General features: G+C 51.5%; 3 protein-coding genes across 6 annotated transcripts in view; 1 reads left to right on the plus strand and 2 right to left on the minus strand.

Annotated features, from left to right (window-relative positions):
• Window positions 1–6,900, minus strand: part of ZDHHC22 (zinc finger DHHC-type palmitoyltransferase 22) — an 8,402-nt gene extending 1,502 nt beyond the window's left edge. Inside the window, exons 1-3 of one of the 2 annotated variants that reach the window (XM_056492884.1) lie at window positions 6,810–6,900; window positions 4,931–5,503; window positions 1–685 (exon numbers count right to left, since the gene is read on the minus strand). The exon at window positions 1–685 is cut by the window's left edge and continues 1,496 nt beyond it. In XM_056492884.1, coding sequence (XP_056348859.1) covers window positions 420–685; window positions 4,931–5,489 — 825 coding nt within the window. In that variant the 5' untranslated portion in view covers window positions 5,490–5,503; window positions 6,810–6,900 and the 3' untranslated portion in view covers window positions 1–419. Of the gene's footprint in view, window positions 686–4,930; window positions 5,858–6,809 lie in introns of those variants that run through there. The other variant, XM_056492883.1, reaches the window with a different exon arrangement.
• Window positions 6,901–22,086: 15,186 nt separating this feature from the next.
• On the plus strand, window positions 22,087–52,428 carry TMEM63C (transmembrane protein 63C). Of its 3 annotated transcripts, XM_056493467.1 has the most exons (25): window positions 22,087–22,250; window positions 39,159–39,205; window positions 39,357–39,471; window positions 39,744–39,950; window positions 40,321–40,400; window positions 41,508–41,595; window positions 43,021–43,058; window positions 43,437–43,579; window positions 43,877–43,928; window positions 44,352–44,460; window positions 44,880–44,953; window positions 45,058–45,138; window positions 45,268–45,388; window positions 45,502–45,635; window positions 45,853–45,975; window positions 46,549–46,702; window positions 47,231–47,337; window positions 48,131–48,217; window positions 48,716–48,781; window positions 48,888–49,050; window positions 49,276–49,381; window positions 49,567–49,734; window positions 50,006–50,121; window positions 50,216–50,287; window positions 50,368–52,428. In XM_056493467.1, exons 4-25 carry the CDS (start codon window positions 39,753–39,755, stop codon window positions 50,578–50,580), a joined length of 2,493 nt encoding a protein of 830 aa, XP_056349442.1. In that variant the 5' UTR covers window positions 22,087–22,250; window positions 39,159–39,205; window positions 39,357–39,471; window positions 39,744–39,752; the 3' UTR covers window positions 50,581–52,428. The 3 variants fall into 3 exon arrangements, with proteins under 3 accessions (XP_056349442.1, XP_056349440.1, XP_056349441.1); XM_056493465.1 differs by lacking the exon at window positions 39,159–39,205; XM_056493466.1 differs by lacking the exons at window positions 22,087–22,250; window positions 39,159–39,205 and adding an exon at window positions 22,338–22,559.
• A 1,767-nt stretch (window positions 52,429–54,195) lies between these two features.
• Window positions 54,196–60,737, minus strand: NGB (neuroglobin). The gene is made up of 4 exons (XM_056492879.1): window positions 60,538–60,737; window positions 59,132–59,243; window positions 57,523–57,642; window positions 54,196–56,377 (listed from the first exon to the last, which is right to left on the minus strand). The coding sequence occupies exons 1-4, from the start codon at window positions 60,642–60,644 to the stop codon at window positions 56,231–56,233; spliced, it is 486 nt and encodes a 161-aa protein (XP_056348854.1). The 5' UTR covers window positions 60,645–60,737; the 3' UTR covers window positions 54,196–56,230.
• Window positions 60,738–60,948: the final 211 nt, after the last annotated feature.

Raw genomic sequence — 60,948 nt, forward strand, 5'->3', positions numbered from 1 at the left:
AAGGCACTCCGCAAAACCCTCCTAAAGACTAGAGAGCATTTTTGCAGTATTCCACAGCAGCCCAAGCTCCTCCTGCAGTTTGTTAAGACTATATAGGGTGACTAATGGGGATGGGGACTGGGGAATTCAGACAGGAAGCCACAGGAGGGTCTGACTAAATCTGCTACTTCAAAGACTGTTGCCACATACGCAGGTGCAGTGATGTGACTACGAAGCTGCAGTATCTCATCTACATGGTTTGTGATTTCCATGTTAATATGCTAAATGTATTCTGTTTCATAGCCCATCCTTTCCTCCCACAGCAGCTGCAATCCCCAGAGATGGAGTAGCCAGCTCTGTAGTGATCCAGGAGACAGTGGGAGAGAACAGGGAAGGTGGTGCGTGCGTGGGATGCACACACACACACACACACATGGATTTTATTTCTCTTTCTGCCTACGGTAGCTACTCTCCACATTCTGCACAGGGATGAGAAGTCCTAGAAGCCACTTCTTGCCAAAGACTTCTTGCAGGTTCTCCCTCCAGGGCCGGGCTCTCACCACCATTCCTTTCCGCAGCTGGTACCGTGTCTGCCCACGCAGGATCAGCAGCATCTGGTGACAGCAGAAGCCAGCACAGGCCAGTCCAATCCCAAGCCAGAGGTAGAGCATGAGGATGACAAACATCTCAGAGCTAAGGAGAGCTCCTGAAAACCAGCAGGGAGGGAAGACAGTGAAACAAAGGGTTAGACACATCCTACATGTAGTGTAACACAGCCCTAGGAACCAACAAACCACCTGTTTTGTCTGGCCACAAGTGGGGAGGTAGGAACAAGACAGGCTGGTTGCTCTAACTATATTACATTATTTCCTTCATAGTGCCTGATGCAATGGACCTGCTGCAGAAATATTCAAATGATAGCAGTCTCTTGTACACTTCTCCTTTTGCTGGTAATGTGAGGATCTGTATTACAGAGACAAATTCAGCCAGAAGTAAAGCATATCTGTAAGACTTCAGCACTATTCTGAACAATTATTAATTTATTTAAGGATTTACCTGCTCATCACAGGGAAGCTAAGATTTCTAGGATTTTGAAAACACAAGTGGATCTTTCTAGCATGTAGATCCTTCTAGAAGCCTTTCTGTTTGTATTAATACAAGGCAGAAATATTTCAGATTTCTCTTTTTCTTCATCTCTACTGTATGACTATGTGTGCATACATATACATATATACATATATACATATATACATATATACATATATACATATATACATATATACATATATACATATATACATATATACATATATACATATGTTAAAAAAGAAAAATAAATCAATAATGACTTTCCTACCTTTGGGGCAATGCATTTTTCATGTGAACTCAAGAAAGAAACAGAAACCTTGCTAAAATAAAATTCAAATTCCTTTTATTAGCTGCTGCTAGAATACTGAAAATACTTTGAATATCTGAAGCTCCTAAATCATATATTTATATATTTATATATATTTGTGATGAATATGTTTGAATAAAAATATTCTGTAGGCTCTTTCCTCTACAATGATTTTAGAACTCCTTCTGGAAAATATTAGTATAACAGCAGGTGTCACTGAGTGCCCTTTCAGTGTGTAAGCAGATATAAACCCATTAATATAAAATTCTGTGTTGCCCATACGATGTTTATGCACATATTTTGTGCATATTGGTGTATTATTAAACAGCCATATTTACACACAGGCATATTTACACAAAAGAAATTAAATGTGTGTCAATACTGATATAAATAGCTGATCTCTTTTCACTGGTTCCTACAAGGTTTAGAAATAAAAAATTCTCACATGCTTCTGTTCCTCTGGAACACCATGGGCCCTACAAGACCAACAGTGATAGAGCAGGGATTGCATGGATAGTAGAGATGTGCTGCATAAAAGATGTACATGGGTGCTTCAGGTTTTAAGTTCAACAGAAAGGTCACTGGATATGCATCTCTTGGTTCCCTTATGCAGAGGGCTGGATTAGATGGTGTCACCTGGTTTTGCAATCTGTGAATCCCATCTTTTCCACCTGGCAGTGCTGTAAGTGAGAGATTGGGGCAGGTTCCTCTGAGGATAATTTATAAGGACACTGACTACAGCCTCAAGGTTTCAGAGGCTGTCTTCACTTGGAAAAGGTGCAGGAATCATTCAGTTTTCTACTTAAATGCAATGTCATCTCTCCCTTCTTATTAGATCCCATTCAGCTCAGCAGGCTCCGTATGCAACACAGCAAGAGAAGAACAAGTCCCTTAGGATAATGACAAATCCTTATACCAATTCTGTCAGAATGACTTAATCTACCAGGTAGGAAGCCCAGAGCCAAATATTGGATTTTCTGTCCCTCATTTACTGGACCAGAGTGAGACAGACTTTTTTTTTTTTTCCCTACAGCTCATACTGAGATGGGATATGGAGAGAGAGATTTTCTTCAGACCCTTTGCAAGAACACCTATAAGCTTCATTTATCTGACTTGCTGAAATTCAGCATTCAGGAAGTAATTACCCTTGTTTCCCCTTGAAAATATTAAGCATCTCTGAGCCATCCTTTCCAGATATGAGATTTTTTTAACCTTTTCTTCATGCTAGAAAAAAAGCATTTTTTATAATTTGTGTGGTCCAATATGATGTGTTTACAATAGTGTCCTCCATTTGCCCCTCATCCCCACAGATTCTTTTTTGCTCTAAGTGACCCAGTGTAATCTCAAGCTTATATTGCCATATATTATCCATGCCAGAAAAGCTGTATTGGAGGTTGTAGTTATAGACTTTGGGTCAGATTCTGAAATCCATGCTTGATTACAGTCTGGGCAGAATGAGCCAGCTGAAAACTTTCCCAGCATGAAAGCAGGGAACACTTAGTTGACAGGCCAGCAGATTAACCCTTCATCCTCCTTTACTACTTCTGCAGTACAGTGGGCATGATGGAGAAGAAGAAAGATAAAGTTTTTTCCCTGTTATCGCAGTCCTCTGTTTGGATCATACAACAACCCTTAAGTAATTTACATGAGCTGAAAAATGTGTGAACTACCCTTCCAGGTAACAAACAGTTCAAGACTGTATTTTTCTTTCCTGGAATGGAGGTTAAATGTGCAGGTAGAAACCCAGCAGGCCCTTCCTCCCAGGCAATCAAGACACCACATGTCTATATCTTGCTGTGCGAGGCAGCAGTTCTCAGCAGAACTAGAGGTTTGGTGGGAGCTGCTGGAAGCTGCTGCCTCTCAAGAGTGTTCTGGCTCTTAGCTCTGCACCCAGCCCCATTGTGTGGCACTCAAACACTGCCCACATGCTGTCTTGGCACCACAGCTGCTGCCACCAGAGCTGGGGCACTTCAGTGTCTCTGCAAATATATGCCAGGATCCACCTCTGTGCAGATGAGCCCTCAGAGTTAGAGAGAACTAATTCCTTGATAATCTCCTCCCATATCCCTGCTCCCCCTCCCAGACTGCTGTGCTGAGCAGAGCTTAGGCACAGGGAAAAATAATTTTCAGTGTTTTTAATGCTAGCAAAGCTCATGCAATATTATTTACAAAAATTCTTCTAGTCGGAAAAATTATTCCATAAAAATGTCATGGCAGGATTTCATGTTTATTGTCTTTCAGTGATAACCATGACAAATCTGCAAATTTGCCAAGTAGAGAGTATTTGTTTGTTTTCAGATGGCAACCCAGCCTGGAATATGAAAAGCAAGCTGGGGCCTCTCTGGCTCCTGTATTTCCAGCAATGGAGCCTCCACACTCAGATTTTAATCAACACTTCTGGTAAGAGTGCACAACCCAAAACAGACTCCCTTCTTACCGAGCTCAGCTGAACCTGCAAAGCTAAAATATGTGGGATACCTATTTTAGTCTAGTAAAAGCTGATGTAAGTGTATGAGGTAGGAGCTGCATGGGGGGAGATGGCAATTTTCAGCAGTCACTCTCAGGGCAGAGTACCAGTCAGTCTAGGCTGTCTGCATAATCCCTTCTCTGAGGTCAGGATCTGTCTAACTCTTGGGTTTGGACAGAGAAAGGATTGAGGTTGGAGAGTTTGAGGGTGTGTTGAAGGGTGAAGAGGCAAAGCTTCTTGCCCTGCAAGAGCAGAGGATGACTTACGGGAGCAAAATCAGGAGAGAGAAGGAGAAGGGTTGTGGAGATTTACAGAAAGGCAGGGAGAGAGGGGAAAGGGAAGGAGTATAAAGAAGGGTAAGGAATGGTAGCAAGGAGAAAGAGGTATTTGCTTTTGGTGTGGAGCTTTTGCAAAGAGCAGCACAGATAATTTCCCCTGGTTCTCTGCGGACTTGTGTCCCAGACTGAGGTCACAAGACACGGAGGTAATCACGTCACATTAACTTCTCTCTGGATTTCTGTTGCCTGAACCCCAATTCTCCTGTGCTGGAGATGAAAAGATCTCAGTAAATTTGCACTGCCAGGAGGCAGGAGGTGGGTGACAGTGAAGGGAGTGAATGGACCTGGATAAGATATACCTGCTGAGATATGGGTATACCTGCTGCAGATTTGTGGGGTACAAAAGCCTACAGGACCCCCCCACCTCTACCTGTAGGACAGGCAAAAGATCCTCTATACCTGCAGTGAAATCCATCTCCTCTGTCTACAACACATGTCTGCACAACAGATAGCTCTATTCTATCACCATCAAGTTGGTTATGGGGCATTTACCAGAGTCTAAAGCATTGGGAATATAGCTATGGATGTAACCCGGAGTGTAGCACTACTCTGTTCTCCAGTTTCTATTTCAGGTGAAGCAAAGTCTTTTGAAAAGGCTGGCTGTAGCCTCCAAAGACAGCAAATTGCCCCTCTTGCCCATTTCCATACCACACCTCCACACAGATGGCTATCCCAGGAAGAACAGGTCCCCCCATCCCAGGAGCCCGGGAGGAGGAACATGCTCCTCATCTCTGAGCAAGGAGTCCTTACCTGAGAAGAACTGGCTGATGGAGTGAGGCAGAAGAGTGAGGAAGGCCAGTGGGTCCGCAAAGGACATGGAAAGTGTAGCAGAAATGTAAGCCATGCCTGCCACCAGGGAGTCAAGGCAAGCCAGGGAGGTGTAGAGGCAGAACATGATGAAGTTTCGCATGTTCCTGCTCCCGATGCAGTTCCCTGTGAAGAAACAGTGGTGGTCATGCCTCTGGGTGATTCTGGCACACAGTCTACAGAAGTGAGTGCTGGGCAAGGCTGAGCCAGGGGACCTGTTTCCATCCAGCCAGTCTGCCACTTCAGCTCCTTCGCCCAAGTTTAAGTCCTTGCCCAAGTCCTCGGGGGAGCTCTGGATCACAAGGACGTAGTTGCCCAGGGCATTAGCTGAGAGGAAGAGGAAGAGGGCCCCATGCAGCAGAGCAGGCGAGAAAAGTGGGGTGGTGGAAGGGTCTCTGAACATGCTGGGGATGAAGACAAAGATCTGGAGGACGAAGGTCACTAGGGAGATGCACAAGAAGTAGGCTGGAGCGACAACATTGAGCAACCTGAGAACTAGCATTGCGGATTACGTTCCTGCGGGGGAAAGCAAGGAGAGAAGGAACATCACCGCTCCGGCTGCACACTTCATCCTTCCATTTCCTGCCGGGTCCCGGCCCCGCCGCCTTCGGGAAATGCCCTCCGGGGGCCGCTCTCCCTCGCCGCCGCCCCACGGCCCCTGCCGGGCCGAGGCAAAGGGACAGCCCGTGGGCAGCGACCGCTCCCGGCTCCCGGAGGAGACACTCGGTCCCGGCGCCAGCCCCCGGGGAACTCGCGGCAGCGGTGCCCCGGAGGGGCTGCAGCGGCTGGAAGGGGAGAGGCGGCTCCCGCCTTGTGCTGGTGATGTGAGCACTGCTCTGCTCGCCTAGCAGAGTCTCTGCCAGGCAGGGTCAGTTTTGGTATTGCATGAAAGGAAAAAAGGTGGTGCTGGAGGAGGGGGGAGTGAATTGGAAAGGAGGGGTGGGAGGAGGAGAAGGGGTGGGGGGAGAGGTTGCTCTAATCCACTGCAATACGGATCAAATCCAATGCTCTAATTTATCCCTTAAAGCCACGGATCTGCAGATTACCTCTATGATCGCTGCCCTGTTCCGCACGAAATTAGAAAATTAAACAAAACAGCTGGTCAAGTGCTGTCCGGCTGCAACCTGCGGCGCTCGGCTGCCGAGCCAGGGCAGCCCCGCAGCTGCAGCCGCAGCTCCGCCCGGGCACGGCGCGTCCCCGCCGGACGGGCGGCCAGCCCCGACCCCGGGGCTCAGCCGGCACCGCCAGGGCACAGGACAGCCCGGGGCGTGCAGCGAGCCGGGTGGCGGTGCGGGTGCCCCGGCACGCCGAGCACACCCACGCCGATAGCCTCAAGGACTCTCCAGCGCCGGTGCCCGCAGAGCCCCGGCGGCGCCGGACCCGCCTCGGCCCCGCGGCGCTGCGGGCTCACGCTGCCACCTTGCAGTCCCCTTGTCCCCAGGTGCCGCCCGGTACCGGCGTGTCTGGCACCGGCGGAGCCGCTGCTACAGCCATGCCGAGATCCCCACGGCAGCCGAGCCACAACGCAGCCCGGAGTCTGCCCTGCTCTTCCTCTCCTTCCTCCTCTTCCTTCCTTCCTGCTTTTCCTGTCCCTCTCCCCTCTGCCCCTGCCCCGTGTCTGTCTCTCTCCGTCCAATGCCCCGTGTCTCTCCCGGTCCCTGTCCTCATCCCTGTGCTTTTCAGCCCCGGACTTCTCCCTCCCTCTCTATATCTCCCTCCCCGTCCTGTTCTTGTCCGATCATCTCCCCTCCCGACCGCCCCGTGTCCCTGCCCGCGCCCCGGCCCGTCTCCTCCGTAGCTGTCCCTTCAGCACCACCCGCACCTGCCTCAGGTCCTTCCACCTCCCGCCGTGCACAGCCCGGCTCAGGAGAACAGAAAGGTGTTCTTGGGCATCTGAGCTCCCGACAACTCCCACGGGGAGGGCAGAAGGATGGGAAGAGGCGTTCTGCTGCTCCAGTCCGCAGAACACCATTCCCTCCCACAGTGTGGATCAGGGAGGCAAGGTGAAGTTTCTGTGTGTGCCAGTGCCTCCCCAAAGCTCTCCCAGTTGGAACCAGCACTGGAGGCAAGGGGAAATGTGGGGGGCAGTCATTGCGGGTTCAAAGCCTCCCTTAGCACAAGCAGGAAGGCTTTGATCTGGGCAGGCGGTGCCTGGGCAGTAGCCTGGTGCTGGTAGAAGTTTTGCAGACGTGTTTGCTCTCTGACAGCTACACACCCTCACCCCCCTCTGCCCACCCACGCTCTCCTTGTACTGTCTACACAGGCTCTGTGCACAGCCTCTCCTTCCACACACCTACGTGCTGCACCTCGCAGCTCTGATGAATAGCATCCCTGTCTCCCTCCTCAGATGAGCCACCCATGGCAGGAGGAGGGAGAGAAAAAGGTTATTGGGCTGCAGCTGTGTCCCAGGAGACAGTCAAACTCTGCACTGGTGAAAAGTCAAAGACAAATGCATTTTACGTAATCTTAGGTCCTAGGCTTACTGGCCAGCCCCTCAGCACTGACTCTGCAACTCCACAGGATACTCTCCCTTTGCCTGAAGGTTCAGAGCAAAATGAAAACTGTTTCACATCTCAGTTTCCAGGGAGAAAGGACTGGAGGAGAAAGCGGCTGTGCTTGTCTCCTGCACGTGCACTAGCGTGGAAGGTGATGACAGCAACCAAGTGTTCAAGGGCTCTTTAGTTCTTTATCAGAAATAATTTTTCTCCCAGCTAACTTTCATGATTCAACATTTCTGAGAAAAGCAGTGGCAATAACACAAATAAGTGCAAACCAAGCCTGTAGGAACTGGATCTGCAGTGACGAACAGCTAAGAAACACCTCTGGCAGAACTGAAGGGGAAGCTGCTCAGAACGAATCTAGTTTTCACTCCCACCTCCCTCATTCTCCTGTCACGACTACTGAGAATAAAAATCCTCCAATATTCCCTCAACTCATCAATTTAAAGTAGACAGAGCTTTGCAATAGAGATACATGACCCAGTCTAGGTTTTATCTTTAAATAATCAGACATGTTTTCTCCATATTTTAACAGCTTACATCAAAATAATAATAAAAAAAAGAAAATTACAGAGAAATCTTTTCATGTCATGAAAGACTCCCAACTGAGGGGACTGCATCTCATGAAAGACATTAAGCCTGCTTGCATAGGGAACATCAAAAGCTGCAGCCAAAGCAGGGGGAGGAAGGGAAGGGAAGGGAAGGGAAGGGAAGGGAAGGGAAGGGAAGGGAAGGGAAGGGAAGGGAAGGGAAGGGAAGGGAAGGGAAGGGAAGGGAAGGGAAGGGAAGGGAAGGGAAGGGAAGGGAAGGGAAGGGAAGGGAAGGGAAGGGAAGGGAAGGGAAGGGAAGGGAAGGGAAGGGAAGGGAAGGGAAGGGAAGGGAAGGGAAGGGAAGGGAAGGGAAGGGAAGGGAAGGGAAGGGAAGGGAAGGGAAGGGAAGGGAAGGGAAGGGAAGGGAAGGGAAGGGAAGGGAAGGGAAGGGAAGGGAAGGGAAGGGAAGGGAAGGGAAGGGAAGGGAAGGGAAGGGAAGGGAAGGGAAGGGAAGGGAAGGGAAGGGAAGGGAAGGGAAGGGAAGGGAAGGGAAGGGAAGGGAAGGGAAGGGAAGGGAAGGGAAGGGAAGGGAAGGGAAGGACTGGTTTCCACTGGAATGGAACATTGATGAGGCAGATTATTCCCCACATTCTAATTAAAATGCTCCTGCATTTTGATGGTTATGATTTGTCACTGTCAAAATAGTAGATTCATATTTTACAATATAGCCAAAAAAATCTTCTTTCAGTGCTGATATTATGAGCTGTTTGCAGGACTGGGGAGAAGCTGACTGGGGATGAATTTTCGTATGTATATCCATGTGTATATAAGAGAGAGATGGGTGAATAAGGAGATTAGCACAGAAAGTAAGCAAAAAATGAGAATAGTTAATTTGGAGGAAGCACTAGAAAGTAACAACATTTCCTGCATGAATTGGGTATTCTGCTGTAAAATCAACGCCATGAGACAACTTGTGTGCGTGACACTCAGAAATATCTTCTCACTTTTTCTTCTCTGAATTTGGTTGTGACCCAGGGGATAAAGTGTTTCCCCATTCTGCTTTTCAACCATAGGTAAAATCTCTTCACTCATGTGTCAAGATTTTCCTGTGTTTTGGTCACAGCAAGTATTATGCTATCTGCCTATGTCTGGAAGAACTTGGCAGCTGGGCATAAGAAAAACATGTAAGAGCAATTTATTGTTCTCATTACCTACTGAGCAGATGTTCTCCAGAAATTAGCACAGCATACCACAGCCAGTCCCTCTCTCACCCCAGCCTTGATGATTCTGATTGTCACCACTCCATTCTTTCCTGCTGGCCAAGTGTATGCAGGGACTTTCCCTAATATGGACTCTTTTCCAATATGTGCCTTTAGCAAGCAGGGCAAAAACCACTGACATAATCTCTACAGTTGTCAGTCAGCTGGTGATTTCATGCTGTCATTCAGTCATCTGGGCTACATTTGATAATGACTGGCAGATGACAGTTTTCGTTGCTTTGTGCCCAGATCTTCTAACTCTTTGTGCTCAGAGATCTCAAACATAATACAATACTGCTCCAGTTGATGCCATGTTCTGATACACCCTGCCCAACAACTTTGAAGGTTTCACTTTAAATTGCATCCTAAATTATGTATAATTTCTTCCATCTCAAAATGTGCATTGCCTTAGCCTGTGCTATTAGTTTATTGTTCAGGATACAGTCTGATGGTGATTTTTCTCTAGAATGAGTAATTTAACCTCTGCTATTTGCTGTGACATTTTAAAAGAAATGAATGCTCTCTGTGGTAAATCAGGTGCTGCTTGATTTAAATTGTCACTTAACTACAAGTTTCATGAAATGGTTTCTGGTTTGGTTTGGTTTGATTTTTTTTTTTTTTTTTTTTTTTTTTTAGGTAGTTAGCCTTCAAAATTTGAACACCTGCAATGTCTGGAGAGGCTTCCTGTTTGATTAGGTAAAGCTGAATGGCCAGGAAAAGTAACAGGGGCTGCCTAAAGTCTTCAGTTTAGCAATTAAATAAATATAGCATGGCTGAGCTGCATGCTTGTGTGCTGACCAGCTTCAAATCTGCCTGGGTGGAGGCATTAATACTGAGAGTAAAAGGATGCTCAGCCCTTTCCTCACTCAGATCTGGGTTATACTACATAGGTTGTCAGGACCTGATCTTCCATAAACACAAATCTAATGCTAAGGTTCTACTCATAGTGAGAAATGCCCTTCAGAGGCAAACTCAACCATCTTTCCCAATTTTCCATACCCTTGCTGCAGGTTTACCCATCCTTTGCAGAAAAAGTCTGATAAAGTCCTGAAGATCTCAGGTGATGGAGATTCTCCACCACCTCCAGGCAATTAATTCAGAAACTTGTTATTCATTTGGAATATTCCATGCATAATGTGGCACTCCCTTGCAGCAGTTTAAGGTATTAGTCCTTATCCCAGTGGATTCAGAGAAAGATAAATCACTGCAGTCTTTTACATACTTTAAAGTGACTACCATGTCTTCCCTAGAGGAAGCCATGCAAATCCTTTACTAATACCTCCTGTGCTGTGCTCCAAAACCTCAGAAAGAAAGAGTGAGGATCCTGGGTATTGTTCCTGTTGTACAAGCACCTGAGAGGGGCATTGAGCACTGAGGTCAGGCAGGCTGACAGGATGGCTTTAGGCAGCTGTGTTTTAAATTATGTAGATTGCCCATTGTGCTGCTCCAGTTGTGCTGAGGGGTTTGATGAGGAGGATGTTTATTAACAAAGGAAGAGATGGTAACATGTTTCCAAGGAGTTGGGATATCACTTTGTTCATGATGCTCTGGTCCATTCCAGCCAGCCCACGCAGTGGAGCAAAAGGCCTGTGTGAAAAAAGGCTCTAAGTCATAATTTATGGTGTGCCCTGCTGTGCCAGGAAAGCTGTTGCAAAAATCATCATTTCACTTATTTGTTGCTATTTGGTGGTGTCAGGAAAAAAACTTTTGCAGTCAAGTAAATTTCAGTGTGTCAGAGCACAACAGCAGGAAGAGAGAATGTTGATGAAGGTGGGAAGGGAGCGCTGTGGGAGGGAAGGCACTCTCTGGCCCAAGCTCAGGCCAGGGTTGCTGTCCCTGGCTGTGGTCCACTCTCTCCTCCATCCACTGGCCCTGCAAATGCCCCTGAGTTCTGTCCTCATAACGATGTGGGAATTCTTCCCCTGAGAGACCCAAGATTCTTCCCTTCCTATAGCAGCCTGCAGCTGCTGCCTTCATCAAGCCCTGCCTATAATACTGTCTCATCACCAGAGGAATGGCTGAATGCTGCAATAAAACCCCCTATGGAAAAGATCCAGTAGTGAAAAGGAGAAGAAGGACAAGAGGTGTTTTGTTCCTGCAAAGCTCTGAGCATCCTCTGCAGTGCCTGGGTGCTCTTGAATTCCCATTATCACCAGCAGGCCTCAGTACGAGACATTTTATCCTGACAACAAGGTGTCATGCTGCCACTTGATGGGACTCTTCTCCTTGCTTTCAGGATACTTTGACTATCAGGTAAAGTACACAATAAAACGTCTCTAAAAATATTTGTCTCAGCTGACTGATTTGGAGCTCCTGAACCATAAAGCTCAAGCCAACTGATCAGACCCATCACACCCAGGTGACTATCATGGAAAGTTATTGGAGCAAGGTTCCTGACATTCTGCATCATTTCCAGGCAGGTCGTTGAAGGAACAGAGCTCTTAAGAAATAGAAGATTAAACTAGTAAATGTAAATTGTGTTTATTGCAAGGGAGGATTAAACCCCAAACTAACAGACATGGACATGTGAGGGTGGTGATCTGAAGCAATCTCCTGTCAGTAGAAGCAGCTACTGCTCCAAAAATTGTGCACTGCCCTTTTTCATAGGTCTGGATTCTTCCTTCTCACCCCCAGCTGGCTGCCCAGCCCTCATCTGCCATCACTGGATGCTTTGAGCATTGTGTCAAATCTATACTGGGCACATCAAGATGCAGGAGCCCTGGTCTTCCTTTCTGCTGGTGAAGTGTCAAACACACCTAGGGAATCCTATAAATAATAAATAACAATAACACATGCACATATTCATAACCCAGTCATTGTTTAAGTAGTGAATATTCAGCACACACCAGATGGTTCTTCTTTCACTGCCTCCAAAATGGAAATGACCAGTTACTAAAGATAAAATATTCCTTCCCTCTGCTGCTTCCCTAGGGCTCCTACTTGTTGTTCTCTTGTAGAACTGTTGCTCCCTAGAGAAAAAAGCCTTTCAGCCTTGGAAACATTGAAATCAGATCTGAAATATGAAATGTTTCAGCAGAAGCTGCAGATAAATGAACACAGTGTTAAATCAATTCCAGAAAATAGACTTGGATTAATCCTCCTGCCTGCTGCAGCAGTGCTCTGGGAGAAGCAATCTCTCTCCCCACTGTCACATGGCTGCTGCCTCTGTTATCAAGATGTCCCTCCACTGGGTCTGTAAGAGCAACTCCTAAATTATTTTTTTGCTCTTCAAAAATGCCAGCTAGCAGCCAGTGTACTACATGCACTGCACATGACCACCACCCAGCCACACTGCAGGTGGCAATGATTTAAAATGACTGATTTTAACTGTTGCTACATAGAGGGCCAGACTCTGCCTCTTTCATTTCCACCCATCCCAGTGGCTGCAGTTTTAATTTATGATCCCTTACATAAGATACACTAACAGCACTGGGAGCAGAGACCAGGCCCTCAGCCACTCAACACCAAGTCAAACCATCTTGCTTCTTGCCTTTCCTTATCCCCATGTGCTACACATAAGTTTGCCCAGCTCCATTGAAAGAGATGGATCACCCCATCCCATCCCATCCCATCCCATCCCATCCCATCCCAGAAGGATGCTAGAAGGATGGGGGTGGAGGTGGGGCTGGGCAAGCTATCCCTACAAACGTTGGGAGCAAACCCCAGGCCCCTGAGGCCAATACCACCTCTGGCCAGGCAGGGCTGAAGGGCAAACTTTGTTCTAGAAATAATAACTCCCTAGATGAGCCAAATAAAAATAATTGAGATTATACCTTCTTTTCTCAGCTGTAGGAAAAGAAACCATGATTTGATCATGGGTAGCTGTTTGGCAGTTTCCAAGAATCACCTGATGTATTCACTATCAAACAAATGAAGACCTTAGCACTGCTTTGAGTAAGACTAAGGTTAAGCTGATGGCACTGCATCAAGGTCAACTACACATGAGTCTGGCAGAAGAAAGAGCATGCATGTGTCAGATGGTAATTTCCCTTATCCCCAAGCTTCTGGGCACCTCCAAAAGCCAGTGGCAGTCCAGTGACTACAGAGCCTTCAGTCAAATTCCCCCCCTTGCAGAGGTAGTGACTGAGTGAGGAAAACCAGAGGACAGCACTGGAGAAGCAGTGGTTTTCCTCAGGGGAGGACTGAGGACCACAGTGTAAATAGCAAGAGGGTGAATTATATCCCTCTGAAGACCCACTGAAGAGCTAAGGGAGGAAACAGAAAAATGAGGAGAAATATAAGGGAGAAGTTCCATAGTAGTAAGACTTGGACTTTCTCCAAACTTGTCTTCACTTGCTTCTCTTAGATTCCTGTCTGGTGGATTTGGGGTAAGCATAGCCAGTAGCTAAGTTTCCAAAATGCTTGCCAGAAGCAGAAGCCAGAATCTGCTTCACTCACAGCTTGGGAAAGGGAGCTGTCCCATGGAATTGGAGAGGGCAGCAGGCACCTTCTGCTCTGGGAGAGGAGGGAGCAGTGGCAGTACTGTGGACAGCAAGGACAAGGTCACTTTTGGGGATTCAAGGGAGCCAGGGCCAAGAAGAGCCCTGTGGAGAGCTCAGCAGAGGGAATACTGGCATGATGTGGAGGACAGGATGTAAAAGGAGCTGGGAAACAAGAATTGAAGAGATGAAGATGGAGGGATGGAGGGGATTTCGGTGTGATGCAAAAGCTGGAAAGAACAAGGACGGCTGGGGTCAGAAAGATCCAGCAGAGAGGCTGGGGTGGTGGCTGGGATGAGAGGGTCAGGGGGCACTGGCTTCCCTGGCACCCTTACAGCACTCACCCTCCTTGTAAAACATCCCCGGGCACCTCCCCCTGCCCGGAGTTCCAGCTCCGACACAGCCAGGGAACAGCTGCAGGTCCACGCGTGGCAGGTGAGTCTGGGGAACGGCTGGCGGGGTGCTGGGGATGGGCTGGCACATGGGGGGACACAGCTCCTCGGCTCGGCACGGCACGGCACGGCACGGCACGGCACGGCACGGCACGGCACGGCACGGCACGGCATAGAATGGCACGGCACGGCACGGCACGGCTCGGCACGGCTCGGCACGGCACGGCACGGCACGGCACGGCACGGCACGGCACGGCACGGCATAGAATGGCACGGCACGGCACGGCACGGCTCGGCACGGCTCGGCACGGCACGGCACAGAATGGCACGGCACGGCACGGCACAGAATGGCACGGCTCGGCACGGCACGGCACGGCACGGCATAGAATGGCACGGCACGGCACGGCACAGAATGGCACGGCTCGGCACGGCACGGCACGGCACGGCACAGAATGGCACGGCACAGAATGGCACGGCACAGAATGGCACGGCTCGGCACGGCACGGCTCGGCACAGAATGGCACGGCTCGGCACGGCACGGCACGGCACGGCACGGCACGGCACGGCACGGCACAGAATGGCACGGCACGGCACAGAATGGCACGGCTCGGCACGGCACGGCTCGGCACGGCACGGCACAGCACGGCTCGGCACGGCTCGGGTCTGGGCGTGGCTGGGATGCCGGGCAGGGCCGGCAGAGGGCGCCGGGGAGCCGCCGGGAGCTGCGGGCGGAGGGGGCGGAGGAAGGCGAGCAGTGCGCGGCTGCCCGCGGTGTCACACGGCGAGCGCGTCCGTGGGTGTGGGGTGAGACCCAGCCATCATCACCCGGGAAAGATCTCTGCCCTGTCTGCCTCTCCAGCCCCCGCCCTGCAGCCGTCACCAGCCTTGGGAGGGCAGCGCTTTCTTCCCGAGCAGGACCAAATGCATCATCCAGAGCAGCATCCCCCAGCCGCAGCTCCCCAAATTGCCACTGCAAGTCCTCAGTACAGGAAGATAAAACATACATCAGATGTGAACCCTACCCGCTGCAGCGGGATGCTCTTTTGCAACGTGGCTGAATACGCTGCACGAGTCCTGCAAGCTTTGCCTGGGAGGTGCAGCGCTTTCTCCTTGTTCATTATGTCACATATTGGTCACCAACAGGGAGCAAAAGAGCTGCTGCCTCTGCCTTTTCTCGCTATGCTGGAGCTCTCCCTGCAGCACTGGGAGCGCTGCTGAAGCACTGGCAGAGCTGCCAGCTGCTGAGCTACCTGGGAACGTGGATGAGGGACCAGACACCAGTGACCACCAGTGTTTTAGGATTCTGCTTGTCGTGGGGTGGCATTATTGGCCATGAATCTTTTGTCATTCACTCACGTTTCCCTTCTGGTTTCAGTTCAGTTAAGTGTTCCCAGCTTCTCCCAGGCATAACTCCAGCCTGATAAACTCCATATTATCTCCACCTGAGTGCTGCCTTCAGTGCAAGTGGAAAGGAAGGAAGGGATAAAAGGGGTGCCAAGAAGAGAAGCATAGAATCAGAGTGGTTTGTGTTGGAAGAAACTTTCTACGTCACCTAGTTCCAATGTCTTGCAATCAGCAGGGACACATTCCACTAGAACAGGTTGGTCAAAGCCCCATGCAGCCTTGGCCTTGAGCATTTTCAGAGATGGGGCCACCACAGTTTCTCTGATCAGCTTGGTCCTGTGCCTCATTACTCTCACAGTAAAGAATTTCTTCCTAATACTTAATCTAAACCCACTTTCTTTCAGCTCGAAGCCACTGCCCCTTGGTCCTATCACTACCTACTAAGAGTCCCTTTCCAGCTCTCTTTTACACTGCCTTTAGGTTCTGGAAGGCTGCTATAAGCTCTCCTTGGACCCTTGTCTTCTCCAGTCTAAGCAGCCCCAAATCTCTCAGCCCATCTTCATAGCAGATGAATGAAGTTGAATGTGATAAATTATACAAACAGGAAAGACATAGGTAAAGCCAGCAGCATGAACAGGGAAATTAATAAATAATTCTTTGTTGTTGACTAGGCTCAAATGTTGACCACATATTCCAGGCAGAGGAATGGGTGAAAGTAGCTTGTCAGTGGGTCAGAAGAGACACAAGGAGGCTTTGTGTCCTTCATAAAATGTGTGGCTTTGCCAAGGGAACATCTTGCTGCAAAGTGCTGTGGATGTTTACATTTTATATGCTTCTGAATCTCTTTCAAGAACAGTGTGTTTGCTGGTGAATGGGAGAGGACACTAAAGGACCATCATCCACCTGCTCTGTTCTTATGCTCTTCTCAAGGTGTTTTCTGCCAGCCACTTCCAGAAACAGAATGATAGGCTACACAAACCTGTTTTCTGACCTAAAACAGCCCCTCCTTTTTGTTTGTTTTTTTTGTTGGTTTTTGTTGTGTTGTTGTTGTGTTGTTGTTGTTGTGTTGTTTTGTGTTTGTTGGGGTTTTTTTTTGTTTGTTTGGTTTGGTTTGGTTTGGTTTGGTTTGGTTTGGTTTGGTTTGGTTTGGTTTGGTTTGGTTTTTTTTATTCTGGCACTATCCTTTACATAGAAGAAGGGCCAATGAGCTACTTAGTAAAGAAGTTTTTGTGGAATATTTTGTTTATGAGACAGCCTATTTAGAGTTAATGACTTTCACAAAGGACTGTGCCTCTGTGCATTAGCTAGCTGTGCTGCTGGCAACTGTTTTAGCCAGGGAGAACATCAGTGCATTGAGTGTTTGCTCCCAGGAAGGTTGGCATGTGGGCAGACACAGCCTGCGTGCAGAGCCCTGCATTTGGCCACAACAGTATGGTTCATTACATGATGTGCATCTTTCTCACTGCCTCTCCCAGCTCAGCCTGTTAGCTTACATCTTTCCCCTATTATCCGCTGTCATTCTCATTAAAACTACCATCACTTTCCCCTGATCTATCTGCAATCAGTCTTTCATTGCTCTAAACATCATAAAATATGCTATTTACTGCTTCAGAAGGTCAAGTGCTCAGCCTGGATCTTTTCCTCCTATGTCAGGAATTACCAGTTGCACCTCTTGAAGCAGAGGGATAATTTCCCTGAGACTTCCAGAAAACTCTGATCCATGACCTCCATTTCATGCTCCATATAACCATGTATTTATTTTATTTCTCACTCATACACATTTGTCTAACAGATGCAGATGTATTTTACACGGAGTAAATGAACTGTTCCTTTCTGCATCCATCTCCACAAGGAAGTGGCACAGTGCATCCTAGGCTTTGAGAGCAGACAAAGGGGTCCTTACACCATGTCAGAATGTCATGTTGAGGGTAGGTGAGCAGCAGGCCTGACCTCTGAGGAAGTGCAGACTACCTATTTGCAGAACACTGCAAGGATGTTTGATGCACAAAAGCTGGATTGGGGCTATCAGGTGCAAGCCTGAACATCCAGCTCTCCCCTCAGTCCTGCTACAAGGAGGTGAATGAACTGTTCCATGTTGCTAACACAGTATCAGGGTAGGGTAAAGTGGAGGAACATTTGATTAGTGGCAGGATGTTGGAGTGCAGAGAGGAAAGTCCCAGCAAGAAGCTGCACCCTTTGCTTGTGGTGGTGCAGGAGCAGTGGGAGCATCCACAGAAACACTGCTGCAGGCAGTAGTGGCTGACAGGCAGGAGGGCTGGGGATGGTATTTGTGAAGATGAGCATGCTGGGTTTAGGCTGTACTTGGACAACTTGAGCTGCCTGTGCTGAGGGCCAAGCTATGGTGTCTTTTGGAGCAGGGCTGGTGGTGTCTGGACACCACCCAGGTGGTGCTTATCTATCCTGCTTACCCAGGCCAGCCAAAGAACAGAGATACAGAGTCACAGAGAAATCCTGTGCCTGTGAGTACTGAACTACACTGTCCCACCTGACTGCCAACTGAGAGGAACCAATTAGCATATTTTAATGCAACTGATTAGTGTGTGGTCATGCAGCCTGGGTGGTGGGTGATTTTTGAAGCAGATTTGAAATTATAAGCATGCAGACACCAAACCACGAGGGAGCTGGCATGGGGGAGAGATGATTTCCCAGCGTAGTAGCTACGGCCCCAGTTTCTCAGCTATTCCCAATGGCAAGCTGCCTCCAAAGAGCCCTGAGAAGGTCTGGGGCGAGCACTTGAAAATTAAGAAATTAACTTTTTTAATTAACGGAACTGAGGTGGCTGGTGTGATGGCGGCTCAGCCTCTGCTGCAGCCGTTCTAGCTTCTCCTACGGCACGGCCTAAGCCCCATGGTCTCGTGTGGGAAGGGAGAAGCACCTTGCCTGTGCCCGGGGGTCCCCCCAGGCACCCAGCGGAGGGCACAGAGCCTCCCCGGCGCTGCGGGTGTGCGGCACCGCCTCTGCCGAGCCCAGGTGTGTGCGGGAGGTGCTGCCCCAGACCGGGATCTGGGAGCGGCTGGGGCAGCCCGGTGTGCCCGGCCGGACTGGGGCTGGGGTTCTGTGGGGCTGGGGCTGGGCTGGGCTGGGGATGGGGATGGGGATGGGGATGGGGATGGGCTGGGGATGGGGATGGGGATGGGGATGGGGATGGGGATGGGGATGGGGATGGGGATGGGGATGGGGATGGGGATGGGGATGGGGCTGGGTTGGGGATGGGGATGGGGATGGGGATGGGGATGGGGATGGGGATGGGGATGGGGGATGCCTCAGCCCGCGGCGGTGCCCGCAGCTCCCCCGCCCTCCGATGTGCGCACTGCTAGGAGCCGCTCCGGCAGCAGCTCCGTTTCCTTAGTTACGGCAGGCAGCAGATATTCCGGGAAGGAGGCAGGCAGCGCTGGGAAAGGCCGGCAGGTCGGGGGGGACACAGCTCTGGCGGGGCCAGGGCTTCAGCAACCCCTTCCACCGTGTCTGAACTGCGTGGGCTCCGCTTCCCGGGGCTCCGCCCGCTGCCCCAGTCCAGGTGGAAGGAATGCCGGCGCCCACGGCCGGGACTGGAGCCCTGCAGTGCCGCGCCAGGGGGATCCAACCAGCGCCGCGGGGTGAGCGCACCTCCGACCTCCGCAGGTGTGAGCTTCCACCTCTTCCCGGGGGTAATCCCCGACTTGTCCAGGGATGAGAAGAAATTCATTTGCAGCATGAAAATAATGTCATGATTCTATCAGCCCCCCAAGGAAATAAGTAATTCCATCCTAGAAGCGGTTTGCAGATAAGAAAGTCTCAGACCACATGCAGGACTGTGCTATGCCATTTTGGGCTTTTGCCCATTTCAAGCCTCACCTCCCAGGTTCTGAATTCAGGCCTGCCCACTCTGCAGAGCCCCATGGAGCCCTGCACTGTCTCCCTCCCCTGCACCAGGGAGGTCAGGGCTCTCTTCAGCCTTTGCCTACAGACAACCATTTGCCACTGGCTCGGGTGCTGTGCTCACCACACCCCAGCTGGCCCACTCATCCTGCTGTGGAGCAGCCAGCATGGGGATATCCTGGCAGTGCCATGAGCCATGCCAAGCTGGGCTGTCAGCCAGGGACACAAACACAGTCAAGCTGGCTCCAGGTGCAGGGATCAAGGACTAAAGGGTGTTTTCATTCCCTGACCCTTAAAGTTTGCTGCTGCTCTGGGCAAATTGCAGTTTTCCAGTTTCACTAGCATTACTTCCATAGGGGTTTTCAAAGGCACATCTCCAGTTAAAGTCCACACCTTTGCCAGTATTTGGCTCTAAAGCTCAGAGACACTGGTGCTGCCCAAGGGCAAACCAACAGTCTTTTTAAAAAACATAGACACAATAGCCTTTTCCCACGGATGTCATTGTCAGGAACAGTTGCATCATCTTGCTCAAAATGTGTCTAGACAAATTCAGCCTGAGTCCCTCAGTCTGCCTGGAGAAATCCAGCGTAAATATTAAAGCCATAAATGATGGAAAAGAGGCATTGCAATTGGGAGATTCATACAGACAGCAGGATGCAGTGCTTCAGTCCCAGCTGCTGAGCAGCTCCCTGTGCCTCATCCTCCTGCTGCCTCTGGCTGCAGCTCCACATCTCTCCTGCACTGCTGCAGGGTTGTAAGCGATGCAGGAAGGAGCTATTGTGCTCCTTCACACACAGAGCTGGAGCTGAGCCACACACCACTCATGCTTCTCAGGCATGTGGAGGGCTTAAAAACCATGGGATGCCTGAGCCCTTGTGAGATTGCACCTGTAAGGCTCTTCTTGGGCCAAAATCATGGCCACTGAGGCCCAGTACATAACAGAAAATGAGGGAGTTTATATCCCTTTTTGGGCTGTTCTGTATTTCCTTTCTTGTTTATTATTCTATTCTATTCTATTCTATTCTATTCTATTCTATTCTATTCTATTCTATTCTATTCTATTCTATTCTATTCTATTCTATTCTATTCTATTCTATTCTTATTCCAACTAGGCACAATTTGGGCCAGAAGCAGGAAGAAACAAGTATCTCCAGGGGATGACTTAGACAAAGGCTAGGTTTGTCCAGTTTTGTGTGATCCCCCATGTCTTGGCAGGACAATGGAAAGGGAGAGGGTGTTCCTTTGCGACTGGGGCAGCTCACCAGCAGCAAGATTGCCAGATCTGCTCAGAAGTCAACATTTCCCAGCAGTGTTTGTCAATTCAAGTGATCAAACATGTTGACTTCCAGTTGAGTATGTCAGAGAAGCCATGGCTTATGAAAAGTAGTCTTTACTTGCTCAGAATTAGGGAATCAAATACTGGGGGCCCAGTGGTAGATCACAGTCACGAGGTATTTTAGAAAATCCCTATGGATTTGTTTCCCCCCCAAGCTCCCATTACTAAGCTGGCACGGTCGTCTCTGCTCTCTGCTGAGGTGGATAGTGTCCCCTGATGCTGTAGGACTGGCACTGGCTTGTCTGGAGTAAAAGGGCAAGCTCTGTGGCTTCTGCTCATCATACATATGGCTAAAGAAGATAGCAGTTAAAGAGATTTGGAAATATTTTTTTATTAAATTGTTCCCAAAAGTTTTAAGCATGTGTTGTTTAGGCTATGGTAGCTCCTGTTTGGAGATAAATGTCCTGTTTATGTGAGATTCATTTACATGAAACTGAAGTTTTATCAAAAGCCATCATGTTGTAGCCAACCTGTTCTCTGCACCATGCTCCAGCAGACCAGAAGTCAGCTGAGCACTGCCTCAGCCTTGGGGACCCTAGAAAAAGAGACACTACAGGGGACACCAGGCTTTCACCTCTTGGTTCCTCATGGTCTGTGAGCTGTGCCAGCCATTTCCACCAGCAGTATGAATGAAGACTCTTTGCTGGCAGCTGTTATATTATGCTAATTCCCTGATGCTTCTCTTGGTGATTTTTGTAGCTGTGTTTTTGAGATTGGAAGGTCCATTACTTAAATGGCTGGAGTTGAACCACTGGACTGTGCTTCTTCAGCCCAAAATAGATGAACTGAGCCAAAATAAGCCTTCAGAGGATGCTGCAGAACAACACTACTTACTCAACATCTGGAGAAGTCACAGATGTGCTATCCCAGATGTACATGTCCCCCATACAGAGGTGGGAGGTGAGAGCAGTGAAGAACTTGGCATGTCAGTGAGACTTCAGTCACATTCTGTGTTGAACCCATTCTGGGTTCCTTGGTCGCCCACTTGCAGATGTGTCTCTGACCATCACTTGGGAACAGTGCTGGCTGTGCAGACACCCAGTACTGCAGCCCTGAGGGTGGTTTCTCCAGCACAGAGTGCACTGCCTGCATTCTCACGGATTGCAGAAATGGGGAGCAGGCTGGGATGCTCATGGAAAGCAAGGCTCTTTGCACCTGGTGGGTCAGGTTCCTCTCTCTCCTACAGAGACCTTCTGCAGGAACAAGACCCCTAGGAAGTTTTTTAGCTGCCACCCCTGCTAAGCATCTGAGAAATGCTTCCTCAAGGGAAGAGGTTTCGCAAACGGTGCTGGGGTCTCAAATGCGCCACCCACCTGCCCCTACCACTGTGGGGCTGCCCCCGTGTGCCCCACCGCCCTGGCTGGTGGTCCCGGAGCCCCGCTCCGCTCGCCCCGGGGCACTCGCGGGCAGCCATCCCGAGGAGCCCGAGCCGCGGAAGCCGCTCGGAGCGGCGGCTGCTGCGGGCGCAGCCTCTCCCAGAAATAGCCCGAGACGCGCAGACCCGCAACGGGCGTTCTGCCGGCAGCTCCCGCCCGCTCCGCGCTCCGAGCGCCGGCCGCCGCCTCCTCCCGCTCGGACGCCGCACGGTAAGGCAGAGCGGCGGGCCGGGAGGCGGCTGCGGCTCCTCGAGCAGGGCCCGGGGCTCCGCAGGCCGCGGGGCCCGGCACCGTGAGGCGGGGGAGCCGCCCGGGCAGCGCGGCCCGCGGCCCGCGGCCTCTCCGCCGCAGCGGGGCGGGAGGGGGGCGGAGCGGCGGCGCCGCGGCCCCTTCCCCTTCCCTTCCCTTCCCTGCCGGAGCCGAGCCCCGGCCGGGGCCGGGCAGCCCGGGGGATCGCGGGGACGGCAGGAGGGAGGCGGCGGGCGCAGGGCCGGAGCGAGCGGCCGGGACCCGCGGCAGGTCAGTGCGGGCGGAGGCGGCGGCAGGAGGGAGCCGCGGTCCGGGCTGGGGGCCGGGCGGGCAGCGGGGCTGCAGCCGCGGCACTGGGCACCCCTGGGTGCAGGACGGAGCCGGGGCACGGGCTGGCGGTGCGGTGGCTGGGGTGCGGAGGAAGCTGCGTGGACTGACCCCGGCCCGCCCACGGCGAGCTGCGCCTGTGGGTGCGACTGCGGCGGGGGATGCTCTGCGCGGGTGAGCCTGCATCCATCTCCTCGGCAGCCCTGGGACAGCCCGCCAGGGCACTGCTGCGGCTCCGGGAGGCACGGACGGCTTTGGATCGCTGCTGCGGGAGATTTCTGGGTACTTGGCTCTGTTTAGACACCGTTTGCCCGCCTTTATCTTGGACCATGTACCGAAGTGTTTGTAACTAATGCTTGTGTCAGCCCGCCTGATGGGTGGCTGGGGCCCAGCGAGGCACAGGGGCTCCCCTGGGCTGCTGGACCAAGTCGGTGGCAGGAGCAGGGAGCAAGCCCCAGCCCCTCGGTGTCCTCTCCCAGTGCACATGCACTGGCCTGGGATGTGAGATAAAATGTCACCCCAGCTCTGTGTCATGTCATGGCTTGTGCTCGGTCCCCACGTCATCCTGACCACAGAATCCTCCTTCTGGGAGCTACTACACCTGAGGGTGTTAGATATGCTTTGTGCTGGCAGGGGAGAGCAAGGGGAACCTCTCCCAGTTTCGCCCTCCAGTTTTGTTATAATGATGATTTTGAGAGGGCTGCTAGGTCAGGGCAATCTAATGCTCTGGCCAAGCTGCTCTCCCCCAGTTTATGACTTCATCCAGATTTGTCCATGGATGAAGGCCCTGCCTTCTCCCTTGTTTGCTTCCCCATCCTCACTAGCAGCAGCAATGCTGCACAGTGGGATTGCTATTCAGAAACCTCCTGAACAGAAGGAGTGTTTTCCAGGAGAATGAAAGAGAGAGACCTTTGTCTGGCTGGCAGATGTTATTTCTGCATGAACATCTTTTTCCTTTTAACTGTTTAGCCACCATCTCCAGGACTGATGTACATGCCAGCCTTTTCCCCTTTCAGAGAGTTCGCGGGGGAGCTGGGCGTGAAGGGAAAACTGGGTGGGGAAACAAGGCATGAGAAAGCACTTTGCCCCATGTGGAGAGTTACAGTTCTTTAGGGCCAGTCAGGCTGCCTGTCTGAGCAGAAGAGAGACAACAAAATATGCCATTTGGGAGAAAAGGTGCTGTTGTATTGGTTTGCAGTATTTATTCAGAGGGGAGGGGGAGAAAGTGGGAAAAATAAGAAGCAAAATTACTGACTCTGATACCATACCAGAGCCTTGGCCTCGCTGCCTTCCCTGCTGCCCTGCAAAGTGTTGGTCAAGGCTGGGCAACAGATGGAGAGGGAAGCAGAAGCAGCCCCTTCAGGAAGGATTTGTATAAAGTATCCTGGCGAAGAGCCACTGGCAAACAAATAAGTAATAAATAAAAGCAGGGAGGCCACCAGCACCCCTGCAGCCTCTGACTCCATAGCACATATGGGCTTTTCTGGCTTCCCTGTGAGCTTAAACCTCTGCCTTCTTCCCATGGCTCCATCCTGGCTCCTGAAACTCCATTCCAATGCTTTCAGCTTTTTTTTTATTATTATTTCTTTTTTTTTTTTTTTTTTTTCCGTTTTTTTTTTTTTATGATAACATTTGAATTGCTCTGTAACGACTCTCCTCTTCAAAGCTTCCCCTGAGGTTAACTATTTAATCTCTGTTTTGGTGGTTGCTGACAATGGGGATGCTGATCAGGGGTGTGTGTAGGCCCTTGCAGATAAATACTGTCCTTCCTTTCCTACAGAGACTTCTGGCCCACGGGAACTAAGGCAGATTTCAGCAGAGCTTCAGAGCCTGCATTTGCAGAGTTGTAAAAGGATGAGTGTCTCTGCTTTAAAATATTCCTTGCAGGAAATACTCTCAAGAGACTTCGAGAGCTTTCCAAAAACACAAAGAAGAGGGAGAAATGTCTCTAACACCCACAAGTGAATTCAATTGATATTAAACTAATCAATCCCCTAAACTCCTTGGCAAACATCAGTGTGCTGTGTAAATGCTGACTCCTTCACGAGTCCTGCAAACACCAAAGCCTTCTACTGTGGTCACTCCTATGTTTCTTACTTACTTTAGTTGCTGTAAATGTATTTTGTGTACTTAGCCCTAAGTTTGAAGAAAACATTGAATTGCTGATGCACTGTGCTCAGAGCAAAAGCAGGTTTGCTTTGAGATTATTTCAGGAGAAGCAGCTTCAGTCCTAATTTCTTTCAGCTATGGCTTGAACACATCCAGTCCTTAACCAGCTGTCACAAGAGAACTTAGAGCTTTAAAAGATCCCACTTGGCATCTACCTGCACTTTAAGGTGATTAATTCTCCTTTCAAAGCTTGTTTGAAGTTGCTGCTTCAAATGTGTCTGAGACTAGTAATTAGGCTGTGATCACGCCTTGTTATTAGGTGGAGACAATGTCCGCAGTTTGCTCACACTGTTACTGCAACAATGGGACAGACAGAGAGCAGTGCACAGCCCTTCCCATCACCCGGGGCACTATTGTTGGTGGTTAATGGGTGAGAAAGGGCACGGCAAGTTCTCCTGGGTCTCTCTGCAGACTAGCTTGGATGGGGGCACAGAATTACCTCTCCCAGCCTGCTGCCCTGGTCCCTGTGTCACCTTCATTTAATATCATGTTGTCCAGCCTCTGAGGAGAGTGAACACCATTGTATAGAAGCATTTCAACACTGGCATCAGTTGTTTAATTCCAAAGTCCCCATGAGAAGCTAGGGCTACTATTTTGAGCAAGGAGGGGCTCCTTGCAGTCATAGTTTGATCTTAAATAAAGATGTGTTTAAAATGGAGTACTGGAGCAGAGAGATTCAGTGCTCCTGTTCAGTGGGAGCATGTGAAAACTTTGGGTGACCTGATTGCCCCCTCCCCAGCACCAAAGTCTTGTGTCTTGTCATCGACAGATTTGTGAGTGAACAGAGAGGAAGGTAGGATCTGAACAAAGACAAGCTCCACTGCACCCCAAGTACTAAAAGGTAGCTTGTGAGAGGTGGAAAAATATGTCATCATGTGATTTTGAGTTCCTCTGACAGAGACAGGAAAGTGCTCTGGCCCTGCTTCAGTGGAGAACACTTTGTTATTAGCTGGGAGATGGTGGTAGGAGATAGCTGGGGCAGGAATGGAGATTGAGACAATGAGCCCCTTGATGTGCTGAGTTGGATGGGCAAGGGGAGACCAAAACTGAGAGTAGCTGGGGTGTGGGAGTTAGGGCAAACAACAGTTTTGGAAAGGTAGCTGGGGAGTGGCTGCCAGCTGTTGCCCAGAGTGAGTCTGTGGTATCCTGGGGCAATGTCTGGGGCCTCTGCATTGGCCAAGCCAAGGTGACCCTGTCAGAGGAATCCTCTTGCTGTGCTGCCCATGCCCCAAGCTGGCCCACACCAAGATGACACGCCAGGCAAGTGGCACAGGCTGAGGTGCTGAGATCGTGTGAGGGCTGGCAAGCTGAGGGGTGACTCTTGACTGGCCATGGACCACAGGCACCTTTGCAGGATCCCAGCCAGCACTGGGATAGCCTCTAGTAACGTGGGGCTTGGGACACACCTGGCTAGAGGATCTGGTTCCAGCAGCAGGTTGGAATGCTCTTCTTGGCATGGCTGTGGTTTAGAGCAGAATTTTCATACTCTGAGATATTCAAAACCTGCCTGGACACAACCCTGAGGATCCTCTTCTAGCTGGCACTACTTTGAGAAGGGAGGCAGGACTACATGACCTCCCTTCAGCCTCCGTGCTTGTGAGCTTATTTGTCCTGTCTTCTGACAAATTCAGTCACCGTGGGGTAGTCCTCAAGGCAGCATTAGAGAAAAAAACAGAAGTTTGCCTAGCTTTCTTTTGTCTGTGAGCAGCATTTTGGAGGTCTCTACAAGACAAGGAGGCTGCCAGGGCTTGCAGGCTCCACGCTGAGGACATGCACTGTTCCTGTGTTTCTGGGCTTTTCTCAGGGAGGGCAGAACTATGTGGAAATATAATGGCAAAGAGAACAAACAAACCAAACTTTATAGACTTCAGACTAAACTTGGTCTGTGCCTTGTTTGGCTCTTGACCTGCTGCTGGATAGGATGGTTGAATTAAAGTCAGGACTTAAGTTAATGATCAGAGAGCCATGACCTAAGTACCTGTTTTTAATCTCACTGTGTTTGTACACTTCTGCTCTTTTCCTAAGGACAAGTTGATTCTCAGTGATGAGCATGATGTGATGCTTAGGGCTGAGCAGAAGGCTGCACTGTGCTTAAGTGAGTGGGTTTCTAGCTAACATATGTTTTTTTAGATACTTAATATTTATATTTCCTGCACTACAAAATGGTGAGTGATGCATTTCTTACTAGCTATCACTTGATTATTTATTATAAATTTGGTTCAGCTGTATTACAATGGAAAATGCTGTCCAATTGAAAATGCAGAATGTGAGCATTTAAAAGGTGGTTTCTAGTTGGTTAAATAAAACTGCTTAAAATGTACAAGTCCACAAAAGAAAAGAGAATAAGTTTATGAAGACATTATTTATATTTGTAATGAATTTAACAATACTGTACTGCTATACTATATTGTATTATTATAATACTATATCATAGGAACAAAAATGTTATTATAGGAGATACAAAATATAGCCAGTGATATAACCTGATTATTTTTCACATTTAAGAATTCAGAACTAGTAGAGATTGTCCTCTCACAGTTCATCTTGATTAGGCTTTGAAAGGCAGCCAGGCTTTCCTGCATTAACCTGCAGTAATTTTTCAGAACTTTTACTAAACTAATCCTTGTACTAAGTTAATGGAAACATTTTTTCGTTTTTATTTTCAAAAAAGGTCGCAGCTCTCAAAGCCACTTTTGCATGAAGCTTTAGCTTCAGGTTCTCAGCCACTGAGCAGATCCAGCAGCAAGGACATACTGCATGAATTTCTACTGAATTATTTTTCACTGATGAGAGGGATCTGAGGTCTTATCATGTAGGTTTTAAGAACTTCCAGTTTTAAATTGGCTGTCTTTTTAATTTAAAAAGTTTTTCATTCGGATAAAATCAGATTACTTTTCAGTCAGGTGTATGTTTCCAAGAGTCATAATTCTTTTATTTGTTCTGGTTCCAAGTCCTCTTTATTGCTTTTTCCTTTCATATTACTGCTGCTAATCTTCTCATCAAGCAGTTTCATTTGATTTTTCTGTTGGGAAGTTTTCATCAAACTTAATTTTCTTTTATCCAAGTTTCTAATTTCTTATGTTTTCTTCAATGAAATTTCATCATTTTATTCCTTCTTGAAAAACAAAGAAACCCCAAACAAAGGGAATATTGATAATAACTGTGGTAGTGGCTATGTAATCTCCTGAGAATTGTGCATTTTAAAGGCTTTCATGTTTTGCTCAGTCATTTCAGGAGTCAGAGGATGGATGTCTTTGCAAATACAGTCCTCTGATATCCTACACATTGGGCTAGAAAAAGCTGGCTGTGGAAAACTTCAGAAGCTGAACTTAGAGAAACTATGGTCATACCCCAAGTCTTGTCTTAGGTACATACATACACTTTGATGATTATAGCTTTATGTGTGCTCCAGGTTCCAGGACTCCTTTATCCTGACAGCTACATTTGAAGGACCAGCTGTTTATTTGGACAGTCCTTGCACAGAGTTAAACTTCAGGGGTTTCTTTCCCTCCATAATGAGAAGGTGAATTTCCAACCCCCTCAAAAGGCATATTGCAGTTTGTTTCAGCAGAGAAGAGATGCCACTCCACATTTCTTTGGGCCTTGTTTTTTTTTTGTTTTTTTTTTTTTTTTTTTTTTTGCTTTTTAGGGGTTTTCTTTTGTTTGTTTGTTTTTAGGTGGTTGGTTTTGGTTTTTGTTGTTGTTTTGGGTTTTGTTTGTTTTGTTTTTGTTTTATGGAAAATATCCTGGAGGCAGCAAAATTTCTGTACATGTGTAGCCTTAGAAGTCCAAGCTGGGAGCGATACTCAGGGGAATCCATCCATCTCCCCAGCTGCCTGTGGGACCCTCGTGGCAGTGCTGTGTCCTCTCCATCCCCTGGGGCAGGAGAAGGGCTGCACAAGCATTTGATGGGACCTTGCTGGCCCTTGGCTCCAGTTCTGCTCTCGGTGCTGCAGGATGGTGTGCTCCCTGAACCCGCTGGGAAAGCTCTCTGTTCCTCAGAGCTCACCACGTTTGAGAGGTAGAAAGCAGGGCAGTTGTTTGTGTCAGCAGGTGTCTCCCCCCTGACTGAGCAGAGCTGAGCTGGGTTTTGTGGCCATGCCCTGTGCGTGGCCAGCCTGGTGCTCTGCACAGCAGCAGCAGCAGCACTGCTGGAGCTCTCGGGTTCAGTCTGGTCCTGCAGCTCATTTAGCACTGGGTCTTTCCATGACATAGTCACCATTAGGAGGGGCCTTTCCAGTGTCTTCCTGTGGCTCCTCACACCTGGCTTTTGTAACTTCTCGGTCCCCTCCTTTCAGGGTGACAGTCATGTGCCCTGTGACAGAGCTGTGCTGCCAGGAGAAGGATGGAAAGCAGCTGGGCAGGGTTTGGAGACCAGTGTGTCCTGCAGGTATCAGTGTATCCCCATGGAAAAAGCAACAGTGTGGGATTCAGCCTCACTTAAATGTTGGTGCCCACTGCTCTGGGTTGCCTGTTCAGAGCTCTGCTCACTCTCCCATAGCTGTGGTTGGCACAAGGATGTTGGGATGAGCCAGAACCTCCATAGCATCTGTGATTGCACAGATTTTTATCTCTAGTGAGTGCAGGTGTGCTGCTGGCAATAGTGAAGCAGAGAGTATGTTGCTGCAGGATGTGTCCATGCTTTACTGGAAGTGCTGGTTGCTCCAGGGAGCCAGTCTGGGAGGGGATGCAGGAAGGGAGAACAGCATATACAAAGCCAGGCATAAAGCAGGAGCCTTGTCTGGGGCTGGGCCAGGATACCCAGCCATTCCACAAACATCTCCATATCAATGCTGCATCTCCAAACATCTCTTCCAAAATGGACACAGAGCCTGTCTGATTCCTGGTTGTGGCAGGGCCTCAATAGCTACTGGGCTGTGTAGAGGCTTGCAGTGGCTCTTGCTGGGACACTGATCCCTGCAGGAAGGGGGGATCAGAGAGAGGGGTAACATCCTGCTGACACTGGGTCCCCAAATCTCTTCAGCCAGCTGTATTCCTAGTGCTGGCTCTGCTGTGCCCAAACCACCCTGGAAGGACAAGGAGGTGTGAACCTGGGGAGGTTTGTTTTGCAGCCATCTTCTGCAGTGCCTCATGTTTAGTTTCCCATTATTTTCTGTTCCATGTGAGCAGTGTTTATGTGGAGGGTAGAGGGTGGCTGCCTGAGGGCCCTGTGCTGCTGGCAGAGTGAGTAAATGAGCACAGGGGCTGCCAGCCCTTCCCTGAGCTGCCTGTGTGAGCCTGTGTGCAGGGAAGGTAGGCTTGTGAAGGGGAACCAGGGACAGTCTCTGCCTTCCCTCCATTTTCCCTGATCCTAGACAGCCTTTTTCCAAGGCTGAACTGCCCATGGAGCATCTCTGATGCTGCTTTTTGGATGCAGCACATTTGAAAGGATGCAACCCCCCCAGCAAACCTGCCAGGCTGGGCTGGCAGCCCCTTGCAGTGTTGTGCTGTGTGCTCTTGCAGCAGAAAAAGCTTGCAGGTCGCTCTGTGAGTACCCTGCTGCCAAATCTGCCATCTGTCTCGCATCCTCTGGGCGATGCTCTGCCTCCCAGCCCACGGCTTCCCTTCTCCCTGTGCCTTGTCCCTTTCCCAGCCTCGCTGCTGTAACTGTCCAGATGTGACACTTTCTTCTCTGCCTGAAGGGAAAAAGTCCATTTCTTGTGTTTTTCTCCATCATGTCCATCACTCCCAGCACCCCTTAGGCTGGTGTGGGCAGCTGCTGGCTGGTGGGTATAGGCAGAACAGGGCAGGACAGCAGTGCAGTGAGTGCCAGCCTGCAGCATTGGCACAACAGAATCTGTTTGCACACCATCTGTGTCCCATTCATCCTCCCTGCTGGGCCACCTGCCTGTGATAGGTGTGAATTGGGTGGGGATCATTAACCCCAGTTCTTGTCCCAAAAGTCCTATGATTTCCTTCTTATCTCTGGTGCTCCAGGGCCATTTGACTCCCCAGATCCTTTCTGTGGAGAAGATGAGAGCAGGCTGGTGGGTGTGATGGGCTGCCTGCTCTGCTTGTCTCTGCTGTGCCCTGCAGCAGGTTCATGACTGTAGCTGTGCTTGGGTGTTGTGGGCAAGGGGAACTCCTGGGGATGATGCAAGTGATGGGGACAAACCTTGTCACCATACGTGAGCACCTGTTGCACTGGAAGGAGGTCGAAACAGTCATGCTTTGCAGAGCCACATGTCTGCAACTCCACACGTGCCTGGGAGAGCTGCCTTCCTTCCTGGCTGCAGCAGCAGCTTTCCTCTCATCTCCCCCAAAAGCTGTGTGGGCTGCAGAGACAACTGGATGAGTGCCCCAGGGACTGGAGGAGAGTGACTACCTACTCCCTCTGCTTCCCTGGTGAAAAGCAGTGCCAGGATTGCCCTGCATGGTGTACACCATCAAAAGCTTTCCCTTCCCTCTGATGCACTATTGACTCAAACCAGTGTGCTGAGTGCTAATCCCTCTGGCACAGTTGGATGCAACAAGCATGGCTGGTTGTGACTGGCACAGTGGCTGCTGGGCCATCCCCACTTGTGCAACTCACTGCTGCCAGCTCCCGTGCTCCCAGGGCAGCGTGATTCATCCAGTCATATGGTGTCACCCAAATCTGGTCACAGGCTGTGCACAGGTGGGAGGAGAGCCTTGTCAAGGCCAGGATTGGTGTGTGATTATGCTTATGAGCTCCTGCTGCAGTCCAAACCTCATTCTGCTCTTGGCACCAAGCACAGGCAATTTAAACGTTCTATCTCCACTCTAGATTTTAGATGCTCTAAAATCATGTTATGTGTGTGTGTATATATGTAGTGTAATCCACTGGTTTCAGGAAGAAGCTTCTGTGCTTGCAGAGAGGGGAGCTGGGCAGGGCAGGAATGTTTCTTTGCCTCTGCAGCAGAGTCAGCTGTGGAGGATGTTGTGACTCCTGTAAGATGAGGAGGGGTGAAGGGTGGAGAGGCTGATGGCAGCCAGGCACCAGGGCATCCCCCAGAGCAGTGTGAAGGAAGGAAGGTGCAGGTCTGGACCCAGGAGAAGGGGGTTAACAGGATGACCATAGCACTGCCCACTGGCCCTAGGCAGCTGTGTGATGAGGGTGCTTGGTGGGAGGGTGCTCCCGGGTCCCTGTCAAACAGCAGAATGGAATGGAGCAGAGCTGTGCCCAGCAGCATGAGTGCCAGGCCCTTGGTAGCCCACCATGTGTGCTCACTCCACATTGCTCAGCAGGCTCATGGGCAGCATTTGTAAGGAGGGCTGGCTGGAGCTCTGCAGCTGAGAGCAGCTGCACAGGGGCTTGGAATGTGCCTGCTTTCTCCACCAGCTCAGCAGCGACATCCCTGCCATCCCCAGGTGTGTCATGCTGTCCTGGCCAGGGGTGCAAAGCCACCAGAATTGCCTGGCCCAAAAAGCTTTCTATGCCTTTCATGCACAACCCAACTCCTCTCCTTGCCAGTCTCCTTCCCTCTGCCCTCAGATGGAGTTCCCTTGGAACTCCCCCTGGGCTGGCTGCTCCCGTGGCTAACAGTCTCTGCAGCAGGTGGCTTTATAAAAGGCATCAGGTAAACCTCTCACTCTCCTTTTTGCCTCCCACTGCTCCCTGCTCCCCAAACACTGGAAGGGACTTGGGGAAGAAAGACCTGCCGTTTCTCTGTTCCCATCCTGTCTTGTTCCCCATTCCAGGAACCAAAGTGCACCTGGCACCTTGTGGCATTGTGAAAGGTGCCTGTGACTCATTGTGACAGCTTCAGTCTGGGCCCTGACCAAGAGCACAGCTACTCCTGGTTTCTGCTCAGGTATCAGGAGGTTAATATTACAAGAGATGGGGCAACTGGGAGACTTTTAAAAAATGGTTTATTGCCTCATGGCACCAGCCTCATAGAAGGGTGAGACATTAAAGTGTTACATCCAATGCCATAATATCAGAAGCTATTTAATTCTTAGTTACAATGCCTTATGTTAGTTTTTTAGCCAACCACATACTTCTACGAAGCTTGATAGCATCTTGTTACACCAATTAATTGCTTTGCTTTTCATGGCTTTGCCAGGATGTGTAATTTTTCAACCAGTCATAGAACACTTCACAAACTTACATTGATACATCTTAAACTTCTGACTAACTTTATAACAGGTTCTATTCTTACTTAACATATTGCTTTGCATACATAATACATATTTCTGTTAGCTTAAAACATATTTCTACTTAAACTACAAACTTACATTCTTATTTTATATCTGTTTCACTTTTAATGTTCTAATTCTCCAAGTCTTCTCCAAGGTCTTAGGTCAAACATCTCTTCTTCACAAAGACCTTAAAATCCTCTGTGTGAGCACTGTAACATGGGTGGCAGAAGAAGCAATCTGCCTATAATTGCCTGACATCCCACCACAGTTGCAGCCTTGCTGAGAGGTATTGGCTTTGATCTTCAATCCAAAGGGGAGCTGCCTCTGCAAAGCAGGCTGTACAGGCAATAAGAGCCCAGAGATACCCTCTGCAGGAAAGTTCAAGCCTTTCCCTAGGTCTGGCTGCTGTCGTGTCCCTCAGTCACACAGGCAGCAGGGTCTGCAGTTGTTCTCATCTGCATGTATCATCATTAATTACTTGTGAGTGCAGGGTTGCTCTGGGGCCTGTGAACAGCATGCAACAGCCCAGCTTAGAGCAGGGATCTGATGGTGTCTCTTCAATGTTTTCCTGAAATACTGTTTTTCTGAATAGACCTATGTGTGCATGTGTATAGGTTGAGAACCCTTTTCCCACATGTCAGCTACCTGGGTCTCTGTTCCCTGAAGTCAACCCTGCTTTTGTCATAGTATCATACAAAAGTTTGGGTTGAAAAGGAGTTTTAAATGTCTTTTAGTCCAATGCCCCTGCAATGAGCGTGGCCATCATGTGCTTGATAAGGTTGCCCATGGCCCTGTCCAACCTGTCCTTGAATGTTTCCATAGATGGGGCATCTGCCACCTGTGTGGCACATGTGTTTCACCATCCTCAACTTACAAAATTTCTTTCTTATATCTGATCTGAATCTACCCTCTTTTAGTTTAAAGCTATGTCACTACAAGGTCTATTAAAAAATCTGTCCCTATCTTTATTATAATAAAGATCTTTATTGTAATGTCCCTTTCCTTTCTCTCTGCTCCCAGCCCTCACCTACCAGCAGGCCAGCAGAGCCCTTCTCTCTGCTTGGGTTGGGCCTGGTCCAGGTAATCCTTTGTGCTGAAGAGTGTTGATTTAAGTTTTATCAGAGGACAAGGGTGCATTATACTCTGGGGAGCTTGCAGCTCCATTAGCTCGTGTTTGCTTGGTGCACTGCACACACAAAGTGTGCTGTGAGGGTCTGTGTGCACAGCCAGAGAGTGAAATGCAAACCAAATAGGGGTTAGAGCCAACCTGCACTGGCAACTTAGTCAAATGTGGCAAAACTGGCTGGGGGGGGAATAAATAAATAAATTCTGCTCTGACTCTTCCTTCCCAGTCTCAGTGTGCTGGCTCCAGCAGCTGCTGGCTTGCACCTGTGTGGAGGAGGCTGGAGAAGAGCTGCTCTCTGCACAGCATCTCCCACGCTCTGGCCCAAACAAATCTCCCTGGCTGCAGATCTCACTGTAAGCACTGCTTGCTCCTGTTGCCTGGGGTTTGGCTTTATTCTGCCAAGGAGCACTGCAGCAAGTCAGCGTTGGTCTGCACAGCATACCTGCAGGAGAAGGGGCTTATGCAGGTGGCTGTTTGGAAGGCCACAACCATTGTCCTGCAGGGAGTCCCAAGTGGACTGGGATGCCTTCCTGTTCAAAAACTTCATGGAACTTAATCTGTCTGAGTGCCAAAAACCTGCCCTGCATGATGGTGCTGGGGAAGAAGGGGAGGGCAGGGAGCTGTGGGTGATGTAGCAGCCACCACAGGGACACATAGCAGGGGAGGGGTGTGTATTGGTTTGGGGCAGCATGACCCTGCACACGGTTTCCTGACGGTAGTGGCAACCTGCCAATCCTAAGAGCAGAAAAACTTGCTTAGCTCCCCAAAATGGGATCAGTCTCAGCCTCCTAATGGGTTATGTTATTTAGATTAACAGTGTTGGCAGGACAGGTTGGGAATGGCGAAGCACTGGGGGTAGGAGAAGCAGCTCCAAAGGCAGGCTCAGCACTGAGAGGAAGGACCTCACTGTGGGGTTTGCATCCCCAGGGCCTGGGTGGGCTCATGGCTTGGCTCTTTCCCCAGCCTTCCTGCCCTGGCTGGCAGTGAGCCTGGCTTTTTACTCCTCACCAAGAGAGCTGTGCCAGAACATACTGATAGGGAAGATGAAGTTTATCTCTACCATTTTAAAGCAGGTTTTTCTTAAGCAGTCATGCACTCACATTAATTTTCTGATTGAGTGGGTTTGTGTGTGAGATGGAGTAGGATCAATGAAACATGAGTCCTCATGACCTCTCTGAGTGATCATATCTTCATTGGCAACAACAAAGATAATATTTGAGCAGGTGTTTTTTACCTGTTAGGGATCTTCTGCTGCTGCAGAGTGGTCCTTTGCCTCCAAACCTTACTAACCCCAGCCTCCACAGCCCACAGGCTGTGTTGCTGCTTATGATATGGTTCTCCTTGTTTGAAAGATTTGCAGCAGGCCAATAGAACAGGCTGGTGTAGGTCCCATGTCCTGCTGGTGATAGGATGGGGTGTTCTGCTGGTGGGTTGTCTGTCTCATACCCTGACAGGGTGTGGGCACACCATTCACACCAGTGTCAAACAGCCCCTGCCCAGGGGTGCTGCTGCCCACAGCTGCTCACCTCACAGACCACAAGCAGCCTGATCTTCTCTTTGCTTTTTGGACCTTGAGGCCATTAATCTTAAGAGGGAAGGTTGAAGGGAGAGCCAGGGAGGAATACCTTGGGCCTCTGTGGGGTTTTGGAGGCCTGTGTCTCTGGTCCCATCCCCTCTGTGCTCATACCCCTTGGGGACAGATGTGGCCCCTGGTGTACCTGTTCTCCCATGCACCAAGCTACAGGAATAGAGAGGCCACCACACCCTACAGTGCCAAAACTGCTGGGGTGTGTGCTGAGCTTAGCACAGGCTGCTTCTGAGCCTTTTCCCATCCTGAGGTAGTTGGTTAGCCATGCTGAGTAAGAGGCAGTGGCTCGGGTTTCCTGCCCTCCCTGCCACTGCAGTCCTGCAAGGTCGGTCACTGCAGTCCTGCAGGGTGAGATGCTGGAGCCTGGCCTGCCTGCCTGCCTGCTCCTGTGCACACCAGGGCATGAACCTGAGCTCCCTGTTACAGCAGCCCTTGATTTTCCCTTCCACAGCCTGGCCACGATCTCCTTGTAATGGAAGAAGGATGTAGAGGAAGCAGGTAGCATAGATGCTTGTTTTCTAGGTCTAGGTCCTCAGCCTGGCATTTCTGTGTGGCCACAGACTGCTCCATGAGCAGCCCCCTGCCCTGGCTGCCCTCTGGCCAGCTGAAGTCAGTAATCCCACCTGTGCCAGAGTGGGATGCTGAGGCTGGATGAGCACAGGCATCCTAGGAAACCCAGCTTAGTCATCTCAATGCTCTCAAGACTGTTCTGATGTTTTGCTACTCCAGCTGTCTGTGAATCCCCTAGCAAATGAATTTGCTGGCAGGATGCTTCAAGGGAAAGACAAATTATGAAAAATTGCATTCGCATAAAAGACATGCCTTGTTTTTAATTGGAAATCTGATTCTCTGGATTAGTGCCCACCCAACCGGAGAGAAGAAACATATGCTGATGTATCAACAAAACAAAGGGCACTGACTATTCAAGGCAAAGTATACACACACTGAAAATGCTTCATAGAAATTATCCAGCAGATCAGTTTCAATGGCAAATCTCATACTGTGCATTCACAGGCCACAAAGAGGAGAAAGAATTGCTCTACATGTTTTCTGACTTTTTTCTTCCCTCTAAAGTAAGACCTATAATGGACAGACCATATATTGAAATTTCTGCCTTTATGTTATTGCTTCATTTTTCCCACCTGAAACCCTGTATACCCCTGTTTCTTGACTAGTCCACTGCTGTCACTTCTCCAGGACAGTGGCTGCTCTGAAGGACATCTGTCTGTGGTTGGCATCTAGAGGCCCTGCGTCATTCACAGCTAATGGGAAGCTGTCCTGACACCTTTTAGAGGTGGCACCCATCCAGCTCTGTTATTCACAGCAGTATTTGTTCCTTTGACCCCTAAAGATTGGGAAAAGCAGTGGCATAGCAAGGAACACAAACTGGTTTGGTAATGCTGTGGGTTTTGTTGAGCCTTTCAGATAGTACTGCGGAATGCCATCAACTGAATATTGCAAAATGCTGAATTTTCTCATTTTTCTCATTTTCTCATGTGATGTGAAAATTTTAGCTTAGGCGTTTCAACAATGACTTTAAGTGTGACCTGCAGTGTCCCTGTGATTTCTTATTCTATATAGCAAAAAACCTACCTCTCCAACCAGAGGGAGCTTGAACATATTCTACAGATCTGAGTTTAAGCTGTTCTTGGTGTATGTGAAGACAAATCTCCTCTCACTGTTTCTGCTGCATGCTGTTCCTAGAACATATACATGATTTACTTTTAGCTGGTTGCCCCCAATAGTTATTTTAATGGTAACACTGCAGCTATATAATTTGCATAAGCTTTTCTGAGAGCACCACCATAAAAGGTGAGACTAGCTGGAACAAATGGTTTAGAAAAGTAGTGATTTGATTATTTGGAGGAGAGTTTCTGTGACTGTCTGGTGATGAAAGGAGCAGCAAAAGAGCAGGGGAGTAGTTTGAGGTCACATTCAGAGGAGCTGTGATGCACTGATGTTTACAGGCTTGAGCATGACATGATGGCTCCTTTGGACTCCTTTGGAGTTGGAGATGCTTAAGAGAGAGGGGACTGGGTCTTCAAGTATCTTCTGCTCCTGAAATTTCTCTGTGCAGTCTGCTGTTGTACTGGCAGTGCTGTGTGGAGAGAAATGGGCTGGTTGGGCTGGGAGGGTGAAGGCTTGCATTTGGGAGGTTTCTGGGCAGGAGAGCTGGGAGCAGGAAATACTAGCACCATCTCCAGGAGGAACCCATTGCCTTTGGTCACCAGCAGCAAAATATCTGATATGGGAGAGAAAGGGATAGCAGCAAGGACTCGATAGAGAAACACAACTTGTACAGATCCCTGTGAAAATCCCCCTCAGCCTGCCATCCCTGACAGGATGTTCCTCCTACGAGTGTGAAGCCGGTGCCTAGAAACAAGCTGCAGGATCTCATTTCTGTGGAGTGGAGTGGTGGTGATGGAGAAGGGACTTGGAGGTTGCTAAGGGTCTCCTTGTTTGTTTGTTGATGGTCTAACAGCTCCCTTGGTCAGAGACACACTCTCCTTGTTAACAAAAAGGCAGTGAATTATTTAACAGCTGAAAATGCCAGATGGCAATTACTCTGGCTGCTTACAGGAGGAGGGGAGAGAGAGAGATATGCACATGGTGAGGAACAGATTGGGAGCATTTCCATAGCAAAGAGCAGACCCTGGCTAGAGGTCCTGGTGGCCCAGGTGGCAAACAGGAGGCAGACAAGCCAGGGCAAACAGCAGCTACTTGCCAGAGTAGCCCCCTCACTTCTTACAGGTCTCTTCATAAGGCCCCTAGTCAAGGGTCATTATCCTGATGGGACCATGCTGGCCTTGAAGTGCAGGACTCCCAACCATGGCTGGGAGACAGGCTGTGAGTGGGGGCACTGCAGGGAGGCTTTGCCAGCCCATCCACACCTGGGTGCAAATATCACCCCAGTTCTACTGGGATGCCCTTTGGAGAAGTATCAGCATATCTCAAATGACCTGGCACTTCTTTTGAGAGTCACACTAATGTTCAGCTGTCCTTGCTTGGGCAGTGATTTCTCCAGACATCGTAGTCTGGACAGATGGATGTGTATATGGACTGGGACCTCTGAGGAGAACTGAAGATGCAGCATGGGCAGGTCTGTAGCAGACACTGAAGCCCATGGCTCAGGTGATGTTGCACCATATGCACAGAAAAAGGAACGTGTGTCTGCATGTCCTGGGGAACTTGGTGCCTGTAGCTCAGCAGCTTCTGACATCCCTTCAGGGCATCTATGTAAGTAGTCAGATGCCAGCCTAATATTGCAGTAGAGTGAGACTCAAGCTATTCTGAGCTTGTAGCTTTGGTCCAATCATCCCAGCCGCTCTTAGGCTTCCAGTGGAGATTTTTCTTTGGGATGGAATTTATGCTTCAGAAATAAAGAAAATAGCAAGAGATTTTTTTTTTGTATTTAATTTGGAAACTGCAAGCAGCAAGAGTAGTTCTTAAATTCTTCAATTCTCTGGAGAGCTTGAGTTGACAGACCTTTTTTCTTTTTCTTTTGGTTTTTTTTTTGTGGCAACACTTGTGTTTGAAAACCTCCCTCCTCCCTCCTAAGCTTTTTCTTCTCCTGGATGAGGAGGTTAAAGAGAGTCAGTCTCTCAGGTATGTAATGTATGTCAGCTCCTGCACCAGCACTCTTGTCCTGCCCACAATGGTCAGCTGTGGGTTGAGGGTGTCCATCTGACTGTGGGGAGAGAAGCAGGTGCAGCCCTAGCAACCCAGTTGACAATATTATCATTGATGCTTTTTTCAGAAATTCAAACAAATGCTTCAGCTTCTCATTCCTGCCTGCTGACAACACCAGGGTGGCCATGACTCAACCCAGCTTCCTGGACTGAGGGGCAGAGGTGCTGAGAAACCTGTCTCAGGTATGACAGAGACAACCAAGTAGCATGGGGTTTAGTGGCTGGGGAAAGGGAGGGAAGTAGCTGTGAGATTTCTTCAGCAGCACCCTCTGCCTTGTGTCCAACCACCTCTCCCTGAGAGAGACTGGGTCTGGGGATGCTCTGAGGCCATCAGCCAGTCCTCTCCCCTCCCTACTCTTAGTGAGCTCCTTAGACCTTGATGGAAGAGAGCTGGAAGAGCCACGGCCCCATTTCAAGCAAAGGCTTCTCCATGCACGCTCCTGCCTGTGTTGCAGGGTGGGACGATGGAGAGCCCGTACTCGATGGAGCCAGCAGCGGATGGCGCCGGCCTCCCCTCGCTGGATGTGCTGCTCGTCCTGGAGCCCCCGGTGAACAGCACGGAGGAGCAGTGCTTCAGCGCCCGCTCCCGCAGCACTGTCCTGGAGGGGCTGCCCTTCGGCGGCGTGCCCACCGTGCTGGCCATCAACTTCATCCTCTGGCTGGTGAGCGGGCGGGAGGGGGCACTGCTGCAGCTCTGCAGCCTGTGCACTGACAGCACACAGTGCAGCCTGTGCACAGTGCACCTGGACGATGGGAGCACCGGTGTACCTGGCTGATAGGGAACAGGGATGGGTGCACTGGTGTGCCTGGCTGACAGAGGAACAGGGATGGGTGCAGGAGTCCAAGGGCTTTGCCCACATCATGATGGGCAGCAAAGGACACTTGGGCAATAGTGGTGAGATCACAGAGCAGGAACAGTTTGGGGTAAGAATTTTGCACAAGCTTGGGCTCACAAGTGAGAAAGTAGAAAGGGGAGATATGAGAAGATCCCATGAGGTGAGACCTTGCAGCTAAACTCTTCTCTTCTTCCAGCTTCTCCTTCTGGTCTTCTCATGTCTTCGGAAAGCAGCTTGGGACTATGGGCGCCTGGCACTTCTGATGGACAATGATAGGTGAGGAGGATGCAGAGCTGCTGCAGGTGATGGCTCCATTCTCTTCAAGAGGAATGGAAGGAAGGCCAGCACTGGCATGACACACCCAGTTCAGCAGGTGTTCCTGTCTTTCCTTCCCACTGGGAATGGCCTGGTGCCCCCCTTTCCCATGGAGACACAGCCACCATCTGCTGCACGGAGAGGGAAAGCCCAGGCCAGCTTTCATTCCCTTTAGCATTTGGTGACAGTGTTCTTGGTGCCACTGCAGGCCCTGGGAAGGGCAAAGAGCTGTTTTCCAGTGGGAACTGTGCCACTCCTGCCACTCTCTTGGGATGAGCAGGACTGGCTGATGGAGGGGGCAGAGGGAGACACACAGCAGTAACACTGTTCCTCGTGTCACTACAGCAACTTGCCTGGCCCATCCTTTGGGCTAGATGCAGATTCCACAAAAATAAGCAGTGTTCTAGTAAAAGTAGAGCCCAGACCATATTTTCAGGTGGGCTGTGCTGCCCACAGCATCTTGCCTGCCAGAGCACAGGTCACCTTGGGCAACAAAGCATCTTTCTTTGCACAAGCTGGTGCACACAGGCGGGGTCTGTGCAAGGCTGGGCAGTCCACAAGAGTAAGCTCTGTTAAAGTCCCTCTTCTGCCTTCTCCCCTCCAGTTCTTCTTGGCCTCTGAATCTGGAACTCAGTGTGGTGATGAATACATGATGTTTTCCCTTCCCTTCACCAGTGAGATCAGAGGGCAATCAAGATATAAAATGCAAGCTCTGATTACATTCCTTTTTCCTGTAAAACCATTTAAAACATCTGAAAACGGTGGAATAGAAAATGTCTGGTTCAACAGCCCCTTGTAATGGAGCTAAGGCTACATCTCCATGAGCCCGCCGTGGATCAGGGCCACAAAGGAGCTGGGGAGACTTGTTGGTACAGAGGCAACAGAATGCAGCCCCTTTGTCCCAAGCCCAGCAATAATCACTGCTCCAGCCCCAGTATAGGATGCAGGGAGGGGGGGGACACATTTCTTGGGCTGCTGTCCTAGGAGAGACTTCTCCAAGGGTGCTTATCCTCTCGTGTCTGCTGCTTCTCTTCTCCCTCACCCCTCTGCTCCTGCCTCGCTGCAAAGCCTGACATCACTTTTCTATGGAGAGCAGAGTGAGAAGGAGAAGTCCCCATCAGAGAGCAGCCCTCTGGATGCTGACAACAAGGATGTGGTGAGTGCCTGTGGCTGTGGCAGTGGGAGCCTGGGCCGGGCTTGTCCTGGCCCAGCCTGTCCTTTTCTTCATCAGACACCGAGGTCGGAAGTGTGAGAAGTTAAATCTCCTGCTCAGCACTCTTCAGTAATAGGGAGCTTCTGGAAGCTGGAGGGTTTTTAGTCCTGGATTCTTTGAGGCATTTATTTTGAATGGCAATTTGGAGGAGATGCTCCTGTCAGCAAGTATCTAACAACTGCACAGCTGTCCTTACAGCTGTGGGGATCTAGTGTGATGCATGGCCAGGGCCTGGCTGCATGCCTGCAAGGATATTTCCCACCCCTCAGGATAAAGTCCCCCACACCACATTTCCTCCTCTGCCACCATGACGAGGCTTTGAAGTAATCTTTTGTTTCTCTCTACCACACTAGGCTTTGCTGGAAACAAGCAGACACACACATTTTGCTGCCTCTTTCTATTTCTTTTTTTGGCAGCAAAATCTCAAAAGTCAGTCATTGGTACAACTATGAAAAAATGTCATGACTTATTAAAAAATCTAGGTAGAAAAGAAGCAAAAGAAGCAAAATCCTTGCAGGTGGCAGGAGGCCTGTTTAAAGGCTCTGTACCAGATGCTCTAGGCAAATGTATATTGCTCATCAAAAAATAAGTGAGAAGGACTACAGGGAAAGCCAGCATACTAAAGAGCAGATTAAAGAAGATTATTAGAAGTAAGAACACATCCTTTAAAAAGGATGTTCACAAATGAGGAAAATCTCAACTCTGCCAGGTTAGATGTAAAGTACACTAAGAGGGGAGAAGAGCAGTTTTGAGGAGAAATTTCTAGAGAGCATAAAAAGCCCAGAATCACAAAATCACAGAATTGGTAGAGGTTGAAAGGAACCAATGTGGGTCATCTTATTCAAGCAGTCATCCTAGAGCACATGGCACAGGATTGTGTCTTGAACCTGACTGTTTCAGGTCACTCCTGAAGCAGTGGGTTAATGCTTGACCTCAGCTTCCTCTGCAAATCCTTCTGCAGCCAAAAATGTGCATCTGACATCCATCAGGATGATTGATGTTTGTAGAGAGACTTCCCTATCCTTTACACCCCAGCCCCAGCAGACTCCTTGTTCCCACTCACACAAATTCTCTTATCACTACTTTCAGGAAGGTCGCATGGTCCCTCAGGGCTTTCGCCTCTTGGAAGAGAGGTTGTGCTCAGCTTCCCATCAGCTCTTCAGAGTTTTCTTGCTTCTCTTGAGGCAGCTGCCTTTGCCACTGGGCTGAGAATTGCTAAGCTGTCTTGTGCACTGCCTCCATTTGCTCAATCCCCTGGCCATAGGCACTGCACTCTGCATGCTTCGCCAGCATATGTTGTGTCCTGGTCCCTCACCAGGGATGTAAGGGTGATTGCCCTTGTCTCATCCTGACTCTTTTTCCTTCCAGGGATTCTGTTCCTGGCTCCTTTCTATCTACCAGATGAAGTAAGTGTGTGTCCTTGGTATTTTGGTCATGCCCCACTGCTGCCCACCCATGGTGAGCTGGTGCTGGGACCAGCAGTAGAGGAGAGCCCTCTTAAAATATCCAATCTGAAGAGAGAGCAGAGAGCTTACCTCTGCATTTCCTCCTGGCCTCTAGATGCTATCCCAAAGAAAAGGGCTTCAACCTCTCCTGATAGGAACCAATCCTGTAATGAGATGGCAGCTAGAGGGCTGCTTGGGTCCCCCATTCCCTCTGTGCTCAAATCCTTTGTGCCACAGTCAGGATGTCATGACTTGGTGTGGGTTGTGGGAGACTGGAGCAAGTGATGGGAGGTGGTGGGGAGGAACCACCAGCACTGACCCCCACCTGCCTCTCTCCAGGGATGAGGAGATTCAGAGCAAGTGTGGGATCGATGCCACCACCTACCTCTCCTTCCAGCGGCACCTGCTGGTCCTGCTGATTCTGGTTTGCGTGCTCTCCGTGGCTGTCATCCTGCCTGTCAACTTCTCAGGGGACCTCCTGGGTAGGTGCTTCCCTGGTCACAGGATGACTCAGGAATGCCATGCAAGCTTCCAAGCCTTTGGGCAAGCTCTGTGCTTCTGGGAAAGAAGGCAAAAAAAGCCCCCTCTGAGAAGCCCCCATGTGAGCAAGAGCCCACCATCAGCTGGGTGACAGAGGAACATTAGAGGCTGGGAAGTTCAGGGCAGTGGGGACTTGGTGGGGAAAAGAAGGGAGCAAAGACCAGAGCCAATAACTGCAATGTGGACATGCACACTGCACTGGGTTCCCTTAACCTTCTGCTTCTCCTCTTCCTCTGCAGGACACAATCCCACCCACTTTGGCCGGACAACCATCGCCAACATCCCAACTCAGTAGGTGCTCCCACAGGCTGGGGGACTGTGTGTGCTGCTGCTGTGGTGGGTACTGCTGGAAGCACCCAGACACAGAACAGCGCCATGTTGGAGAGAGGGACAGTCCATGTGAGCAGCACACCACTCACAGTAGCTCTTCAGTCTCTCTGACATGAGCACAGTCAGGGCAGCCAACCCTGTGGCACTGCTCATTGCACCCCACTGCTGGCAGAAGGGCTCTTGGGGATGTTGTGTGGCCTCATTTCTGTAGTATCTCAGTCAGCAGCCTGGGTGCTTCCCCTCTAGTTCCTGGGGTGAGTGTCTGATAGCTGGCTGGGAAGGTCCTGGTGGGTGGAAGGGGTGGCTGGGGGTGAGATGCTGAGTGCCAGGCTGGTCCCCACTGCTCATCACAGTGCTCACTGATCCCCACTGCCTCTCTTCCAGAGACCGTCTCCTGTGGCTGCACAGCATCTTCGCCCTCATCTATTTTATCTTCACCGTCCTTTGCATGGCTCACCACTCTGTCCACCTGGAATACAGAGAGAATGAGAAGGTGAGAAACCACCCCTTCTCCAATCCTGCCTTGTTCACTGCTTATGGACAACTTCCTGCTTTGCACAAATGCTGGTCCCAGTAGGTAGAGAGGTCTTTAGGAACAGCCTGGAACTGGGCTGGCAGGGAAAGGTATGGCTGATCTTCACCAGTTTCTGGATAAAGTAACAGACTGGAGGCAGATCTCTCTCTCTTGCTGTCTTGTGTCTTGAGACTGAAGCTCTGCTGTATCCATATGTCTGGGCTATGGCATTGTCTGGCTGTGCCCTCAGCCTTTGGGACTGGGCATTGAGGAGGTCTGTGTTGACTTGCCTCTGGGGTGGCAGCTGGTGCCCCAGCTCACTGCTGCATGGACAGGGTGGTAGCGTTATGTCCTGCAGATTCATCCTGCAGATCCTTTTGATTCTTCTCTTGCTCCAGGTTGCCCGGACGCTGATGGTTACCCACATCCCCAAGGAGATCACAGACCCTTCACTTATCATCAAGCATTTCCAGTGAGTAGCCATGTGCCACAGCCTTGCTGGGTGAGTGGCAGGCAGGTGGTAGGGACTGTCCCTGTCCCCTGGCCCCTGGTGCCACCATGCCCCTGTGCTTGCAGCGAGGCTTATCCCAGCTGCACTGTCACCAATGTCCAGTTCTGCTTCGACGTGCGCAAGCTGATGAAGCTGGATGCAGAGAGGTGAGTGCACGCCCGTCCACATTCCCTCTGTGGGAGGGTGTCCTGCTCCTGCCCACCACACCAAACCAGTCTGGGCTTATGGCTCTATGTCTGGTGCTCCCCAAATGACCTTCACTACTGGCTTCCTAGGCGTAAAGCAATGAAGGGGCGGCTTTACTTCACCACCAAGGCACAGAAGGAGGGGAAGATCATGATCAAAACTCACCCCTGCGCCCGCATCTTCTGCTGCCGCTTCTGTGGCTTTGATGAGGTAGGAGGGTGCGGGCAGGGCTGCACACCTGTACCGTGGGCAGGAGGAGCACGCAGCCTGCCCCTGCCCCAGCCTGTGTGCTGCCCCTGCCCCAGCGCTGGCTGCTCCCGCAGGTGGATGCTGAGCAGTACTACGGGGAGCTGGAGGAGAAGCTCACAGATGAGTTCAATGCTGAGCGCAACCGCATCACGCTCAAGCGGCTCGATATGGCCTTCGTCACCTTCCAGGACGAGAGGATGACAGCTGTGTGAGTGCCCCTCATGCAACTGCCACAGAGATGTCCCTCAGCCTGTTTGCCACAGTCCTGGGGAACTGGGCCACCTTGCCAGCTTTTCCCACAAAAAGCAGTCAGTAGGCCGGTCTCTTCTATGCCTCTGCCGTCTGCAGAGTTCACTGCCCTGTCAGCGCTGCAGGAAGGGTCTCACAAGAAGCGAGACCTGACCCCTGGCTCCCTCTTCCTGCAGGATTTTGAAGGACTACAGGCACATCCACTGCCGCAAGCACCCCCAGCAGTCCTCTGTCACCACCGTGGTCAAGTCACACCACTGGGGTGTTCGCTATGCCCCCGCACCCAGCGATATCATCTGGTGAGCCCCCACGGCAGGAGGGAGGGAGGGAGGGAGGGAGGGAGGGAGGGAGGGAGGGAGGAAGGGGCAACAGGCAGATATGGGGAAGCCCATGTCCATAAGGAGCCCATGTACATAGCTATAAGGAGCCCTATGCCCATAGCTACAGGGAGCCCATACAGCTGTAGGGAACCTGTGTCTGTATCTGTAGGACACTTTCCCAGGATGATGGGGGCTGAGATTCCCTCCTTTTGCCATAGCAGAAGTCAGCACAGGTGACTGGGGCAATCACCCCAGGGGTGGCAGGGCCCAGCCAGCTGATATTGGGGGTGATTGCCAGACTCTGATTTTTTCAGCCTGGTTCCAAAGCCTCCTAGTGGTATGGGCCTCTGCTGTGGCTGTTCTCTGGTCCAGGGGGCTCTGCATGTGACAGCAAAGCAGCATGAGCAGGGGAAGAGAGCGAGCTCAGAACAATGTCTCCCGGGATGGCTGGTGCAGATTGCAGGAGGCAAAGCTTCATGAAGCTATGCTGGGAGGCCCAGGACACAGGACTTTTCCTCCTTATTATATCCAAGCTGTGTTTTCCTCTTACAGGGAGAATTTATCAGTCCGTGGCACATCGTGGTGGGTGCGATTCATTCTGCTTAATATCTGCCTGTTCGTCCTTCTCTTCTTTCTCACAACACCAGCCATCATTGTCAACACTATGGACATGTTCAATGTCACACACCCTGTGGAGAGCCTCAAGGTAGTCCTTAACCCATGCCAATTTGCCTAAAAGGTCATCATTTCCAGGCTTATCTGTGACAGGGCGGGGCACCAGCTCTACACTATCCTAAGAGGACAAGCCATCACTAGGATGGGCATTGATGAGAAACAAGATCATGGATGAGGTCATGTGCTTGCTTGCTATCCATCCCCTTCTCTGTGTGTTTCCAGTGGCAGAGCCCTGGGGCAGCACCTGAGCTTTGGAAGCAGGCAGGTTGCTGTCCATTCAGAAGAAAGGTCTGGAAAGAGCTCAGGAGATGTTAGGAGCTGCCAACAGCACAGCTCCTTCTTGCTCACTGACCTGTGAGCTTTTGGGTGGGCACTGGGGCTCAGAATATGGCTGTGGTGCCTTTGGCTGGCCTCAAGTTCTTATCTCCTGGAACAAATGCCCCTGCTCAGGGAGGGCATGCTCCAGCCCACTTGCTGCACACACCATCCTGTGCTGTCACCAGCATGGCTGTGCTGTGGTGGGTTGCTGAGGGGGTGTTTGGCATCTCTCTTCCTGCAGAACCCCATCATCACCCAGTTTTTCCCCACGCTGCTGCTCTGGGCCTTCTCTGTTTTCTTGCCCTTCCTTGTCTACTACTCAGCGTTCTTCGAGTCTCACTGGACAAGGTAATGGGGCTGCCCCCCCTGGGCTGCCATGGGTGGGAGGAACTGCAGTGGAAGGGGAACCCGAACTGCAGGGAGGCAGGCAGTGAGCAGTAGGCCCCCACTGTGGAGCAAAGCCCCCTGAGTGATTCTCTACATGGAAAGAGCTCCAAGTTCATGCACAAAGGAGCCATTTGCTTTCTATTGTCCTGAACACTTTCAGGCTACTGACAAAGTCAGGTGGTTTTAAGATATATCTGAAGAAGTTCGTAAGAGGTATGGTGTGATGGTGGACTGGCAGCAGCAGGGCAATCCCAGGCATGCTTCCAGCCCTCCAAGGCAGAGATGCGAGTTCAGGACACTTAGAGGAGACTGCCCAGCTCCTACAATGTGCTCTCTCGGTCTTGACCCTCCATCAGCCCCGAGCCCTGTGCCTGGTCTGATAAGTCCTTGCAGAAGCTTTGTCACCACCTCCCTTCCTTTTTCTGAGGGAAACAGGAGGTTGTGAACTCACACTAGACACCCTTCTGCCTCTTGTTGGGTGTCTATACCAGCAGGGATGGTAGGAGAGGGCAGGATGAAGGAGGTAAGAGGCTGGGAGTACAAGAGCTTTCACTACAGCAGATTCCTCAGGGTGACACACCCTAGCTTTGGAGAAGCTTTGCAAGGCCCCAGTGGATGCACAGATCAAATGACACACCCAGCTTTGTGAGAGTAACTCCTTGGTGAAAAGCAAGACCAAGCCCAGCCCCTCACCCCACCTGCTGATCTTTCCCAAAAAAGTGCAATGTTCTTTTCTTGTCTTCCCTCTCTGCAGGTCAAGTGAAAATCAGATCACCATGCACAAGTGCTTCTTCTTCCTGGTGTTCATGGTTATCATCCTGCCCTCACTGGGTCTGAGCAGGTAGGGACCACCCTGCCATACTGCTGTCCCTGCTCATGAGCTGACAGGATCACACCCATCCCAAAAGGGCTAAGATCCCATTGCCACCAAAACACAGCAATCTCTAGGGAGGAAAACATTCCAGCAGTGTTGAGCCACTCACACATGGTTACTCATGGAAAACTTCCCTGCAGAGGAGTGGAGCAGAGCAGTTTACCAGGCTGCCACAGCTGACCCAAGAGGGCTGGTAGCAGTGATCAGCTGCTGCTTGGGTTCAGCAGACCCTAAAAGGACCTGGTCAGATATCTGCATAGCTCCAGCTCCAGCAATCCTGGCCATCCAGGAGGCAGGCACACACTGCACAGTGGTCTTGTGTGGCAGAAGGGGCTGCTCTGGCAGTGTAGGGTGCAGAGGGTCTTGCCCACTCAGGACAGGGAAAAGCACATGCCTGCTGGGTGTCTCTCACATCACTCTGTAGCTCTCCCTCTGTCTGAGCTGCTCCTCTTCTGTCCTCTCCAGCCTGGACCTGTTCTTCCGCTGGCTCTTCGACACCCACTTTCTGGATGAGGCTGAAATCAAGTTCCAGTGAGTAGCAGGAAGCTCCCAAACTTCCCAGACAAGCCACTGCCAGCAGCTCTTGCAGCTCCTGCCTGAGCATCCTCTCACTCTCATCTCTCTGTTCCTGGGGCAGGTGCGTTTTCCTCCCAGACAACGGCGCCTTCTTTGTCAACTACGTGGTCACCTCCAGCCTGATTGGGACGGCCATGGAGCTGCTGCGCATCCCAGGGCTCCTCGTCTACACTGCTCGCCTCTGCTTTGCCAAGTCCGAGCCCGAGCGGCTCCACGTCAAGCGGGTATGTGGCTCTGTCCCCTGCGAGCCTTCGTGACCCCCAGCACAGCAGAGATGCACTCTCAGGATCTCTGGAAACTCAGGCTGTCCTGGTTCTGTGGGATGCTTGTGGGGACTCCTTCAGGCCTCTGGGGGCTAGTGGGGGTGAGGCAGTGTGGGCCAGGGTGCAAAGACAAGTGCAGGCTTTGCAGTGACCAAGGCAGCAATGACACTGTTGGTTGTGCCCCAGAGCCAAGCATACCAGTTCCAGTTTGGACTAGAGTACGCCTGGACCTGCTGTATCTTCTCTGTTGTCATGACCTACAGCATCACCTGCCCCATCATCGTCCCCTTTGGTGAGTAGGATCATGCCCATGGCCCCAGCCATGCCAAGAACAGCCTGTCCCAGCCACCAGCAGCAGCCTGGGAGTGCAGGCTTCCTGCCTGGTACAGGAGGGCACCCTTGGGCATCATCCCTGCTGTCCCTCTGGCCTGGCTGTCCCCATTGCCCTTGCCCAGATGGCTTCTCTTGTCCCCCCAGGGCTGCTGTACATGCTGCTCAAGCACATGGTTGACCGGTACAACATCTACTACGTGTACATCCCCACCAAGCTGAACCAGCGCCTGCACGTGGCCGCCATCAGCCAGGTGGTGGTGGCCCCCATCCTCTGCATGTTCTGGCTGCTCTTCTTCTCCGTCCTGCGCCTCGGTAGGGAGAGCTCAGGCTGTGCCCTGCCACTGCTGAGGATCATGTCTGATGCTTGGGTTGACAAGCCACTGGTGTCACCCTTGAGTTAGGCATGGCATGGAAGGTGGTAAGGGGGGAGGTGTTGTGAAGACCTGGCAGATGAAGGTGGTGTCAGCTTGGGAAGGGGGTTGAGAGCTTGTAAAACCCAAAGCAGGCACCAGCCTGGGGCTCAGTTGGACATGCAGCAGGTTCTTGGAGGCTTATGTGCTGCCCCAGTGTCTCTGTGCTCTAGGTCCTACCCGGCCTGTCACCCTCTTCACCTTTGTGGTCCTCCTTTCCTGTATCATCTTCTCCTTCTTTGGCCTCTGCCTGAAAAAGCTGCAGCCACGGAAACCCTCTAGCTACCAGGTGAGCGCAGACAGACACTCATTCTGTTCCTTCACCCCAGTGCATCCCCTCCTTGGGCAAAACCACGATTTCCTCACGGCCTCCTTCTCCTCAGATGTCTGACCAGTCGGAGGGTGCCTTCAATGATGTGGAGCGGAGCAGCGTTTCCTCCACCCCTAACTCCAATGTGAGTACCCCTGCACAGCTCTTCTGTGGCCACCTGCTCTTGCTCCCCTGGGTCCTGATGGCCACTGCCCCCCGGGGCAGCTCTTTGTGGCCACTGTCCTGCAGGAGCCCGAGCTGAGCCTGACACCGGCGGCCTCTCCGGCACACCAGTCCTACGGCACCATGGGCAACCACCTGGAGCCAGCGGAGGATGGGGAGGACGGGGGCCTGCAGAGCTTCGAGACAGAGCTGGAGACGGTGGAGGGCGAGTACAGGAGCGGCCCCGTGATAGAGAGCCAGGCGCGCTACCAGTGAACAGGCTGAGAACAGACTGTGCTGAGAGGGAGGACGTGCCCTGGGGCAGGAGGGAGCCTTCCCTGCACGGTGGGGGCACCACGCTGTGGGGCAGGGGATGGCAGGACTGATGTGAGGGAGAGACCCACTGCATGGGCAGGAGGCTCTGATGGTCCCTCCCGCTGCCTGCACTGGCTGAGCCCCCTGGTGTCCCCCTGTCCCCACCTGCCTCCTCCAGCACACCATGGGGAAGAGGGGGTGCAGCACTATAGGGAGAGGGTCTCTCTGAGAGGCCATGCTTTTAGGGGCAGGAGGAAGGCCCTGGCCCCTCTGAGAGGAAGAAGCAGCCCAGACAGCCCAGATGAATGTGCCTGCCACCATGCTGTCCTCTGGGTCCTGAGTGGCAGGGGACAGCCAGCCCAAACCCTTGCATCTCACCCCATCCACCCACTGCTCAGGCAGCTGTCCTGCTGCCTCCCCTGCTGCTGGCCTGCAGGCTGCCACCTGCCCCTGCTTTGCCCGTTTTAGCAGGGACTGCTGACATGTGTGTGCTTTGGTGGAGGAGGTGGGTGTCCCTACATCTGCCACCAGAGCCCCTACATGAGCAACAGCAGCCCTGCACCAAGGCAGGCATCAAATGCAAGCCCAGCTCTTGCTTGACCTCCCACCCCATTCCCCCATCTTGCTGCACAATATCGTGCCCTTGGGCTCTTGGGGAGAAATGGGAGGTCAAGAGACAAGTGTATTTAATGGCTTTGAGGACAGCTCCCTGTCACTCCTTTTCCACACCATTGTGCTCATGCTCTCACTGGGGCTGCCCATGGGACCCAGAATAGCTCTGTCCTAATGCAACAGAACAGGGAAGACAGGTGGACACTGGCAGGACCTGGACTTCCGTGTCCTCCTGGTCCACCACATCCTGCCTGCCCTTGTCCACAGGCTGCAGCTGTGGGATGCTCTCCCAGTAGTCACACTGCCTCTCAAGTGTGAGTCCTGCTGTGATCAGTGTAAATGCGCCACTACCTGCCCAGACAACATCCCTGGAGTTTTCCAGCTCATCCAGAGTACCTGTGGTGGCCCCTGGGGATGAAGGCTTATCCTTATCCTGCTCAGCTCCCACCACAGCCCCCCCTGGGCATGCTGGCTCCTCACTCAGCCCTGCTTTGGCCTCAGGGCTGATTTTCCTGTCCCTGATTCTCCTGCTAGCTTCAGAGCAACTACAGTTACCAGGGAAGGGAGGGAAGTGCAGCTGTGCCAGCCCCAGGGCTGCTGGCATGGGCAGTGCTGTTGTGCAGAGGCAGATGCTCAGCCACAGCCCTGGTCAGCATTGGTAGTGCACTGGAAGGAGGGGTAGTGTGCCAGCTCTGGGGGGAGGTTTAAAGGCAGCCCAGCAGTGAGAGCACCAAAGGGACCCTTAGGACATTCCTGTGGGGCTGGTGGGTCTCAGCTTGGGGTTGGCAGTCCCAAGGCCCCTGTCCCACCCTGCTCCTGCATGCTGGGGCGGTGGCTGTGGTGCACTAGCCACAGAGTGGTTGCCTCGGGGGAGCTTTGAGCTCAGACACACCCTTCCAATCCCAAAAAAGTTCCCCGGGGGGTTTGTGGGCTCCTGCCCAGGTGCCCCCGTGGCTGCCCACAGCTCAGCTGGTCCCCTCACCGCCTGCTCCAGAGGCAGCCCCAGGCAGGGCATGGGGATGCTGGTGGCCTCTCTGAGGGTAGAAGCAAGTGCCTGCTAGTGGCACTGTGTCCTTGGGAGCTCGGGCTGCTGGTCTGATTGCCCTTGGCTGCCCCACTGTAGGAATGTGCCAGAGGTCTGTACCTTCTCGTGATTTATTGCTATGACCGTGCCTTGAATAAAATGACTTCACCCACTGCTGCCTGGTGTCATCACCCCCATGCGTCTTTCCTGGCACCCATTTAGGGGAACTCTTGCCACTGGAGCCTTTTCCCACCTGTGGGCTGCATTTGACTCTGCCTGGGGATGACCTGAGGCTTCAGTGGCAAGGAGACTGCTTGGACACATCCCCACCTCCAGACTGCACACTATGATCCCCATAAAGTGGGGCAGAAGAGTGGAAGAGCACCTCACCATGTCCCAGACAGACTGACACAGCCCTTGGCACCATCCCTCCATTGGAGATGGGTTGCAGTCCTGGCACATTCACGTGCCTTTCTTGCCCACCTTCTGTCAGTAGTCACTCCTGTGGCAGAGCTGGCTCAGAGCACCACCACAGGTGCAGATGCTGCTTGAAGGTAGCAGGAGGGTGACCTGGAGCCCCTCTGGGACCACAGCAAGGGTCAGGGGCAGGAGGAATCCAGCCCATCTGAGGATGGAGCAGGTATTCCCAGAGCTGAACTACCCACCAAGTCCCAGAGAAGGGGGTGAACACTCTTTTGAAAGTCCTTCTCTAGATTTTGAGAGAACAATGCTCTTTCTGCCCTCTTCCCTCCCAAAATACACGCTGTTTTTACCTGAATTCCTACTTGAATGATTTGCCTCTGGTTTCAGCAGGTTCCTCCTGCTGGCTCCTCCACAGCTTCCCCAAGATGTTCCCTGCCACTCTGGTTTATGGCACAGGGCAGAAGGCATGAGGAGGGCTTCCCTTTGGGTGAAACACTGGACAATTTAAAACCCATCCCATGCCCCCACAGAGGCCCCACACAGTTTGTAATGAGTGGTAAACAGAGTTAGCACAGGGTGCTGCTGTGGAGCTGGGCAGGAGCTCTGGCTGGGAGCATCCCTCACACTGGGAAGCTCATCAAGGCTTAGGGTGGGATGACTCCCTGAGGGGGTAACTTATTTTATCAATGACCTAAAGGGGGTATGTCTTTGCATTCAGTTCTCTGCTGCTCTCCTTGCCCTTCACAGCCCGTCACACATTGCATTGTGGAACAAGCCCATCCTAAATGAGCAGCACGGCTCTCCCAAGTTGTTTTCCCTTCTCTCCTGTGTCAGGGCTGGGATTTGAAGCCTTTGGGAGATGCTATTACAGACCCTGAGCTGGCTTCCCCACTCTAGGCACCATGCTTCAGCACCAAGTGCCCAGCCCTCACAGGGTTGGAAATCCATCATGTCAGAGCTAGAACATGCTAGAAGACAGAACCTCCTGCACTCTCACCAGCTGCTCCCTGGGCAGGGCTGCTGGAATGACTCCACAATCCAGCTGGCAGGGTGGATGGTGCTCCATGGAGCCAGACAGGACTTTGTTATGAGGCCATGCTCTGCTGCTGCAGGTGACCAGCAGCAGGTGACCAGCAGCAGGTGAGCCAATGCTATGTCAAAAAACAAAAGCAGTGGCTGAACAACAGAAAAGGGATTTTTAGGCTGATTGCTTAAAATTCTGATTCCATTAGAGATTACTATGCTTGAGGAGTCTGAGCAATCAGTTAGTAGGGTGTCTCTCTTAGCCCCTCCACTGCTCACCCATTCAATCACCAGGCACAAAAGATCCCAACACGCTTTTGATGGTGGATGCCTTCTCATGCCAGTCAAGCTGCACTACACAAGTGCTCCCAGTGACCAATATCTTCAAAGCTAGAATCAACAAGAAACCAGTAAACCCCTCTCTCTGTCATCCTCTTTTTCTGGTTTGCTTGGGACTTTTATATTAAAATAAACACAAGGCATCAAAAGCAGCTAAGACTCACTGTTGTTTTTTAATAAACAGTACAGCTGGGTATAAGAGGCACACAGACTAGTTCAGTTCTCTGGGAGTTACACAAAATGTGGCACAGAAGAGCAGAAGTCAAGGAGCTGGGAAAGCTAGAGGGAGCAGGAATGGTTTGGGCAGTAAAACCCACACCCCACCCATCACACAGCTGCCTACTTGTGACATGGAGCCAGAAGCTGTCCCACTCCCCTGATGCTGAAGGCTGATGTCCCATAACAGGGTTGCAAACAGGACCTCCCCATTCCCAAACCTTCCTGCCCCATACCATCCCATCAAAGCTAGTGCCTCACCCCAGCCCCAGCTCCTCCATCCCTTACTGCTGGGTGCAGAATGGAGAGAACTTCACCTGACCCAGGTGGAGAGAGCCATGGGCCAGGGTGCACACCACCACACTGCAGGGCTGCAGAGGCACAACATGGTACCACAGGGAGCACAAGGAACCTGGGGATGTTCACTGCCTGTTTCACAACACCTATTGGCTTGCCTCCCAAACACAGCTGGAGGGATTTTTGCTAGCTGGAAGCCCATGGCTACCATCAGGCCTGGTGGCAGGGCACTAGAGACCCATCTCACAGACCCAGCTCACCCCATCATCCCCTCCACGGCTTGGACCCAGGAGACCTCAGTTCCATTGAGCAGGCAGCTTTCTCCTGCCCCAGAGTGGAGGGCATCTGACAATAGGAGGAAGGTGTCCTCAGAACAGGACCATCTCAGACCTCCTCCTGTCCTGAAGAAGAAACAAAAAAAAAAAAGAGGGTGCTGCCTATAACTGAATATTTGTCCTATGTCCTTGCTCTGGGGCTAGTGGTGGCTAGAAACATAGTTCTGCTTGTTCCATAGTGACTTCCCCATAAAGATGAACTCTTCCTCAAAGTGCTCAAGTTCAGCCCCTTCACAGAGCCCTCAGGTGCTGCCTCTCAGCAGTTTTCTGGGATTTCTTCTAGCAGATGCTATCTCCTCATTCCTGGGAGGGTGAGGAGCTCTGCAGATGGGCACTGTGAGCAGCTGGGAAGCGCTCCAGATTCTGACAGCATCCAGAATGCTCTGCTTTCTCTGGCCAAGAGCCAGAATTTCTGGGAGCTGTTGCTATGACACAATTACTACCTTCATCTTTATTTTAAGACATCTTTTCCTTGGATTTACTTTATTTTCCTTAACACAAAGCAGTAAACAGACATTGCTACTGCTGTTGCTGCATTTCAGATGGCTCCAAGGTTAAACCAGCAGACCAAATCAACACAAAGCCTTTCAGCTGGCAGCCTAACCCTGCCAAAACTAGACTCACCTTGGGATTAATGTGACAACAAGGTTTCCAACCCTAGGAAACCTACTGGGTAGTGGCCAACCTGACAACGGGAAAAGCCAGGGATCCCATCCAGGTCAGAGGCAAGGCAGAAGAAAGCACCAGGATTAACCCACCAGTAATGATACACTGATGAAGGGAGAGGGGGAAAACTCTCTGCAAGGCTGGAGGACTGCCACATGCTGTTACCAGCCTCACTCTCTTGCTGCTTTTTGACATGGATGGAGCCAAATCTGTCACTGCCACAGCTGAACCAGGTACAGCAGGACCAAGCAGTATCAGACTTGGCAGGGAAAGCACAGCAAATAGGATTTTGGGCAAATAAGCCCAAGAGGCCCATGCCAGCTCTCACCTACAGAGGATGGGCAGCAAGAGGAGGGAAGGTGAGCAAGCTAAAACCCGGAGCAGGTACGTGGGTGTTGGTGCTCCTGAAGGAACCTGGGGCAGGGTGGCATACCTGTGCTGTGGCACTGCCAGGCTTCCCTGCAGGGACAGGCCCTGCCAGCCCTTAGCAGAGGCAGAGACACGCTCGTGTTGAAGCAGGTGGAACCACTGAGAGCCCCCCAGCACGTGTGAGTGGCAGAGGCAGCCGTGGGCTGGTGCACACACAAAGACAGAGGTGGGGAGAGGCAGCGAGTGGCGTGAGACTCGCCGTGCTCAGGACCACGGCATGGTCAGGAACAGGGATGGCTGGCAGGATCTAGTCCCCTTCTGGGAGGGTCTCCCAGCCACGTTGCATGGCTTTCACCACAGCACTGTAGAGTTTGCTCCAAGCTTCCTGCACCTCTGGGCTGAAGGCAGCACCAAGGCATTTCTCCAGCATGTACAGCAAGGACTCGCCGACAGTCTGCAAACCGAAAGGGAGATGTCACGCTCAGCACCAGAAGATGACATGCAGTCTCTTGTCTCATTTCACCACCTTTTTTGACTTCTCCAATTGCAAGGCACCTGCTCCTCTTCCACCTACCAGGCCCCTCCAGTCCCTGGCTCATCAGAGGGGCCCAGGACCAGCCCACGTCATCCTCTTCCCCTGCTGTACTCTGCCCCTCACCATGGATGAATGGGGAGTGGAAGTCAGGGAGCAAGGGCTGACACTGACATGCACATACCAGGGGAGAGGTATACATCCAATTTCTGTGGCCCCCAGGGGCAGGTAGCTGGCCCTATCCCCTGGCATAGCAGTGGAGCAGCAGAGCTGAGCAATGCTCTGACGTCAGGAGTGTGGATCAGACTCCATGCTGGATGCTTCAGGCATGTCTCAGTGCCTCAGGCTTCTCCTCACACTCCTTGCACTGTTCCTCACAGAGCTGTGAGCAGCCCCATGCAGGAGCACTCCCACACTGAGCACAGGGCTGGTGGGGATCACTACCCCAAACAAAAGGGATCCTGCTCCCTCTGAAGAGAGCAAAAGCCAGCAGTATAAGGAATGAGCCATGTGTGGGTTAGAAAGCTTTTCTTCAACCCTTCCCCACTGCATTTCTGTCCATGCTTGATAGCAGGAGAGGAGTAATCAAGGGTTTAATGTGGAAGATGCTTGGGTGTTACTAGCATGGAGGAAGCAGGGGCTGAGGTGCAGCAACCACATCCCAGGGCAGACACAGAGGTGGATGTTCCCTTTTCCAGGTGTGGTGAGGTTTGCCCAGACAAACAGATGCAAAGGATCCAGGGCAAAGGCTGAGCCTGCAGCCCTGTGGCACAGGAGAGACTGCAGTGTCCTTAAACCATGATTCTCTTCAAACAGTGGACATGCTTTGCTCTCATCTTTTACTTCTTGGGCTTACTGGGCAAGGGCAGAAAACAAGGGGAGCTCAAAGGTTTCCCTCACTGGGGCAGTGTCACTACACTGATATCAGCACCTTGGACTGGCTGCCCTGAGCCATCCATCAGCTTTCTCTCCAGACAGCCGAGCCCAGAGGAAGGATGGGGACAGCTGAGGGTTGCAGGCAGGGGTGAACAAACACAGCCACAGAGAGACAAGAGACAACACCTCACCGAGAAAGACTCAACCTTCACACCAACTGCCTGGTGCTTCTTGCCAAGGTTGCAGAGATACTCTTCCAGGCAGGATAAGTTTTCCAGGTGGCTCACAGCAGCATCAATCACCAGCATCACCTAGCACAGGAGTAGAAAGGCAGAATGGCATTAACAGAAAGGTTCAGCTTCCCTCCCAGAGGAAACAGTGTCTCACCTTTTACTTCACCCTTGTCAGCCTGACCCCCTCCCAGCCCAGATGCCCTCTGAACTCTCCTTTGCTCTCCTTGGTCCATGTGACACACCAGTGAGGCTGGCAGCAGCACACACCACATCCTTCCATGGGACACTACAAGAGCTGCACAGCAAGCAGCACAGCTGACCACCCTGTCCCAGAGGGGATAAACAGCCCTACAGAAGAGCAGTTGCAGGTTAAGACCTAATGCTGATGCACTTACTACAACTCCTTGGACCCCAGGACTGGGGTCTGCATGGGAACCTCAGAATTTGCCAGGACTAGAGTTTCCAATTAGAAGCTGCCATAACAGTGCAATTGTGAATAAGGCCACTCCAATTCTAAGATCAGACAAGGTATTTTGAGGAGATGGGATGGAGAGTACAGCCAGGTCTCTTGACCTGGTCTGGCAAAACACATACCATAGTTTCCCAGGAGCATTAAGAGTCAAATGGAAACAGGACAGAAAAGAATTAAAGAAGGATGAAGAAGAAGAGATTAAAGCCAGGGCATGATTATCTTGGCAAAGCCAAGAGGTGATAGAATTGTGCTCTGCAATTTCAACAGGCAATTTATCTCCAACAAGAGCAAAGAACTATTTCAGCTCAAGGCAATAATCTTAACATTGCCAATAAAGAGAGGCTGGAAAATAACAAAAAGCTTGCAGCTATCAGTGGAGCTCAGTCCTGGAACAGCTTCTTAACAAGGAATAAAGCAAGCAAGCAGCAAACTGTTTTAAAGATGGAGTCTGGCACTTTATGAAGGCATCTGCAAGCCAAGGCTGTGCTCTGTCCCAGTGTGACTTCTCTCAGGGTTCAGCAAAGGGTTTCTGCTGTACCAGGTGTACTGGGCATGCATAAGCCTCTCCTCAGCATAGCTCCTTTCTGTGTTTGTGGGGAGGGAAATGTCCACTGCAGCACTGCCTCAGAGGCTCTCTGAGAGACCTCTGAGGGCCTTCTGGCTCTGCAGCTGCACCAAGAACCTCTCCACAGCAGTGGGTGCAGGGAGCCCAGCTACCTGTGCCACCTCCTGGCCAGCGTGTGGCCAAGCAGAGAGCAGTCCTCATCTGGACACAGGTGAGCTCCCTGAGCTACCTCCACAGTAGGAGAAGGATTCTTTCAGCCTTCATAGGAAGCAATCCACTCTAAGATGAGGCCATGGAAATCAGCATGGTGCCTCTTAGCCACTACAATCTGCATTCTCATCCCCTCCTCACTGTTGTAGGACACTTTGTCCTGGCCTTCTGCTAGCATGAGTAACACCCTGCAGCTACCATCTCAGGAGGAGACTTCCCAATGTGTTTCCTGGTCAGCCACACCACAGTCCCAAATCACTGCCTATGAGTTCCTCCTCCATGGAAGCTGTGCTCTGGCCACGCCACAGCCCCTCTCTCACCTTCCTGATGTGATCCAGGAACTCAGGGGCAGAGAGGCACTCCTGAGGGCTGGCAAACTGCTTGCAGTTGTACTGGAAAAGGGGCAGCAGGTCAGGATCCAGGTCAAACAGCCTGCAACAGCAAGAAAGAACAACCCATCTTCTCACTTCCTTAATTTAAAGTCCCACTCACCCCATCAGCAGAACACCCACGGCCCACTTCTGCCTCCCTTCCCACCTACTGATCCCTCTCCATCTGTAAAAGATCCAAAAGTTCTGAAAAGTTTTAGTTTGGGACAATCCAGATTACCTATAGACAAAAAACTTTCTGCTTCCCTAGCCCATAATCCCAGCTCTTAGATATATATTTATGGCACCTGAGAACTAGTCCCAGTCCTCAGGAGTTCCTCCCAGACTAGCCCTTCTCCTCCAAGTCCTGGCTGTTGTCTCAACTATTCCCATTCCCACTTTTTGATCCCCTTGGACCCAAAAGCTCCCAAATCAGGGAAGGCCTCCAAGCTCCAGCAACAAGGGGGACATGTACAAACTCAGCTGTTGTCCCACACCCCGACACCATCACCAGCTCCCATTTCCTCTGCCCCTGCTCCATCCTCCCTTGCCAGTGTATGTCAGGCACAAATGGGCCAGGTAGATATAACAGGCCACCAGTAATTCAGGCAAGACAGTCTCTCTTCTCCTGCACGTTAAACTACTGCACCCTTCTCCCCCACATTGTGGTCACTGCTCTAGTCCTGCTCTGGGACATTTGGACTCTTTTCGCTACAGAAGCTGCTCATCAACTCTCCAATTTTCCTTTTTAAACGGCTTTTCATTGATTTTTCCTTTTTTCTCTTTCCATAATTGATACATTAATGTGCTGAGGAGAGGCAACAAGCTGGGTATCAGCCATTCCACCTGGCACACCATTTCCTCTGCCCTGCGACTGAATGCCTCCCTGGCCAGGTCTGCGCCTGGGGCTGCACAGCGCTTCCCTGAGCAGGGAATGCTCGGGCAGCCCCTTCCGCACACTCCCCAGAGCCAAGCGGACACGCAGCCTTCGCAGAGCAGAAGTCTCGCTGCTGAGGCAGGGGATCAGTGGGCCGAAACGCACAAAACCCGCTCGCCGCTTGTCTCTCGCTCTCCGTCTCCGCGGGCAAAGTTCTCACTGGCCAAGGACGGGGAAGGCAGGGCAGCAGCGCGGAGCGGAGCCCAGCCCGGCCCCACGGCACCTGCGGCTGGGCGGCTTCGGCTCCGGCGGAGGGGAGCCACGGCAGGGGAGAGAGAGGGGCCAGGGGAGGGGAGCCGGGCGGGAGCCACCGCCAAGCGCAGGGAAGGGTTTCTCTGCCAGGAGCCCGTCCATCCCTGCCGCGGGGCGGTGCGGGCAGGCGGCCGGGAGCGGGTGCCGGTGGCCGCATCGCGCCGCTCACCTGCTGAAGAGGACGAGGCCGTGCTGCACGGGGCTGCCGCTCACCAGCCGCCAGCTCTCCCGGATCAGCGCTCGCTGCCCGCCCGACAGCGGCATCCCGCTCTCCATGGCGGGGCGGGGGCGCTGGTGCCGCGGCTCCGCGGACGGAGGGACCGGCGAGCTGCGCCCCCGCCCCTGGCTCCGCTCCGCCGGGGCAGCTCCCCGCGCCCCCGGGTCCCGCCCCCGCCCCTGGCTCCGCTCCGCCGGGGCAGCTCCCCGCGCCCCCGGGTCCCGCCCCCGCCCCTGGCTCCGCTCCGCCGGGGCAGCTCCCCGCGCCCCCGGGTCCCGCCCCCGCCCCTGGCTCCGCTCCGCCGGGGCAGCTCCCCGCGCCCCCGGGTCCCGCCCCCGCCCCTGGCTCCGCTCCGCCGGGGCA

Source organism: Oenanthe melanoleuca, chromosome 5 (assembly GCF_029582105.1).
Source record: "Oenanthe melanoleuca isolate GR-GAL-2019-014 chromosome 5, OMel1.0, whole genome shotgun sequence".
Lineage (NCBI taxonomy): Eukaryota > Metazoa > Chordata > Aves > Passeriformes > Muscicapidae > Oenanthe > Oenanthe melanoleuca.

Bases quoted from the DNA above. Each gene is read 5' to 3' on its own strand.
- NGB (XM_056492879.1), bottom strand. From the start codon at position 60,644: ATGGAGAGCGGGATGCCGCTGTCGGGCGGGCAGCGAGCGCTGATCCGG. The intron at 57,643-59,131 runs GTGAGAGAGGGG...CTCCTGTGCTAG, and splicing joins TCCTGGATCACATCAGGAAG to GTGATGCTGGTGATTGATGC. The intron at 56,378-57,522 runs GTGAGGTGTTGT...TTCGGTTTGCAG, and splicing joins TGAAGGTTGAGTCTTTCTCG to ACTGTCGGCGAGTCCTTGCT.
- TMEM63C (XM_056493467.1), top strand. From the start codon at position 39,753: ATGGAGAGCCCGTACTCGATGGAGCCAGCAGCGGATGGCGCCGGCCTC. The intron at 45,139-45,267 runs GTGAGTGCACGC...CTGGCTTCCTAG, and splicing joins ATGAAGCTGGATGCAGAGAG to GCGTAAAGCAATGAAGGGGC. The intron at 45,976-46,548 runs GTGAGCCCCCAC...TTCCTCTTACAG, and splicing joins GCACCCAGCGATATCATCTG to GGAGAATTTATCAGTCCGTG.